This window comes from Helobdella robusta, assembly GCF_000326865.2.
Source record: "Helobdella robusta unplaced genomic scaffold HELROscaffold_25, whole genome shotgun sequence".
Taxonomy (NCBI): Eukaryota; Metazoa; Annelida; class Clitellata; order Rhynchobdellida; family Glossiphoniidae; genus Helobdella; species Helobdella robusta.
The window spans coordinates 2362365-2430232 of NW_008704310.1; the positions used below are offsets into that span (position 1 = coordinate 2362365).

Genomic DNA, 67868 nt, shown 5'->3' on the forward strand with positions numbered 1-67868 from the left:
CTGTCAGAAATGAATATGGCGCCAAATGTGCTGGTTTTCTCACAAAAATGACATCTTTTCATAATTATTTTGTGTTGCGCTGTTTGGTTCTCATATACGATAAATTTGAAACTACGTCGAAAGTTTTGCAGTGTCCAACGCTGTCTATGTCAAAAGTTCGTAAACTCGTAGAAAATCTAATGTTATCGCTTCATCAGAACCGATCCGATGAAACCTTTTCGTCTTTTTGGTTAAATACCACTAATGATGCAAAAATATTAAATATTGAAGATCCAAGTTTGCCACGGCAGCGAAATCGTCCGAAGCGTTTTACTGATAATAACGAAAATGTTCATGTATTTGACACTTCGCAATTATTTTTAAAAAAAATGTATTTAGAGATCGTAGATGCTGCTATCTCTTCACTTGACGCTAGATTCAATTCTGATGGTTTCAAAAAACTTGCCGATTTGGAATCAAAAATTTTACATGCAGCAACAACTGACAGCAGTCATTTAAATTATATTGCTGAATTATATCCAGATGTGTCAAAGGACAGACTGCATTTACATTTCAACATGTTTCGCGATATTTGTAAGCAACGAAATATATCTATTACCTCAGTCACAGACATTGTCAACGTTTTAAAAGATACAAACGGACACGGTTTGAATGAAATGCTTGAAGAACTTTCTCGACTTATTAAAATATTTCTTACAATTCCTGTGACCACATGCAGCTCAGAAAGATCGTTTTCTGTCCTTCGGCGCTTAAAAACTTATTTACGTTCAACAACCAGCCAGCAAAGATTAAATCATTTGGCCATACTTTTTTTAAAGTATGGCAAATTTTTTTTTTAAATCCCATCATTTGGGATTTTTAAATATCCCGAACATTAAAGAATCTAGTGAACAGTTTAAACAATATAATGTAAATATTATTAATAACGTTAAATAAAGTTATTAATAATATTTACATTATATTATTTAAACTGTTCACTAGATTCTTTAATGTTCGGGATATTTAAAAATAGAATTTTACTTTACATTGTTTTGCATTATATTGTTTAAATGTTTGACTTTTAAATTGATTAAAAATTAAAAATAAGTTTGAATTACAATTTGACTAATAATAATAATAAAAACTAAAATTTCGGTAACTTTTGAGCCCCCCCAATAATTTGAACAACTCGCCGCCTATGTACGCACCACAGACAGGCAAATAAGAAGAGATGAAAAATGACTTCTGGGCTGCGTTCTCTGACACCATTTCAACAATACCAAAATCTGAAACAATCCTGATTGGAGGCGATCTCAATGGCCACGTTGGAAAGAAAACAGATGGTTTTGACAACGTACATGGCGGTTTTGGCTATAGAGAACGGAATGAAGATGGCAACCGCATCCTTGAGTTTGCTGAAAGTCACGGGTTTTTTTTACTGAACACATATTTTAGAAAGAGGTTGGAACATCTCATGACATACAAAAGTGGACTCGTCAGCCACGCAAATTGATTTCTTCGCTGTCAAGCAACAACACCTAAAACTATTCAAAAACGTCAAAGTTATACCTGGCGAATCATGTGTCGCCCAACATAGACTCCTTGTGGCAGATCTGGCTGTCGAACTGTCAAAAAATAAGTCTATACAACTGCCTGAGAATCAAAACGTGAAAGCTGAAAAGCAATATTCATCGAGAAAAATTTCAACAGATTATTGCAACACAGTTAGACCACCAATCGCAAGCCAGTACAGATTGGAGTACATACAAAACCGTTTTGATAAACGCTGCAACTACAGTTTGTGGGGAAAACTGGTACAAAACGTCAGCATGAACGGAACACTTGGTGGTGAAATGACAGTGTACAAAATGCAATAGCTGAAAAGAAAGCTGCATACAAGCAATGGCAAAAATCAAAGTCTGTTGATGACCATAAAATTTTTCGTGAGAAGAACAACTATGCAAGACGCCAAGTCGCACTGGCTCGGACAGATCAGTGCAGAGAGTGGTTCACTAAAAGCTAAGGTGAACAAATGAAATCTCTGTATCGTATAGCTAAACAAGCAAAGCTTACCAAAAAAGATATAGTTGGTGCCTCATGTATCAAAAACGACAAAAATGAGATGGTTCTTGAACAAGATGAGATCAAGCTACAGTGGAAAGAATACTTCAATCGTCTGTTAATGAAACAAATCCCATCAATGTCAACTTTGACGTTCCACCCATCGAAGGTCCGATTTCAGACATCACTGTAGAGGAGCTTTCAGAAGCTCTAAAAACTATGAAGGATGGAAAGGCAGCAGGGCCCTCTGGACTCACACAAATGACATTATCAAAACATCTGGTACTACAGGTATTCAAACGTTATTACAACTTTGCCGTGAAATCTGGAGAAATTGCTCAATGCCGACTGAATGGAACTATAGCATGACAGTTCCGCTATACAAAGGCAAAAGTGATCCATTGAACTGTTCGTCATATCGGGGTATACGTCTGTTAGAACACTCACTGAAAATTGTCGAGAAAATCATTGAGAAAAGATTAACGTCGTGCATCACAATCGGAAATTATCAATTTGGTTTCCTAGCGGGGAAATCAACAATTGATGCAATTCACATCCTCCGGCAACTGCAAAAAAAATACCTCGCAAAGCATCAACAACTGTCACACATTTTTGTAGACCTTGAAAAAGCATTTGATCGAGTTCCCAGTGAAGCAATCAGGTGGAGTCTACGTAGACAACTAATTCCAGATTATCTTGTTCGACTTGTGATGGAAATGTATACGAATACTAAGACTCTCGTCAGCACAAAGGTTGGAAACACAGATGAATTTGACATCGGCGTTGGAGTTCACCAAGGCTCGATTCTCAGTCCACTGTTATTTATAATTGTGACGGAAGAAATCACAAAACTGATACTCACTGGTGACATTTGGAATCTAATATGTGCTGATGATATCGTTTTAACAGCCACGTCTAAGCAGAATGCAGCACAGATGTTTGAAGATTGGAACACCAGACTCGCCGAACATGGATTCAAAGTCAACATTAGCAAAACCAAAGCAATAAACTCTAGTGAACCCATCCAATCCACAGCTACTGGACGATGGCCCTGTTCAGTTTGTAAAGCTGGTATAGGTAACAATTCAAATAAGTGTCATCAAGGTAACCAGTGGTGTCACAAACGTTGTTCAAAAATAATTGGTACTTTATCTAAAGTGTCCAATTTTGTTTGTCCTGCTTGCATCAATCCACAACGACAAATTCGAAATAGCAATGTTTTTGAAGCCATTAAGGTAGAGAAAGTCACATCGTTTCAATATCTAGGGAATGTTCTAGATTGTACTGGAACAGCTGAAGCTGTCGTTCGAGCACGCATACGTACAGCCTGGAATAAATGGCATCTCCTTGCCTCTATATTGATGTGGCGTGACATCCCACTACCACTACGATCAAGACTTTATAAATCTGTGATACGTCCGGTGTTATATGGTGCAGAAACATTGCCAATGACAACCAAACTGGAACAACAACTTCAACGAACCGATATGAAAATGCTCCGATGGATGCAACGAATTAGTCTGAAGGACTACATCAAATCTACCGAAATCCTGCGTCGTGCTGGTTTAGATGATATCAAGGACGAATGCCGGCAACACCGTCTGAGATGGTTTGGTCATGTCACACGAAGTGGAAACAGTGCCATAACTTTTCTTGCAAATGTTGAAGTTTCTGGCACACGTCCCAAAGGCCGTCCAAAGAAGTCATGGTGGCAAACAATCGAGCAAGACATGAAAGCTCTAAATTTAAATAAAAAGGATACAACTGATCGTCTAATTTGGCGCAAAAAGTTGATGTCTAAGAAAACAACGTCCTACCTCGGGAAACTGGTTCTCTGGACGCTAAACGAAGATTGATTGATATTAGAATCAAACACGACCTGTTTACTGCTTTGGAACCGAGCTTTATATTCATGCCATATAGCAAAACTGAATTTACACTCATTTTAGAGAGCTGCTGCCAAGTTCCCACTGGGAGAAATTGAGTTTTGCACTTATTGAGTCGCAATCGATTCCTTGACACACAGCAGAACTAAGAACTAGATTGATGCAATGGTTCCGCCAGAAGCAAAATATCTAAGCCAACGTCAAATATTTCATAAATTTTGTTGAATTAAGTAATTATGGGTTTAATATTTAACAATCCATATTATCGTGTCCTTGCCATTCGCATTCATATTATTGTCACTGTCTAAATTCGAAGTTTTGTTACCATTACCCTTGTTATAACAATTATTTTTTCGTTCTTTATTAAAATTTTTATTACTACTACACTCATTGCAACCATTATAATTACCATACTTGTTAAATATATTATTACCATTACCATCATTATAACTGTTCTCGTTATACGTTTGTCATTATTACCATTAGTTTTATAATTACTGTTAGCATCATCATCAACACTACTTTCATTACCACTTTTTTGCCAGAATTGCTGTCACCATTAACATTATTATTATCCCCTTAATAAATTTTTCCATCACTCTCCTTCTTGTCATCATTTTTGTTAAAATCATCATCATCACCATTATCACCATCGTTATCATTATTTTTCCTATCACTGTCATCGTTATTACCATTTTTGTCAGAATCATCATCATCACCGCCGCCATTTAAGTTGATATAGTTTCGTTATGTTGTTTTTGCAAAATAACTTGACGTAAAAAAATCAAAATGTTTCAACAACGACGTTCACCGAAGATCCCACTTCTGGCACCAATGTTATAGCAACCCTGTCGACGACGATTTCGTTTTACCCTAATGGAAAATAGCGACACGAAATAACGAAATCAATCAATGTTTTGTTGGTAAAACTAAAAAACATCTCTAAACCCTACATCAACAAATAACAGATATTAAAAACGACTTCCCACTTTCGGCTTGGTGCTTGGAATGTAATAACGATATGTAATGGACACTGAACTGCAGCAGCTAGATGATGCAGGCAAAATGATTATATTAGATTACTTAAGCTTTTAAGATAAAAAAAAGTTTGAAAAGTTAAAGGTGTACTAGGCTCTTTTAAAACTCAGAGAGATATCAACAACACAAACGTTATAAGCGCGTTCGTTTTCGAATCTGGTTACAACACAGGACAATGCGTTTTTTACCATTAAGCCATCACTCAACCCAAACATTATAGACTTTTAAGCAACCATCAGACAGTTACTACATCTTAACTTTTTTTTCTCAATAGATATTGCTTCAGCTACGATGTTGCAACACCATATTTTCTCCCCAGCAAGCCTATTGTTATAACCGACCCCTTGAACTTGTAGGGTATGGTTAATTCTCTCTATGTGGACTCTTGACTCCTGAACAGACTTATTTTAGATGAACTTTATCAGAAAGAAAACAGTGCTGGCAATCACTTGTGTGTAATGCTGTGATCAATCTTTCGTTTATTCAATCGATAAAATCGTTAGAATACAGCACAATAACTAATCGACATGTAAATCACGGAATACAACTAATCGTCAATAATTAAGCTTCTCTCGTAAGATGTTTCTTGGCCGTAAATCCTCAGTATTTGCTTCTTGAAAGATTATCGTAACTCACTCGCAGACCGCGTGTAGAATTCTTCAAGATAAACTTTTCCTCAGACGTTATCGCTAATTTGCTTGCCGTACGCAGACAAAATATCTCTGCGATAAGAGGACTGCCTGAAACTTCTTTTAACCTCTTCTTTATTCTCGTCCTTCTTTTCTTCGTGTTTTCTCGCTGTGTATCTGTCTGTCTGTTGGCGTTGTTTGTATAGTTACCGATCTGCAAGTAAATGTGTCACATGCTGTGCCACGTGACTTTTACAACCGTTTTACTTATTTACGCCTTATAATTAATTTGCAAGCGCTTCACGCAATTTCTAACTACCAGTTCTTATCTCGGCTTCACGTCTGTAACACTATTATGATTTTTAGAGTTCTATTGAACTGATTGTTGGTATAAAATAGTATTTTATTTAACTACATTTGCCTCCAATCTGCAAAAATATCAACTATATAGTCGCTGTTTTTCCGAAACTTGTTCTTCGTCATACACTCAACTCCACCGATCTATTCATTCGTTCTTTGTCATACATTCACCCACACCGATCTATTAACAATGTATCGTCAATAATATAATTTATATTATTAGTGTTGTTTTGTCGTCATTGCTCCTGTAAAAAATCTGTTAATTAGGCAAAAGTTTAGTGTTGAATTTTTAGGCCATATTTTTAATAAATAGGTTAAGTGTTAATTATGGTCAATTGTTTATGGTAGTCATTAACAGTGACCTGATTTTAGTCGTGCTAGGTATCTTGACGTTCTCGTATCGAGGTTTTTAGGGTTCTATTGAATTGTCAGTATAAAAAGTTATCTTCCCTCGTGTGAGATTGACGGGAGTACTAACCGTTTCTTGTTGTTTCGTCGACCATACATTTATGTATTTGTTTGTTATTTTAAACCGTTCGTTTAGTGAAAAGGCGCGTAGATGAATTACTGGACTTTGATACTGCGTTTGGAGTTTTTTTTATTTTATTTAATTTTCTGAATGGTGATAGCGGTTAATGAATTGTTTAACAATATTATTTCATATAGCATTAACGGTGTAGATGTTTTTAGATGTGATTTCATTTTCACTACTATTTTTATTACTATTATTACAGATATGGCGCCAATTTAATAAAATTTCAAAGGCACTTTCATAAAAATAAAATACTCGTTCTGGTCAGTTTAAAAAAAACATGAATAATGTTAACATTATTTATACCAGAATAACAAAAAATAACACAGAAATACTATAATTCACTCAAATGAGTTTTTTAAAGTCTTTTAAATATAAATAAGCTAAATTTTGCGTTTGTCATAATTTGAATTGTGTAAAGAATAAAAAAAACAACATTTTTAAAACCCTCCCCAAAGCAAAATTCTCGCTATGCCAGTGACACAATGTTGAAAAAGTTTTCAACACTAGCTGAAACTACGTGAACTGGTTACTTATGTATATACGTAAAAAGTTTTTTTAATAAGTTTGACATTTGTATAAAACCACATCATCAACATGAAATTGAGCAATTATATTAAAAAGCCATTCTAGTTTCAAATTGCAACTCCATTTGAATATAGAAAAATGTGTTTATGGTTTTTGTTAATCAGATTTCAGTAATAATTGAAAATGTACGCTTGCATTAATTTTGTGATTAGGACCTTAAACAAGGCCGCATCGTTTTCTTTCGCTCTGAAAAAAGACCATAAAATGATACAGGTTTTTATTTAAAATATGTAAGCACAATTGACAAATTAAAAACTATTCATGAAATTAATGATTGTAGATGAAAGAAAAAAAATTTCAAATTGTAAATATTATTACATGAATCAATATTTCATGAAAAAAAAATTCAAATTTAAGTATTGGTTGCACAAGATTTCTTGTGAATATTCCAATGTTTTTCTTGACAAGAAAAGTCACAATAATTAGCACCAGGACAACAATTAAATTTCGCTTCCTTGCAACAGTATGAACACTGAAACGAGTCAAATTATTTAAAATATAAAAAGGATGAGTTTATATGAAAAATGTGTATTTCGTTGATAACCGATAATAATTTAAATTTTATAATTCATTACGGTCATGTTATCAGGAAGAGTTATTTCAAAATTTTATTTTAGTATGTTAATTAAACATGATGCATAGTAACTTCTGGTCGTTCTTTTTGAGAAAAGTTAAAATAACACTGAATGAATATGTTATCGCGAACATGTTAAATATTATGTATAAATATTTCTTATGCAGTTGTTACATTGTTGTAACTTGCATTATTTTCTTTCGGGTCATGACGGTTTTCGTTGTTTAGCATCCTTTAGCTACGAATAGACGTAGTGGTCTTTCCTTGATTTTGTTTGCACTTAAAGAAGTGTTTTTTTACTGAGTTTACAAAGTGTAAAATGAGAAAAGTTAAAATAACACTGAATGAATATGTTATCGCGAACATGTTAAATATTATGTATAAATATTTCTTATGCAGTTGTTACATTGTTGTAACTTACATTATTTTCTTTCGGGTCATGACGGTTTTCGTTGTTTAGCATCCTTTAGCTACGAATAGACGTAGTGGTCTTTCCTTGATTTTGTTTGCACTTAAAGAAGTGTTTTTTTACTGAGTTTACAAAGTGTAAAATGAGAAAAGTTAAAATAACACTGAATGAATATGTTATCGCGAACATGTTAAATATTATGTATAAATATTTCTTATGCAGTTGTTACATTGTTGTAACTTACATTATTTTCTTTCGGGTCATGACGGTTTTCGTTGTTTAGCATCCTTTAGCTACGAATAGACGTAGTGGTCTTTCCTTGATTTTGTTTGCACTTAAAGAAGTGTTTTTTTACTGAGTTTACAAAGTGTAAAATGAGAAAAGTTAAAATAACACTGAATGAATATGTTATCGCGAACATGTTAAATATTATGTATAAATATTTCTTATCGCAGTTGAATTATCCTTAAGGATAGACTTGTTAGTAGTTGAAAAAGCTGGTGAGTGATGTTCGTATTTTGTTTTACTGTTAATGGTTGGGTCAGGTACCTTAATCGATCCTCCATTTGACTGCCTAACTTCATCGTTTTTTCAATGTTTTGCTGTCTAATTTTATTTCCATGTTTTTCTTAATTATCACTTTGACGGGTTTTACTTTATTAGGTTTCGTTCCTCCAGTGGCTGTTTGCAATTCGGCTTTGTTTGTAAATTGATCCAATTTTCTACTCATTGTTTCGTACTCTAATTTCAATTCCTCCGCCATAGGATTCGGTAAGTCGAACTCATCAGGATCGTTACCTTAAAGCATCAGAGCATCCCTTAAACGGTTTATCAAAACTCCTTTCGCTCCTTTTGAGTCGAGGTTTTGTTTTCGTAGTTTCTTCCTCAGAGTAGTCGTATCAAGTTCTTCAGAAGTTTTAATCTATAAAAAATCCGCTTCTGACACCAGTGTTGTAACTTGCACGATCTTACATAGGTTTACTGATTTGTTAGATAAACACATATGCTTCAGACACAGACTTGTTTAAACGTTTATTTAAATTCCAACAGTTATAAAAACACTGAGTTATTCACTGACCCAAAATACGCTCAATGTCGCAAGATCGCCAATACTTCATAGCGCGACTCAATAATCCAACAATTCCAACCTCACTTTACAAGTTGTGCTTTGCTTTTTTGCTTTTAGAGAAATTTTACAATCGGCGTTACAGAGATATCTGATTACACTCAATCGAAATTAAATACAGCGCAATTTGCAAAACAGCATTTAGACCAGCGGATATCAATATAAATTTTTGATCTGGAAACCGTTCGCTATCTGTCATTCTAAAAAGAGTGCGTGCCGCAACTTGCTGATAATATAATTGTTAGTATAAAAAAGTGCAAAAAGTTAATCTAACAAAAAAGTTAATGGTGTTAATGTTAGCATTAGCATTAGTGATAAAACAAAATAGTAACGATAACGATGATAAATAGTACTCACAACGATTGTAATAATAACGATAGATTAGTAGCAATTAAAAACTTTGAAGTGGGCTATGCCAAATGTAATAAAAACTTCCCAGCTTAAATTCATCATTAGTTCGATAAAATCTACTGAATTAAAAATAACTGCAAGTAAAATTTTTCTACGCAAAAGAGTATTTCACGTGACTAGACGCGTGGCGACTGACATCAATTAGCCATTAGCGTTGTTCTGCTTTCAGGAAAAGTAAGCAAAACACAACCTGATGATTCCCAACGATCTACTAATTTGTCTAGATTGTGCAACGAACAAGTATTTTAAGGACGTTTTTGAGAATTTATTAATTAGCGTAAATTAAGTTAATAATAATAATAATTATTATTATTATTATTGAAACATTTTATTTATTCATATCATCCAAACAAGAAATCAAACGATAGAAAGAAATATCTAATAAAATGAATTATAATGAAATGTATTTAAAATGTAGAAAGAGTAAACTATGATAAAGGCACGTGCACAGAAGTAAGAATTATATTTAATTAGCATCATGCATTGTTTCTATCACAATAAAACCATATGGCGAGCTAACATCAATGTTTATAAATTTTACATCAATCAAAGGAAATTGACCATGAAATTTTAAATAAATATAAATTTAATTTAATACAAGAACCAATTGGCGATAATTCGAATGTATTAATTATAATAGAGCAGTTGAGATAGTCGATATTTAAATGTGGTTTCAGATTTATGTATTTTTTATGTTTAAATTGTTTGGATGGGAGTAGGTTAGTTTCATGGCATTTCGTCAGTTCTAGCATCTCAATTTTCTACAGAATGGCAATGTCAGCAGGTAAAGTGTTAAATAACTGGGACATTTTACGAATGTTTCCCATTTCTAAATCTGCTAATAGGCAGCAGTAAGTCGGAGCTAGTGACATCAACTCTTTTATGATCAACACCAACACTTTATTGTGTCTGTCCGTGAATCTCGTCAGAGCGGATGTTAGACCACAGTTTTACACGACGTTTATTTTTTTGGCGAACGTTGCAAAGCGGACACAAGACAGTTGTAGCTTTATCATATTTAAACAAACTTGAATTTGCAGGCAATTTTTAAATCAGATATTTTATTACAAATTGGTAAAGTTACCCAGATATTTTGTCAGTGATTTTGGACCAACGTGCTATTTGTGCTTCGCTAATTAATTCGCAAATTGATTGTCCCTTTTCGCTGATGTAGCTGAGACATGAATTCACTCTGATTTTTTGAAAAGTTTGAGAAACTGCTTCAGTGAGTCTGTTTTATCCAGCGAACTATCCAACTTGATGAAATTTGAAGTGATGTAGCTGAGACGTGAATTCGCTCTGATTTCTTCGAGAAGTTTAAGAGACTGCTTCGTTTAAGAGACTGCTTCAGTGAGCCTGTTTCATCCAACGAACCATCTAGCTTGATGAAATTTGTAGTGGTTTCGCGCTATGAAATTTGAAGTGGTTTTGGTGTCATGTCAACTCAGACAAAAAAAATATAAACTATTCTGGAATGGTGTTGGAATTTTTGTCAGAGAACCGCTAGCCCAAGAAGTACTGGATATTAAAAGGATTAATTCACGTCTCATGTGGATCAAACTTCGCCTAGAAAAGCAAACAATGATTATTTTTTCTGCATATGCACTACAGAAAGGGGAATCAGAAGAGATGAAAAATGACTTCTGGGCTGCGTTCTCTGACACCATCTCAACAATACCAAAATCGGAAACAATCCTGATTGGAGGCAATCTCAATGGCCACGTTGTAGAGAAAACAGATGGTTTTGACAACGTACATGGCGGTTTTGGCTATAGAGAACGGAATGAAGATGGCAACCGCATCCTTGAGTTTGCTGAAAGTCACGGGTTTTGTTTACTGAACACATATTTTAGAAAGAGGTTGGAACATCTCATGACATACAAACGTGGACCATCAAATTGATTTCTTCGCTGTCAAGCAACAACACCGAAAGTTATTCAAAAATGTCAAAGTTATACCTGGCGAATCATGTGTTGCCCAACATAGACTCCTTGTGGCAGACCTGGCTGTCGAGAAATCACTCCGAGAAATTTTGTGCTGGATGTGCGTGGGATGTTATGGTTATTCATTTTTATATCTAAATTAGGTATTGTGTTAGTCAATATTTTTGGACCGAATAGAATGTAGTTGCATTTAGAAAAATTTAAAATTAGTTTATTATTGATGAACCAATTTGAAACATCATCTAAACTTTTATTAATTATCTCTACATCGTTTGATGGATTGCTAGTTGGGAAGAAAATGTTAGTATCATCTGCATACAGAAGATGATGAGCGTCAGTAGCCAGATGAAAATCATTCATAAAAATTATAAATAGAAGTGGGCCTAAGATTGATCCTTGCGGGACTCCTGAAGTTATATTTAATTTATTTGAAGATTTATTTTTTATCGACACATACTGATTTCTCTTTTGCATATAGCTTATGAACCATGTATGTGCTATTCCTCTTATTACATAGGAGTATAAACTGAAAAAATGAAGGAATTTGTACTATAAAAACTATGTGAATTGAAAAAATCTCTTGCCCAAGATGTAAGACGGTATATGTACGACCCCCAGTAAAAGAGGAAGAAACACTCAGTAAAATAGACCGTGTAAATCTCAGCCGCTTTCGCCCAGGGCATCATCTAGGACTGAGAAGCTATCAGAACAGAATTGACATTATTGACGAGGCCGCATGCAGACTATGTGGTATGGAGATGGAAGAAATGGAACACGTATGGACGATAGGGTGGAGTGAAAAATTTTTTTTTAAATTTTAATATTCCTGTACTGCCCATTGTCTAAGATGTGTTCGCGCAAAATTTTGGCTTTCTAAATCAAAATCTTCAGGTGGCGCATCTGGTTTGAACTTTAAAAAAAAATAAACTTTTGATTTACTGACGAAACTTTATTTTACACAATGCTTCTATATATTTTATATTCTGATACTTAAAATTATTAGTACATTTGATAGTTATTATTAAATCAAAATAAAAACAATTGTTCGAATGTCGTAATTCCAAAGTCTCAGCACCTTCATTTTACCAAAATACTGAGATTTGGTGTTGAAAATTTGTATATCTTGCCTGGCTTTTATTCTGATATTGAAGCCTCTGTCACGAGCTTGACGCACCTTTCTACTGCCTGAGTGTGGCAAGGATACATTTTAATTTCAAGAAGACATTTTGAAGAAATGTCATATAATTTTGTCTTGATATCAAACCAGGTTGGTGCGTAAACTTTCATGATGAAATTGGCTAATTCTTTCAAGTTTTTCGTCGGGTTAGCTGTTCCACTATATAACCGAAGAATCCTGTTTGCGCAAGTCAACCATCGATAATGTGTCAGTTTTCCTGGATCTTTAATAGCTAAGTTTGGTGATACCGTACCAGCAGAAATTACGGAGCACATCTGATAAAGATATTTTTGATCGGTGCTTAGCAAATCAGTATTCAGGTTTGGCAATTCTATTTGAATTGGTTCAAATGCTTCTACTTTGAAGTCGAGACAGTTGTCGAGCCTTTTTCCTATGCTGCCAGAAAAGCTATTAGGGCCTGTTGTAGTACCGTCAAGACTGGAAAACAACTGGCGAAATGGTAATTCATTTGCGTGTAACAGGCACACAAACCATTGCAAAGGTCATTTCAGGTGTTTTTCTAGTAAAACAATGACTCCATTTTTGTGTCCCGTGTTTACCGCTGTGCCATCGCATCCAACTGCCACCAAGAAAGAACGAAATTCAAATTTCATTTCAAAAAAATTAACAATGGTTTTTCAATCGTATTTGCTTTTCCAGAATCAATAAAGAGATGACCGATGTATTCAGAATCTGGCTCTGACAAGAGAGAAATATGCTCCTCAGTAATTGTTTTTCGATGTGCTGTATTGTTAGTAGTAGTCATGACTAAAGTCTTGTCTTTAAGACCGTTGAAATAAATTGCTGTAATAATTTTATTGCAAATGTTTGCGTACTTTTTTTCGCTCTCAACGTATTTTGCTTTTGATGAATCGTCTGTACCAATAACATTCAAATCAAGCAAGGCAGCGTTAACAATAAATGCAGCAGATCGATCAGAAATTCCAGTTCTGTCACATGCGGTAGCTAGATTTTGTAACTGACCTCTCATTTGTAACACATTATCGCCATGTTTTGTCGATAACAGGGTACTTCGGAGTTTTTTTGCCAGATCGACGTGGCGTTTCTATGATGCGAATCTCATTCTCATCTGATATATCAGTTGAAAAACTACCAGATGTTGAAACTATCATTTGGGTAGACGAAGTTTTTTCATAAAATCCTCATACTTTCGTTTCCTTGCTTCCCTACGTTGGATAGATTGTGTCATCACATTATCCACAGAACCAATATACATTTTGCGATCATTTCGCTGGTCTTTTAAAAAAATTTCTTCAGCAGCAGGCACTTTAGTTATGCATTTGCATAATTATCTTGATATACACTTAAATGTCGCGATATAAAACAACTTTTTCAATGAATCTTTATAGAACACCTGTTTTCTTGAGTTGTCGCGTAATTTTTTTACACTTTTGTACTTATAATACAAAATCAACCTTGCGACGACTTGTTGATAACTAATGTTAGATGCTTTGTTCCAAATTTGTTCGATGTTAGTAGCAATCATTTCACATAAATTTTTGACTGAAGGATCTTTTCAATTGTTGAGCTAGAGCATATCGTTTCTTATCCACAAGTAGTGTTTGATCACATCACAATATGTCGGTAACAAATTATCGCCATGTTTTGTCGATAACAGGGCACTTCGGATCTCTCTGAGTTTTAGGCATTTTTTAAATATTAATTTCAATACTTTGTCCCACAACAAATTTTCTTTACATCACGTGCCTAACATGCGAACTTTGTAAACAAATAACAAAGACAAATTAGTTCTTAAGCGCATTGAAAAAATATTTTCTTGTTAAAAGTACAAATACAATATTTTTATGAAATGCCTTGATGGTGCGCAACCTCGAGATAAAGTCGCAGACTTAATTTTTTGTACTAATGATGCTTTCCCATAGGGTCATCAACTAGTGATATAGGAAATTAAAAAATAAGGAAAATTTTTTTGCCAAATTCACTCCACCCTAATGGACGAGTGCCGGAAAATAAATGATTTGAGAGAAAAATATGGTATAGATAGATGGCATGCTGTAAAAATAACATATATATATGTTAATAATATATGGTTAGCTGAATTTAGTTGTGATACCCTGTTATAACTGAAGCGACACAACTATGGAAAAAATGTAAAATGATCAACAACTGACAATAAAGTAGCAAAAAGAACAAATATCAAACCCATACTTTAGTTTTCAGAAAAGACATTTCCTTTTTTTTATTCTGTTCAATTTTTGACTTTTGATAATTGCACAGTAATAGCATTTCAGCAAATTGCAAATCTGGATCATAAAATAAAAAATTATATATTTCATATTTCATATTGGTTTAAAAAATTGTTTATTTATTTGTTACTTGTTGAATGTTTGAATGCTTCCAGTTCTGATGAATAGGAGGCTTTAACTTTATCCACTTCTTTATCGATTATTTTCAATAACTTGAAGTAAAAAATGGATAGAAAAAAGTTGGTTAAAATTACAACACTAAATGTTGAAAACCTCAAATTTTTTCCTTTAAAATAACAAGCATCGTTAAAAAACATTATAGTTTGAATTCAAAAACATCCACGGTTTGCGATGTGATAAATTTTTGCCACAGTTCAATAGTAGAGACTGTCCGAAAAGGTTCGGTTTCGGCCGGTTTCGGTCTTAAAAATCGCCGAAACATATTTTCATGAGTTTTTAAAAATTAAACATTAACATTTTCATTAAGTTCATTAAAATTTATGTTTCTAACTAAAAAGATTAGTTAAGTTGAATTTATTTAATTACTAATATCGTTAAGAGTAGATTTGACTTTCTCAAATCCGATCAGAGTCGGGTTCAATCATATTTAAAAACACAAATTTGACTGGGGCAGGATTTGCTCATTTGTTACGTAGTATAATTCCTACCAGTAATTAACTTAATAAATTAACTTGAATTTTATACAAATTAAATTTATACCTCTTTATCAATTTTTGTAAATACTTTTGTATATAAACAAAACATATACAAACGTACATTAAAACATACATACATAATGAAAACTTGTGCGATTACGATTTTCTTAATCATAGTGCCTGGTTGGTGTTAATGTTTGGTGATTTAAAAGTAATTAAGATAAGATTTCCGATAGTACAGTCATTAAGTTTATTATGATTATTTTCTGGTTCCAATTATTCTGCTAAATTCACTGTAAGGCTAACTCGATTTTGGACGATAAATTTTTCAAATTGATTCCGTTATCGGTTGGCCACGTAAGAGTAGTGATATTGATGAATTATTAAAATCGTTTAAAAATACACAGAGACGTATTTTGATTGAAGTTACTCAATATCCAACGGCTCAATACAGGAATGTAGTGCAAAAAATTGAATGAGATTTGTATATTTAAAAAAATGCTGTTTTTCGGTAAAAAAAAGTTTTTAAAAAATATTAAGTAATGAAAGATGTAAGCAAAAACAGATATGGGAATATGCACGATAAAATGTCATGCAAAGAAACTCCGCTATCACAACAACAAATCTTTAATCAAACAGCACAATCGTTTTTAAAATTTTTCAACAACATTTATAAAATCAGGAAGTCGAGAGCAACTGGAGACAATCATCTTTTACGAACTGGCATTGGTATCAACGACCTATTTTCAAATATTTCATTTTTTTATACAGGTTTAAAAACATTTTTATTAAATTATTTCCACTATCACAAATTTAGAGGTTATAAACTCATCGAATGGAGTAAGATGGTTCGGTTCTGACGATGGGAGACCATCGTTTGGTCATTGATGTCGGACTCCAACCTCAACCATCTTTAACGTCCTCAGAATGTCGCACTCCACGTAATTACCAGATGCCAAAGCGCCGCTGCGGAACAATATCTGCTATTGGAGTGTCGGATGCTGTCGGTGAGAGATCATACGGCCCTCCTCTCCTCGCAGTTCTTTCTACAATCGTACAGTCCATCACACCAATGCAACATAATCACAAAGCAGGATCCTCTGCCCTGCACCACGAAAAACACTAATATCCAAATGGTCACCAGCGGTGCGGCAGGTTCTACCAAAAACCAAAGACGAAACCAAACTTAAAGTGGTTGTTGCGACACTCCACAAAAACGCTGTCAAACACGCCGTCGAATTATATCAAGCACGCGTGTTGATCAACGGATGGTCACCTTCCATTCCTAAAATGATGGATCAGGATAAACGCGGTCAAGGGCCGAACGAAAAATCCAGTCCAACTTAGATTTGGCCACTGCATCATCCTTAAAAGTTAGATCCAAAATAAAAAGCAATGACGATACTAAGTGTTCGGTTTATCACATCCGGATGATGTACCTCATCTGTTCCGCTGCCCAAAAAACCCATCGCTCAACACAACAGATCTGTGGCAAAATCCGGTTGCGATCGCGAAATGGCTCAGACTCCGTCTGACCAAATGAGAAGTGTCAACAGAGGGGCAACAACAACAACCATCGCATTCTAGTCGTTTTGCTAAAGCCATTCATAAACAATAGCTATAAACCCTTTATTAAATCAATCAAACAGATAGAAAAAGCCTTCAATACTTCGTTTATTAGTTAAAATGCATGATTGGTTTGGAAAAGTTATTTCTGCCGTAAAAATACTTGTGGAAATGACAATCGCCAAAAAAACTATGATATTTCTGGTAACACAGTATGAAGTATGCCTTATGAATTATGAAAATGCCAAAACGTTTACTTCTTTACCGACGTGTTTGAGAGAACTGCCTCTTATTTTGTAATTGCTACCATCTTTTCGAGGAGAAACGTTTGGTTTCTAATTGGACACGCTTGTAAACGAGCACAAGTTTTTTTCTTTAATTGCTCGTGTGCCGAGTAACTTCATTATATAATATTATCAACAAATCTCTCTTGATTAATTTAAAAAAATCAAAAACACACAGCACACTAACATGTGAGCAGATATATTAAAATTTTTAGTACAAGTTAAAATACAGCATTCAATTCAATTACTCAAGACTTCAAATTATAAGAGAAACATCTTGAAGAAAAGGACTTCAATAAAATCTGACTGGCGTATTTTAAATTAGTTTGTAAAAACTGACTAGATATTCATCCAAATTCTACTCAGGTGTATTTGTTCCATTTTGAAATGCATCACTTACATGCTGAACTTCTCGCACGGTCTATAAATTTTGCAAATAAAAAATCGACTGTGGCACGACCCATAAATTCAGATGTAGAATAACAAGGTTTGATGAAAAACTATTTTTAAAACGCATAAAAATACGTTATTAAAATATAATTTAACTTGAACTAATTTAAAAATATAAATATAAAATGATTTTTAAAACACTAGCCTAACCCCAAGTACAAAATTAATTCTTGAAAAAAAAGACTTTAAATCTCTTAACTTTTCATGATTTTATAGGATGCGTAATAAAATATTAGCACAAGCAGTATCCGATAAAAATGCTGTCATCTCGTGGCTGTTTTTTTTTATTCTCCACTTGTTAGTATCCGCTCTTCAAATCGAACCGGATAGAATGTCTATGATTTCGTCAATACTGGCATGACATGAAATCATGAATATCAAATTGATGAGTAACAAGGCTAGTTTTTCTCTATTGTTCAAATTATTGCAGTCAGCCGCTGCTTCAAACTGGATAACATCAGGTTATGGTCAACAAATTATGACTGTTATAAAATAAAACGCAGTTTAGGTCATAAAAGATTATCGTCGTATTAAAAACATTAAGACAAAATCGATGGAGGTTAGAAATATAGAAAAAGCACAAACTGTGAAAAATAAAAGTAATTGGGAGTCGATTCCATTAAACTTGATAAGTTCTAAAACGCTTTAAAAAGTTTTTTTATTGATAACGGGCAAGGAATAAAAAATAAAAGAAATGTTTACTCCATCTCGACAAAAACAATCAGTAGTTTGTTTTTTCAAAATCGTCTATGATGTCGGACGTTATTTAAACCGACGAATTGATTGTAGTTTAGATAATTCAATAAGCAAGGACATGAAATTGGTAATATTATTCTCTATATCAATATCATAATCACTTGATCCAGTCCCAACATACATCATTCTGGATTTTATTCTAGAAAAAAAAAGAAAACATCCGCGTTCTTCAAAACTCTAGAAATTACAAAAACAGCGGTTGAGTAATTAATGAAAATTAGATCTATTACTCACTAGATTTATTAGATGCTACAGAAAATCTATAAATTGAGTTTTGTTTCAAAAATAACTTAAAAAATGGCTAATAACAACTCCAAATCGGATCAATCATAGATGCAATGCAATCCTTAATGACTGCCACTGAAATCTGGACTAACTTACAGTGAGTGAAAAACATCTGATTTTGTTAAATTTGGCAAAAATAGATGCACATTTTGTAATATTATGCTGAAAACACTTGGATGTTTGTATGTGATTTTAAACATAATTAATTTTGGAGATAATTTTAAAGACTTTGACCATGACAGCTCAGATTTCAAATTTTCTAAGCAAAACTGTATGTTCAGTAGAATTATTTATTTGCAGCTTAACGGCGCCCTTGGATCATTAGAAGCTGATTATTTTGTTGTGACATCTAGAAAACTTCAAATTCTGTTGATCAAATCTATCTCCTCCACAAATGAAATCAAGACTTCCTGACTTCTATTCTGGAAGAGCAATTCTACATTTGATGGAACCCGGAGTTTCCTTCGGATCTGATCGTATTTTTCACATTAAGTTAATATATGCTGAATAGATAGTTTTTTGTCGCAGGCTTCATAATAAGGTGACTTTGTTTTGTTGAGGATCCAGGAATGTGTGATTGCTGAGTGTCCTATTTTTAATCTATTGATAACTGACTGAAGAATTATTCAGACAATAGAATTAACCGTTAAATATATTTTATATCGATTTAAATAAGCTTTTTAACGGATAACAAGAACTGACTTTCATCAAAAAGTAAGAATTAAAATTACTTACATTTGGTGAACTTTTCACAATATCTTGAACCAAATCAGATACAAGTTCCTGCATATTAGCTAGAAGCTATATAACAGTAATATTAAAATTTTTATTTTTTCATAAAAACAATATTAATAAAAACATAGTTGTTTCATACGTAGAACGATATATAAAAATCACACCGTCAACAACTCAAAATTAAAATCTTAGAACAGAAAGGTTTAAGTAAGCACTGATTATATAATCAATAATTTATATTTAAAATCTAAAACTGTGTGCAAATAAGAAATATTCTAAAAATTGTAAATTTTGTTTTATGTTTTACCGACTGAGTTAACTCGCGCTGCTGTCATGGTTCGATTAATTAATTTTTTTTTATTTATTAAATTACTGAAATTAATTTTATCAATCTTCATTTATTGCCTATTTTCCCGGTTCTGAAGTAAAAAAGTTGCCTGCTGAACGTTGAAGTAGTGGGAAAACTCGTCGCATTAGTATAGAAGCCAGTACAGTCTGACACATTCCCCAGATGTGAAAATAACGTGACTGTTTTGATACTGATTGTATTGTCCCAAAGTACATAATGTCGCAGACTGATTCAAGTAAGAGAAACAAAAGTGATTGATTTCAACAACATAAAAACGGATGGTAAAGTCACTTAGCTAGTCGGTAGAAGTGCCATGTCTCACGCTGCTGACATGGTTCAAATACTGTCTGTCCAAAACTCAAAGATCATCATACACGTATGATGCGGTGGTTAAGAGTGCATACATAATGAGAATCGTGTGGTGTGGATGGTACAACCATATGGCACAAAGGTTTAATTATAAGTGTAGAATAACATGTAAGCCGCTCAGCGTTTGACTGAGCTGCTTATAAATAAACATAAAAAAAGCGCAAAACACAGCTTCAAACCATCAAGTCCAGCTCCTGCCATTCACGCGTGGTTCATCGTTTAAACCCGACAAAAACCTTTTTTACTTACAGGAGAGAGAGAGCGAAGCGAATAACCGGCGCCTTAACTGGTTATTTCAGGCAGATACACCACATCAGCAAGGGATAGAAAGTTATCTAGAAGAACTCTAATTATAAACCTCCGTTACCCATTCAAGAGTATAGACTACGGGAGTTAAATTAAAAAGAAAATTTGCATCCACATTGCTGCCATGAGCCAGGCCCACCGTTTTAAACTGCCACCAGAAAAGGCATTGAGATGGGAAACTTTAGTTCGGTTACATTGAATTAATTATTTTATTAATTGAATCAAACTTCAACCAATTATACCTTTATATGATATTTTGAAAAATCAATATCAATTTTGCCAAAAACAGCAATATCATCTGAAGATATAACCAAATTATTTGGAGTTTTTAGAGATTCATTATATAATTCAACATTTTCTGAAAAAAATATCAAAACAGATATCTAATATTTATAATACCGTCAGATTTATGAATATAGTTTGGTTACCGTTCATAGACGAAACAGCGACATCGTCGATTGAAGAATCAGAATAGAGTTTGTCCGATGTTTTGCTAAGCATTAACTCAGGTGCGGAAAGTAATTTATTGTTCAATTCACAACTGTCATCTGTAACTACTTTAACAGGCAAATTTTGGCACTCCCCACTTGTTAGAAGCATATCAAAATCATTATTAATGGTATATTCAGAATTATCCTCATTATTTTTCATAGGCAATATATGCATTTTGTTAATTTTTAAAACTATTTTTTCGTATTTACCATTACTTTCGTCGGCATGATCGTTTTGTTTAGGACATTTAATACTTGAAACTTTATCATCACCATCGAATTTTGTAATCTGCTTTGTATTATTTAATCGCGATGACAACCTTCTTTTTAGCTGATATTTATTTGTTTTTTTCTTCTTCATATTATCGACAGTGTTTATAACATTCAGATCTGGTTTATTAACGTTGATTTGAATATCACTAGACAGTGGCATTTCTTTTATTGTATTTGCACAACTACCCGATTCTATTAGCGAGGAAGACATCTTAGACTCGTAAGCAATTTTATCAGGAGCATACGTAAAATCATGACTTTTCTCCCTGGCAAAGTAAAATACAATATTAAAAAGAAAAATTTTTGAACAAAGTTAACCACAGTTTGTCAAGATTAAAGACATGGTTGTTTGGGTTAGATTAACAAATTGTAATACCAAATAAAATTAACTTCAGCTAAAATATTTTTAACCTAATAAAATAATCAATACACATTTCTTCGAAATTGCTTCGTTTGTATTAACAATTAAATTTGTCAGAAGTGAAACTAATGCAGAATGTCTGATTAGCATGTTAACCTTTTTAACTATTTTGCACAATATGATTGTCAAAAAAATTAAAATTCGGTTGGATATAAAAAAAAATCGCACACACAATCAATCAATCAATCAATCTTCGTTTAGCGTCCAGAGACCCAGTTTCCCGAGGTAGGAAACAAACACAAACAAACACAGAAAAGCCAAAGCCATACGTACATTACACACACACACACACACACACACACACACACACACACACACACACACAGAAAAGCCAAAGCCACAGAGGTCTGATCGAACTCGCGACAACTAGAAGTAGTGATTGTAGTGCTAGACTAAAGAAATTACTTGAGTGCCATCGGAGCATACTTTCATTGACTTGTTAACAAGTTGCATAATAATTTTAAGTTTAAAAAATAAAAAAAAATTGACGCTTGTTTTTTGATATGTTGTTAAGTTATAAAAGCACTATACAAAACAAAAAAAATTGAAAAAATTTGTTATAATTAAAAATGGCGCTAAACAAAACAAGTTCTCAATTTTTTGACATTTTAAAAACTAATAGCACAAAAAATTATTTAATTTTGATTTTGAGCTATGAATCTTCGAAAGCGTGAAAATTTTCAAAAAATACAATTTTTTGTGTGCAAAATATCTTTTGATTTAGGGCAATAATTTTTATTGATTCTGTTTCATTATAAAGTAAAAAAAAATCATTAACAAATATTGGCTAGTTTGAAAGATGTGGCGTGGAAGTTTTGAACAAAAAACACTAAAAATGGGGGTGGTCTCACAAAAATCTTCATAACTTAAAAAAAATTTATTATTTTTATAAAATTTTATTATTTTTATAAAATTTTATTTTGTCGATAAAATATATTGAGGTACTTACTGTTGGAACTTTAAGAAATCGAAAATGGTCGGACGTGAACAATTTTTGAAATTGTTAAAGTTGACAGAGAATGACTGAGTAATATAATGCTTATAATCAATGTAACTCTTCAATAAGTTGTAAATAATTTAAACTAGTTGAAAAATTGTCAAAAGATGTTATTTGTTTATGTTTTATTTGAGCTTTTTTAAATTAGTCTTAAATTAGTTTGATACATTTACTGAGTTGTCTGGAATATGTCGTCATTTTTAAAATTCGAATTTTACCTCGTTATTTATCTTATTTTAATTTTAAACAACATTTCACTAGTTTATTCAACTACATATCCATATTGTAATATATCGTTTGAAAGTGCTGGCACTCCTGGCGTTGCGCGAAAAATACAGCAAATCTCAATAGTAACGTTGTACATTCGCCTGCAGATACTAACGTTAATATCTCTGCCAGCATTTTTAATTCGAATTCTCTTAATAATTATTCAATAAATACTGATAATAATAATAACTTAATTAAATGTTGCTGTGGTAAATTATGCAAGGGACGCAAGGGTCTGAAAATGCACCAGCGGTCATGTGCCATTCACAAAAGACTCAAATTGTCGGAGGAAAAAGGAAACGACAAGGAAACGACAAGGAAACTGCGAATTCGGCATCACATTCGCAGTCAACACTGCCAAAAGACAGGCAACATTCTCATTCAGCAAACGTCACGCAACAATTTCCTTTAAAAAACGCTATACAACAGTCTACTTCAACAAACGCCACGCAACAGTCTACTTCAACAATCACCATGCAACAATCTTCTTCAACAAACGTCATGCAACAGTCTACTTCAACAATCACCATGCAACAATCTTCTTCAACAAACGTCATGCAACAGTCTACTTCAACAAATGCCATGCAATAGTCTTCTTCAACAAACGCCACTCAACAGACAATCCATCAAATTTTCGTATAACAACTTTACAGTCAACACTCTACAAGATATTCTCATCACTAATAAACAATAGAATATATCGCTATCTGGAAACCAACAAACTAATAAACAAAAATATCCAAAAACGATTTTATTTGAAAGTTAATGGTCTAACTGAACACACCCAAATGTTAACCCACATGATTAAAGGTGCAAAGAAATCCGAAATCCTGCGTCGTGCTGGTTTAGATGATATAAAGGATGAATGCCGGCAACACCATCTGCGGTGGTTTGGTCATGTCAAACAAAGTGGAAACAGTCCCATAACTTCTCTTGCAGATGTTGAAGTACCTGGCACACGTCGCAAAGGCCGTCCAAAAAAGTCCTGGTCGCAGTCAATCGAGCAAGACATGAAAGCTCTAAATTTAAAAAAAATGGATACAACTGTTCGTCTAATTTGGCGCAAAAAATTGATGGCAAAGAAAACAACGTCCTACTTCGGGAAACTGGGTCTCTGAACGCTAAACGAAGATTGATTGATCGATTGATTAAAGATGCAAAGAGACACCAACGGACTATCATCATTGCATTATTGGATCACCGCAACGCATTTGGGGGAGTTAGCCACAACCTTATTTCGTCTACTCTCAACCGCCATCACATCTCGTCTCAGATAATAAAGCTAATTGAATATATCTACAGCGATTATTCAATCACCGTTTCTGGCTGTGAAAGTTTAACTCATTGCAGGTTAGATGAAGAGTTCTCCAAGATGATCCCGTCTCCCAATTACTTTTCAATTTATGCTTTAGCCCACTGATGAGACTGATTGAAAGGGACGAATTTCAACAGTGCGGTTATATATGGGAGCCCACAGCCAATCTACACTCCAGAGCTTGGCTTCAATTTGCCGATGACACTGCTATCATAGCGAATAGCACTGACAGTGACCAAAAATTGATCGATTTGAACTAAGCCTGGTGTAGCGCAACTGGAATGCGCATGAGAATTGACAAGTGTAATTCATTTGGCATGAGGAAAAGAAATGGTAGATATGAACAATTATCTCCCAGGCTGACCATCGACGATAAACCAATTCCGCCGATTGAAGCTTCTACCTAGGAAAAATATATGATTATGAAGGATGCAATGTTGAAGCGAAAAAACGCCTGATACAAGCAAATGTTGTCTATCATAAATAATTTGGATACTACACCACAGTGAAAAATTACAGAATCGGTGAGAGATTGGTTATCCTTGCCAGTTAGCAGCTGTGTGTCGGAGTACATCTCACTCCCTTATAAATTAGGAGGATTAAACTTGAAATCACTTAAACATTACACTGAAAGGTTGAGGGTCAAACTCCGTAACTACCTGAAATCGCACGTCAACAATGAAATAAAATGTTTATGGACGGAATCTCACAACAGTTTAATCAAAGTTGACGGCATCCTTCCTGATTTAGCTGATGTAAAACCAACACTTAAAAAGCTATCGACAGCTCAACAAGAATCTAATCTCGCACATCTTCCCTCACTAAAATGCCAGGGATCACGTCCCAGCAACGGGTGTTTCCCGATGGTCAAAGTTTACAGCCAATCTGCCAGAGACTTCTCAGTAGGTTTCCCAGGAACATAATACCACAAATATTTTCCTCCTTGTTCACTGCATATTGAATAGTGCTCCTCCTATACCATACCTGAAAATTTCTTGAAAGAACCAACAAGGTCAAGCATCACCTTGGTGTCATTCCTTCTTCCACCAAAGAGTAAACAGCTGATGGCATGCTCTTTTATTTCACTTTTAAACTTATCATTGAATTCTTTGATCAACTTTTGCTGAACCCTTTTAACTTTATTATGATCAATTATAAGATGAAGCCAGCATCAATTCAAGCAGCAGTTGCTATATCAGCTGCCCCTCCTAATCCAGTGTGATGTCTAATACTGGTTAGTGCAATGCTTCTTATATCCTGAGTATTGTACACTTCAGTCATCTCACTGTTCTTCTTTTAAACTTTGTTCTCTACATTTGATTCAGATTTCTCAGAGTCATCACTGTCCTCACTAAAAATAAACTGGCATTTTCTTCTAGTTTCCCAACTCTTTTCTTCTCAGAAGGGCTTCTGCTTTCTTGTCTCTGAAGCAGAAGCTTCTTGCCTTCTTATCTCTGGCACATCTTTGTTCGCAATCATGTGAGTGCTGATGCTTCCTTGCTCAGCTCTCTGCGCTTTAATAAACATCAATTCGATCACTGGAATCTTCTTATCTCTTGCGCAATTACAATTTTTGTGTACCTTTTGAAAACATTCAGAATTATTACATCCATATTCAGAGCACAGAAGAATTAGACATTTACAATGAAGAATGTCAAAGAGTTTGACAAGACCTTCGGTAAACTTTTCTCTTTTGTCAAGCGTTCCCCTACAAAGTGACACATCAGAAGCTTTATTCCACAAATTAACGACTATTTCCTGGATTGTTACTTTATGAATGACAACAAGATATTTAAACACAGAATTTGCTTTGGTCTACTGATCAAAAAGGGCAGTCATAATCTCTTTGGCTAGTTTTTTTTTGGTATAATTTTTCTTGTCCTTCTCGCTCAACTGCCTTAGCAGAATACCATATCTTAATAAATCTCTCACAGTTAGTAAATCTGAGGTGAGGATCTCCATGCCAGACCCCACGTAGTGACTAAGATGAGTGGAGGTCTTTCCTCTGGTTCTAAATGATGCAGCCATAATCAGAATCAAAATAACAATAATAGTAGTTCTTTAATTTATTGCAATATCTAAAAAACTTAAAAACAAGTTTACAACATTTTATGTGCGTTAATTGTAGTCTAATTTTACAACATACAATATTAGGTGAAACTGCAGAATCTGATTAAAGAGATGCACTTAAAGCTTGACAAATGCTGCTTTATGAATTTTTCATGATTTATAGCATAACTAACAATGGGGGTACATTCAACTTAAAGTCATGTTACCCGCTCTCCCGTGAATAATGTACTATATTTGTATAACTTTCACTCAAAATTTACCAAGCTTAGGTGCATCCATTCAAAATTGAAAGATACCAACGGAAACATGCTCTGTTTTTTTTCAAAAAAACTTGTTAAAATTTGACACGCCTTATTCAACAACTTCCTACAAGTGCCAATCTCTCTAGACGGGGTAAGTCCTCAAACGCATTGTGTCCTCTCTAACGCATTGCAGACAAACAAGCACATTTTGTCAAATTGTGGTTCCGTTGCAGCTTTAAAAAGATATACAACACGTCATAATAAAATATTGTCTTTGATTCTAGAGAAGATTGGATCAGTTGCTAAATCAGACGTTACAATTTTTGCCGATACGACTAACGACGATTTTGTCTCAGTATCGTCCCTTTTCAAATCACTGCGGCCCGATATAGCACTCCTACGAGGTGATACGATCGAAATATTAGAATTGACAGTCTGTCACGAATTCAACTTCACCACATTAAGGAACCACAAAATATCTAAATACCAGAACATCCACAACAATTTGGTCGACGAGAAGAAAGGCCTCAAAATTATTATCAACACATTTGAAATCTCCCCACTAGGCTTTTTTAAACATTTTAACTTACAGCTGGTGAATTTTATCTGGTCTGACCAATTTTATGATTTGACTAACTCGGCAATATCAGCGTACCAATCTCTGTGTTTTTCAAGGGTTTGATTTTTTAAAAAAAAAGAGCAATATAGTCGGAATTTAGACATTTTCTGTCAACTCAGTCTAAAATTAGAAATTGATTCAGAAAATTTGAAATTCCGTGAAGTAATTATATAGAACCCAAACTTGATTGCAATTAACTGAAGTGTTTTTTAGTTTATTCCAAGCATGTGAAAATTATCCAGAATTGGCCATCAATAGCGATCAAAACCAGCATAAACGCAATGGACCATTAAGAGAATAAAAGCTTTTCAACATTACAGGAGCTATTTAAAAAATGTAATAGTCAAATGATACCGGAAACTAGGAAAAAAACATTCGCAATTCAGTGCTCAGCGCTTCTATACAAACACCAATGAAAAAAATGCGATAACGACACCAGATTAATTTTATTATTTCCACTGCGCTATTTATTTTCAAATACATTATTATATTTTTTAGCAGCTAACATTCCCAGATTATAAAAACGTTCAAATTTTACGTGCGTAACATATTTCTTTGAAATTCCAATTGTTGGGAGAGAGAGTTGTCAAAATGAAATCGCACAAGTTAGATATCAACAATAATGATGAATAAATAAAAAAACAAACCTGAGTAACTGAACGTGTCTGATCAATTCAACTTTTGCTTCGTCATAACCTTTGGTTTTTTTAGGTACAAGGCTAGGAGGGTTTATAGACAACAGGAAGACTTGATTCAACGGCACCCAAGCCCTAACAGTTGAAAACTTATCAGCAAACTTATAATCAACATATAGTAACATTGATATGATCACGTAAAAACATCGTTTGAAATTTGTATTAAATGTAATGTATAAAAATATCATTCAACAGGTCCAGAAAAAACCGAAAAAATAATAAAAAATAATGATTATAAACCATCTCTTCGTAAAATTTCAAGATAGCTTCATAGAAGAAAAATGCTTAAAACGATTTGTTAAATTGAAATGCTGGCACATTCATTATTATAATTGTTAAACAATTCACTTTTTCAGTGGTTTTTAAGCACTTTCATTTTACTTCACCAATGTCTGTGGTGTCCGCGATTTATGATAATGACCATAATGATGGTTGTCGGCAAATTTTTTATTATATAAATTTAGTATAATTATAAAGTAAAGGTTTGATGCATATTTCAATTAGTAAATAAAAATTATTTTTCAAAAGCTCGTTAATATCGAAGATAGTATTTGCGATTGGTTAACCCTGTACTTTTTTATAGCACTTAACTAAATGGTCAGAAATAAAAAAAATCTTAAAGAACAGTATTTATTTAAATGAACTGAAAAATGAAATAATAATTTTTTCAAGTAAATATTAAAATCACTGTTTAAATATGTTACGGAAAATGAAAGTGTAGACCACTAAAATAAATATTCTTCATGAATAAAATGATTAAAATGTAAATTTAGGATCCACACTTCATTTTTTGTCATGTTTTCAGACTGATATTGTAATATTTACGTAAAAAATCATTTTTCGCTTTTAGTTCAAAGCGTTCATTTCAAGTTTTTTAATTTCAATTTATTTAACATTCATGTTAGCAGTTAGCACCTTGATAAGATATACAAAGGTTTGATGCATATTTCAATTGAATGGTTCAATTATAAAATTATTTTAACTTGGTAATTCACTTATTCGAAAAATGTAGGCGAAAAGGTTAAATAACATTAAGACTAAGGGCGGCGTGATGGCTCAATAGCTAAAGGCGTCTGGTCTTGCTATTAGAATGACTGGTTTGAATACAAAGAGATCCCGCCTATCATATGCAATGTGTATGATGCGTGGTTTTCACGCGTATTCATATATGCTGTATGTGTTTGTCGTTGAAACCTCTGAAGCAAACGCAAAAGAGAGAGAGTAACCTTTAACTGAGAGGCAAACAGGTTTAATCGTAATCGGTCAAAACTTTCGGCGTAAATGGTGTACCCAGAGCTTCTTTCTTATATTTTAGTTGCTCGAGCCGCGGTTCATTTAAAGACAATACTATGCTCCAAAATTACAGCAAAAGAACGTTCAAAGTTTCTGTAATTTGTCCAGTCTCACACAAATATGTAGAGTGAAATAGAAGAAAAATTTTAATCGTTACATCAGAGTTTCGGAAATTCTGACTTAACTGATCCAATAAGTAAACACCATGCGAGATACATTTGTTGACCATTTGTTTCAACAGGAAATAAAATGTAACATACACTGGAGTAAAAATGTCTTCCCAAGATCTTAACCGTAGGATGTAATAGCGCAAACGTCGGAGGAACATCAGTTGGAGCTGATTGATTCCAGATTTACTTCAATACAGTTAAGATGAAGAGAAGGTGTACACAGTACTAGCTTAAAATATACACATAAGATTGTTACATTTGATCCCATTCACTACACTTAATCTTATTTAATCCCGACTTATTTCGCCCCGAATTTCAGTTTTTTGGATTTTTTTGTCCATTTTTGATATTATTTTTATTATTGCTACTACCGCTATTGCTATTATTACAATTTTTAAATCTAGATTTTGTGCATTGAAAATAAGTTTTCTGTATATTGAAAGCAATATTTTTTATATCTGTTCAACTCAGATTAAATGGATGGAACAATAATTGCCTGAATATCCTATTCTGAAACATGTTAACCATTTTCATTACTGGGTGAAGGAAAGCGAGGTTCTACTAGTTGGTTTTTCTATAAGGACATTAGCTTGTTTTGTAGAAGATAATTCTTCATTATTATAACAAATATCGCTCTCCCCTTTTTAAGTTAACTCTTGTAGCAACTTTGCAAGACCTTTGTTTTTCGTCTGCAAAATATTCATAAAGACCTGTTGACAGTTGGTATTCACCCCTTTGAGGGCAGAAAAATGATAGATATTGCGTGGGTTCTTATGACTAATAAAAAATCTAAGATAAGATCTCATTTGTTAGATTTTTATTGTTTACAACATAAAAAAAGGTAATAAACGCCAGTCCAAACTCAACATCTGTATACTTCACTATTTTTTTATTTTTTATAATGCAGCTCTGTAGAACGCAGAGCTTCTTACATGTCATTCTAAACATGTAATTAAACTTTCATGTCACAGACATATAAACATTTACACCACACGACGCTCATACATATTATGCATGCATGCGCAAACACCGCATCATACGCACATGATGGTCTTCGAGTTTCGGACGTAGAGTATTCGAACCATGCCAATAGCAACGCGAGAAATGGCACTTCTAGCGACTGAACTAACTCAGTGACTACGTCCAGTGCATGGTCTATTGTAGATATTTAAAAACTTCAAAGTCAAAAACTTTTGCTAAAAAACGTGAAAAATATCCTGAAAAAAAGACATTTTTAATATTTTTTAGAATATTATCATCAAAAAACGAGAGTTGAAAGCATTGTCCGTTGGCTAAAATTTGATAAAGAAAAATACCTGTCATGTTCCCCAAAAAAGCGAACATCGACCTGACCATTGTTATCTTCTCTTAAAACCTTAAAAGAACAAATTTTAAACTGTATTTATTAAAAAATAATCTAAATTTTGCGAGAGTATAAAAAATTTGATTGAAAAAAACGAATTTTTGAATTTTGAAAAAATATTTTTAAAAATTTACAAAAATTGAGTAAAGTTTAGACTTATTACTCAACTGTAAATAGCAAAATGATGTATGAATAAAATGATAAAATTTTTTTGTGAAAATTTACTGCCAATTTTCTGTTACATGAAATGTTCTTTAGATGTTTGTTTATTAAAACCCACAAAGTAGACCAATTGAGGATGGAGAAATAAGATTACAGAAAAGTGTGAAGTGAAAATATTTTTAAGTCGTTAAAATAACGAATTATAATTTTAAAAACATAAACTTTTCATTGTCGTAATAACTGGCATAATAGTTTGTTTTACATAGTTCATTTACTTATAGTTTTTCTAACAAGGCTGTTACATCTCAACACATTTGAAGTTTATGAAAACTCTACTTAATATAGTCAATTTATTTATTTTTTATTATTATTCATCAGTTTTTCATTAGTTACAATTTTGCAAAAAATATCATTCGATTACTATTTAGTTTTTTATTTTAAAAAGTAAAATGTTATTTTACTTTTGCAGGCCAGTAAGGATATCCCTTCATCTTGGCCCAAACCAATGTGTGTGGTATTCTCTATTGAACAAAATATATCCATTTCACATAAAAACAAAATTAAAAACAAAATTTATGCTTTACGGAAGATAAATAAGACATGAATGCTGAAACAGAATTGAAATATTTAAAACAGCAGTAGCGAAAGAAAAACTGGGAAAGCGATAAAACAAAAAAAAACATAAAAACATAAAAGCAAATAAATTGAAAAAATAATAAATATACTCAAAAGTATAAAAAAAATTATTGACAAACAAAACTAGAGGCAAAATTAAAACTTAAAACAGTGCGGAAAAGCTAAAAGCAAATCGATAGAGAAAAGAATCAGCAACATTGAAATTACAAATAAAGAAGCTGACAAAGTGTAGCCCAAAAGATGGATACAGTAAAAAAGTTCACATCAAAAAGAATATATAAAGTGACATCTGTAAAACAGATTGAGTTAGTTAGAACCAGTTGCAAACAGTAACGAAAATATTCTATCAGATGAAGGGGTAAGAAAAGTTGACAAAGACATTTTAAAAACATTTTTAAAAAAGATCTAAAATACAGTGGACGAAATTGTAACAAATATCAAACAAGAAAATATAGAAAAAAGAAACTATAAAGAAAAAAAACATGCAACAAAATAAATTACCTTAGAGATTACAAACGATTACATACTATAAGGTACGAGAAAAACAGGCAAACTCAAAAGAAGGATAGATTGCTTGCAAGACAATTTGAATAAACGACAGACTGACACTAATGAAATCAAAAACTGAATGCCAAAAAATGACAATGGAAAAGACTACATGAGACTGACAAGGAGGAAAGGATGTCATAAAAAAATCAACGGCTAGACATGGCATAAGAATGCAAACATGGCATTAAACGACAGATTATTTATTATCGACTATATTATCGACTTTATTAATAAACAAATTGTATAATTTTAAAACTAGAAAACGGAAAATTTTCAAGCTTAAAATTATTCAATTAAATACTCATTGTACATTTTTTGCACTAATTGATTTTTTTAAACTAGAGTAATGTAAACAAAATTTAAAAAATAAAAAAACATTTTATATTTAAACAAAAATATTACAAAAAAATCAAATAACTTTTACAATTTTACAAAAAATATTAATCATTAATCAGGAAAAAATTGGCTCAGCAGTTACGTAAAATTAATTGAATAAACATCTAAGCTGCATGAAAAAAATTACAAACTTACACAAGGTTCACAAAACCAATCATCGCTATCTTTTATGCAGGAATTTAGATAACAATCAGGACATATTAATAATTCATTGACCTGAAATATATTTTAAATAAAATGATAAAAAAAGTTTTCGAAGTGAGCTGGTTGGCAAATAAGTGTAAATGGTAAAAGTGCATATATAAAACAAGTGTGATGTCAAATGATTAATAAAATGTGGATTGTAAAGCATTTGCAGCACAAAGTTATTTTGTAGCACTATACACAGACAAACACATATAAAAAATATATATAGAGTATTGTATGGATTCTACCAAATTGTTATATTAATCAATTTCAAGTTTGTCTTTTCAGTTTTCCTTATTAGAATTTTGCTGGAAATGGTTAAATTTAATGAAAATAGAATTATTATCCATGTTAATCCCGAAATTTTAATTAACTATTGTTATTTAAATTCATCATGCAGATAACGCCATATTTCGATTTTTCAAAAATCCTCTTCAGTGCAGGTCTGGTTTGGTTTATATAGTTTCTTTTAACAAAGCAGTTAGTTCTTTAGTAAAATTTATAAGTTGGTGTCGTATTCTTCATTTTTGTTGTTTTTATTTCTTTGTTGATCTTTGTTGACAATGAACTTAGATAATAAAACATGCAGTAAAAGGAAAGATTGGTTACAAAAGCATCCAAAAACACTAAACTGATGAAAAACATTGATAAGCAAATTTTTGGAAGACAAATTTCAAACTCCATAAAATTTCAACATCTTGTGGTAACCGCGGTTTTATTTTTTCAAAAAACTGCATCGCACGAATTCGCACGATTGTAAACTGCGAAAACCGGCATCCTCTTAAAAACGCTATAGCGGTTTTTCGCGTAGTTTTAATATTCATATTATAAAGGACCAAACCCGTCAAATTTTTGACAACACAAAAATAATTTATCAAAACACCAACACAATACATCTAAAAATTGCAAAAGCTGTCCTAATAGATATCAATAAACCTCAAATAAACAACCAAGAAAGAATGATTGCATCATTACCAACTCTACGCCTTAATATTACCTTCAATAACAATGAAGGACAAAGAAACGGCAACAACAAAGATGAAAAATTTTTTGTTATTTCATGCATGATAAAACAAAAAAGCTTTTTTCGGTATTCCTATACTATCTTCGTGTCCTGGTTATGACATTGAACTGACCCTCATAGCCTTGTGAATGATGTTGGATCATCAAAGGCTAGGCCCACCGCTTATAACTGTGGTTGCGTAAGGAAGGGCGTCCTGCGTAAAAATTAACCAATAAAATATTTTTGATGACAAAAGGGATATTTCGGTTTCATCATAGGTAGCCAAACAGCAACCTCCGATCTCGGGGAAAATGTCTTCTAAACGTGTGTTGTTGTTATTGTCCAATACTATCTTCGGTGTTCAAATTGATACGTTGTGTATGTGGCCAGATGCTTAAATATATATATACTGTGTCTCTACTCTATATATATATTTGAGCACCTGGCCACATACACAGCTTATCCATTCGAACACGGTATAGGAAGATGGTAGACGGTATAGGAATACCGAAAAAAGCTTTGTTTGTATAAAATAAACAATAATTTTGGTTTTGAACTCAAGAAACTTGTTAATGATTTACGATTTATCGTTAGAAAAAGCGAAAAGTTAAACTAACAGGAAGTTAACTAACGTCGAACATGCTGTGATTTTCATCAATAATTGCATTTCTGACAGTCTTAACCCTATATATATATATATGTATATATATATATATATATATATATTTTGTTTTCATATAAATTTCATATATATTTATATATATATATATATATATATATATATATATATATATATATATATATATATATATTTATTCACTGCGTTTTCGGCATTAATCAACTTGTAGTTGAGTTTCTCAATTTTTAAACTTGTAGTTAGTTTCTCAATTTTTAAACTTTAGAAGTCTCGTTAGAAAAATTGATGCCAATCTTTATAAATAATTGTATTTATGATAGTCTAAACCCAATAAAAATCTCGTTTGAAAATTTGAAAAACTCAACTACAAGTTGAATAATGCCGAACACGCAGTGATCTTTATAAATAATTGTTTTTATGATAGTCTAAACCCAATAACAGTCTCGTTAGAAAAATTGAGAAACTCAACTACAAGTTGAATAATGCCGAAAACGCAGTGATCTTTATAAATAATTGTATTTATGATAGTCTAAACCCAACAAAAGTCTCGTTTGAAAATTTGAAAAACTCAACTACAAGTTGAATAATGCCGAAAACGCAGTGATCTTTATAAATAATTGTATTTATGATAGTCTAAAATAAAATTGGTATAGATTCCAAGTCATATAGGCATATGCGGGAACGAAAAAGCAGATAGAGGGGTAAAATTGATTGTGAATGAAACAACAGGTACAGCCATATTAAGAACAAAGAAAATTAAGAGGAGACAAGGCGTAAAGATAGCCAATTTGTGCTGAAACGCCGGAAATCTGCACAAAACAAAACAAATGATGACAATTTTGCCGAAAAAAGCTTTTTGTTGTATTTAAACTAATAGAATAATACCTAAATATATATACATCCATACACACACACACACACACACACACACACACACACACACACACAAACAAACAAACACACACACACACACACACACACACATACATATATATATATATATATATATATATATATTTTTTTATATATATTTAGGAACGAGGCTCTCTTTAATACAAATGTCATTAAAAATGGTTGCCCAGCGTGCGTTTATAATCTTTTTTTATTAAAACCTCAACACTTCTGAGTTTTTTGAATTCATATTTATTGAGAGGAAAATTATTATTAAGCTTGGCTGACAGTACTGTTTCGGAGTTAACCATCGTCTGAGCCTATTAGATCAAAAACACATAGTCAGAAATGCAAAATTTGAAATAAATAATAAGTGAAATTTAAGTAAATGAGCAGTTGAATTAATAAATTAAATATTAATTAAGTTAAAATATGAGAGTAACCTTCGAATACTAATGATATTATATATATATATAAGGAAATATAAATTCTTCTTAATCACTATTTACAATGCTAGTTTTTATTAGTTCTTTGTTTTCATTGTTGAATAAGCGCCGGGTTGGGAGTGAGGTTGTCATTTTTTGTTGTATATTTATTTTTAGTTTATTGATGTCAATTAGGACTGCTTCTGCAATTTTAAGATGCGTGTAGTTGCTGTTCTGGTATATTACTTTGGTGTTGCTGTCGAGGATTTCACGGCTAATAGTGATTTAATGTGTTGAGTCTAAATGAGATTTGATAGCACCACTCTGTTTATGCATCGTAGGCCTTCTAGTCAGGAAGGTAGTAGTAATCCCGACATATGAGTCATGTTGACGTGCATTTGATCGAGTTCCCCGTGAAGAAATCAGGTGGAGTCTACGTAGACAACTCATTCCAGAATATCTTGTTCGACTTGTGATGGAAATGTATACGAATACTAAGACTCTAGTCAGAACAACGGTTGGAAACACAGATGCATTTGACATCGGCGTTGGAGTTCACCAAGGCTCGATTCTCAGTCCACTGTTATTTATAACTGTGTTGGAAAAAATCACAAAACCGATACGCACTGGTGACATTTGGAATCTAATATATGCTGATGATATCGTTTTAACAGCCACGTCTGAGCAGAATGCAGCACAGATGTTTGAAAATTGGAACACCAGACTCGCCGATCATGGATTCAAAGTCAACATCAGCAAAACCAAAGCAATGAACACTGGTAAACCCATCCAATCCACAGCTACTGGACGATGGCCCTGTTCAGTTTGTAAAGCTGGTGTAGGTAACAATTCAGTCAAGTGTCAGCAGTGTAACCAGTGGTGTCACAAACGTTTTTCAAAAATAATTGGTAATTTATCTAAAGTCTCCAATTTCGTTTGTCCTGCTTGCATCAATCCACAACGACAACTTCGAAATAGCAATGTTTTTGAAACCAATAAGGTAGAGAAAGTCACATCGTTTCAATATCTAGGGGATGTTCTGAAATGTACTAGAACAGCTGAAGCTGCCGTACGAGCACCCATATGTGCAGCCTGGAATAAATAGCATCTTCTTGTCCCTATATTGATGCGACGTGACATCCCACTACCACTACGATCAAGACTTTATAAATCTGTGATACGTCCGGTCTTGTTATATGGTGCAGAAACATGGCCAATGACAACCAAACTGGAACAACAACTTCAACGAACCGATATGAAAATGCTCCGATGGATGCAACGAATTAGTCTGAAAGACCACATCAAATCTACCTGCGTTGTGCTGGTTTAGATGATATAAAGGACGAATGCCGGCAACACCATCTGCGATGGTTTGGTCATGTCAAACAAAGTGGAAACAGTCCCATAACTTCTCTTGCAGATGTTGAAGTTCCTGGCACACGTCCCAAAGGCCGTCCAAAGAAGTCCTGGTCGCAATCAATCGAGCAAGACATAAAAGCTCTAAATTTAAACGAAATAGATACAACTGATCGTCTAATTTGGCGCAAAAAGTTGATGGCAAAGAAAACAACGTCCTACCTAGGGAAACTGGGTCTCTGGACGCTAAACGAAGATTGATATATTGATTGGTATACATGCATTTATTTAGGTTGTTTATTTATGTCATTTATTTATTTAAAATATTTATTTATTTATTTAATGATTCATTATTTTTTATTTATTCTGCACAATGAAGACATACACAAAGAAAAAAAATCATACCTCATGACAGCACATTTTTACAATAGTTTTAGCAACAGTGGTCAAAGAATGGTTTTCTATGAAAATTTGTAAATTTAACTATTAGGCTATTAAATAGTAAAAAACAAAAGCTTATATTCATGAAGAAAACATGAAACGATAAAAAGATGTTAGCTTTACTATCGAAATGTTCATGAAACATTTGTCTTTCAAAATGTTTTTCAATTCAAGTAAGAAATGCTCAGCTTTAATACATTTACTCTCAGTCTTTAAACAACCGTTAAACTTTTTCCAAATCAATAAATATAGCCATAATTTATTTGAATAAAATATACAAAATTTCAAACATTTTGAATTTTATTCCTTAATAATCTTAGCAGATAAATAAACTTGAATTACTAGTCACCACTCACACTACATTTGTCAAACGTTGCTATGATTAGATACTTCATGAAAAAAATTATTAGGACAATAAAAAAACTGACAGATGTCCAATTATTAATTATTAATCAATGAAGTTTTAAAAACAGTAATTTTGTAACAAGCTTTTGTTAAAATTATGTTTAATATGTTTTTTTTTATAATTCTTTGCTCTTTAGAAAAAAGAAAAAACACATACTTCCATTGAAGACAACACAATTATGTAAAATCCATTTAAAATCAGCCACAAAAGCTTCAGGAGAGCCATAAAACTTTTTTTTTATATTCTGCAAAATAAATTAATAATAGATAATAAAAACTATCTATCACAATATATATTATTTATACAAATGTAACATGCGAGACAGGCTCCTGTGATTAATATAGTTTATATACAAAATTGCTTTAATTCACATATCACCAATCTACCTAGCTGGATTATTTCCTAGGACACAATCATTTAATGTCTATAAACATATATTTAAACGAACTTATGCAACATTTAATGTCTGATGTTTGCATTTGTTTGTATTGAATACTGACAATTATTTAGCTGAAAATGACATATGGTGCACTTTTTATTTTTGCTTGTACATTCCGACAAACTATCAAGATATAGTGCTTTACCATATAAAATGTTTATTAATCCCTATTATTTTTCATTTATTTCTTTTCAATTTTCGGCGTCTGACTGAGTTTCATTTTTAAAGAGTTATAAAAACTAATGAACTTCTATTTAATTAACCGTAATCAAATAAACAAATTTCAAATGCAAAATATGAAATTCGAATATCGCGAATATTAGCCATGCTATCGCATCCATTTCACTTTTAATTAAAGAGTTATAAAAACTAATGAACTTCTATTTAATTAACCGTAATCAAATAAACAAATTTCAAATGCAAAATATGAAATTCGAATATCGCGAATATTAGCCATGCTATCGCATCCATTTCACTTTTAATTAAAGAGTTATAAAAACTAATGAACTTCTATTTAATTAACCGTAATCAAATAAACAAATATCGAATGCAAAATATGAAATTCAAATATCGCGAATATTAGCCATGCTATCGCATCCATTTCACTTTTAATTAGAGTTATAAAAACTAATGAACTTCTATTTAATTAACCGTAATCAAATAAACAAATATCGAATGCAAAATATGAATATCGAATATCGCGAATATTAGACATACTACTGCATTCATTTCCCTTTCAATAGCTCCAGAAAACAACTTCGCATGAGGGCACGCTCATATATATCTTAAACGATGGTATCAGAACATTCGATTTTTTCAAGGATTTGCTAGAACGATTTCGATCGGTTGTCCTTCGTTTATCTTCCATATTCCTGGTTTAACGTATTCGATCGATTGGTCTTCGTTTATCTTCCGTATTCACGGTTCATGGGTAGGACATTACTTTTTTTGTGCCAGTTGACGTCAAATTAGGTGATCAGTTGCATCAACATTCAGCGTTAAATCGTTTACACCTTTTTTGGATGACTTATGAGACGGTTGCCAGGTAATGAATTTTTGCAATTGCAATGGTATTGTTTTCATTTGTTTAACATGACTCGCAATCGGTGTTGCAAGTATGCAAAAAAGTAGTAATAACGAAGGGATGTATCATTGAGTTATGGATTCATTAATGTAGATATAAAGAGATGCCATTTATTTCATGCCAGAAGTATTGGGACCCGAACGGCAGCTTCGGCTGTTCTAGTAATTCAATAAATCAAACCCCCTAGATATTGAAACGATGTGAGTGTTTAGACCCATTGACGTTTTGTTGCGTCGCTGAGTTGTATTGTTGCGTCTTACTTGTTGTCGTGAATTGATGTAAGAAGGGCAAACGAAATCAGTCAATGGACCATTTATTTTCAAACATTTGTGACATCGCTGCACACCGGGCAATCATGAACACCGATCAGTGAATATAAGTTAGAAAGATTCGCTGGCGTTCCATAGTTTTTTCTTCCAAGAGCTCATGTTCGGCAAGTCAGATATTCTATTCTTCAAACGTTCAGGTCGCGCTCTGTTCTAATGTGGCCGTTAGGCAATATCAATGGCATACATTAGATTCTAAATATCGTCAGTGCGCTTTGGATTTGTGACTCTTTCCATCATTGTGATAGGGGACTAAACGCGGAAGCCGATGTCAAACGCATCTATTTCCAGTCGTTGTGGTGGTGAGTGTTTTCGCATTTGTGTATGTTGCCTTGACTAGTTGAACAAGATATTCGAGAAGGTTTTTCAGGTGTAGAATTCCAGCTGATCGTCCCACGGAGAACTTGGTCAAAATATTCAAAAACATTTGACAAATTGAGGATGTCATGCGAGATATTTCTCTATATAGTTACCGAATGATGTAAATTACATTATATAGGGAGTATAGAAAAGAGTATAGAAGGGAGTCTAGAAATGCCCCATATGCCATATCTGCGACGCTTGCTACGTATTGTTCTGTATATAGGGAGTATAGAAAAGATTATTGAAGTGAGTATAGAAGGAAGTATAGAATTTCCTATAGTATAGAAAGCGTTATGTAGATAGGGCAGTCCAAACATATATAAGGCAGCGAGTTGATATATCAGGGGTCTTCTTGGTTTCACTCTTGTTTTTTTAGCTGTTGATTAGAGTTGCTTGGATTTCTGATAGTTTGCGTGATAGTTACAGTAGATAGTATTAATAGATAGTTAATTTTCATGTATCGCATGTTAATTGTTACTTTGTATATAAAGACAGAGGTTTGGTTTTTACTATTTTGTTTTAATTAAATAAAAGAAGTATACAGTTGAATTTTGGCTCGGCTTAATTATTTTACCTTAAATAATGAATGTTGAAGAAGACTTGCCGATAATTGACAAGGCCGGCGTCTCTAGTCAACAAGTAGGGTGCGAAAAAACTTTCGCCCGGCCCGTGTTTTTAGACCCTGAGAGGGTTTATTGTAGAGTGGAGCTCCCGGTCAGGAAAGACTCCGCCGAAGTGAAGGCTCGGGTGTATATTTGTATGCAAACGCGGAATTCGAATATCGCCCGGCAAAAATTTACAATATAATAGATCCACTAAATATTTGGCAAATTGAAGAATGGTTTCGTCATTTGAAGGGCCGAATAGCTGAACATTGTAAAATTAGTTTTTGAATATTAAATATACCATAAAATCAGTTTCAAATTTCATTTTCTTTTTTTTCATGTGTAAAAAGGTATTTTCAATACATTTTATGATTACCTTGAAAATAATAATATTTCAATTTGCTATATAGGGTTATTTAAAAAATTTTTGAATAATTTTTTTATTTATGCATTAAAATGTTAATTTCTTAAGCATTTCAATTTGGCTCTGGTCGAACAGTGACTCAACTATTTGGTTGTTCAAACAATAGCCAAATTCACTATTACGTACATTTCTATCTTGTAGTTATAAGTGTTCAACCTTGTCGATAGTAGCAAAATCCATGGGATGAAACACATAATCTGTATAAGATGGAACAGCACCACAATCAACGGGTTGATGAAATGGTTTTGTCTGCATAAGTAAGAAAATGTTTAAAAACACTAGATATAAATTACACTCAAAAAAAACCTCCGGAAGTTTCATTCTTTGAAGAACATATTTCAAGAGAATACACAAAGTGTCAACAGAAATAGATTGCATTGCCAAAGGTCTTGTTTCTAAAGTTTCTGCCATTATGATTTTCTAAATTTTCCAAAATAAACACGTCATTAACTAATTTTAAAAATTTTTATGTACGAAAAGATAAAAACCATTGAAAGATGAACTGCATGAGATCGAAAGCTCAAGAGTTAAACGGTCATTTACAAACAAAACATAGGGTTTAGGCATACTCATTTCAGGTTTAAAAAGTTATATGTTAAAACAATTATGAATACGCAGCTTGAAAAATACAACCTACTAAAATACAACTTGATTGTAACTTAATACACTATTTTCAAGAGTAATTTAATTTTAAAATGTCAAAATAGTGTAAACCTGACATTCGAGGCACACCCATGATTCAGATGAGGGATTTTGTGGTAAACATTTGATATGATAAAGTCTTGGACATAGCTCACAACAGACTCCGGAACCATCACAATGGCATATCCAACAGTATGCATCAGATTCTACAAACTGTATAATAAATTTGGGATATTTGTTATTACCGAATACCAGACGTTGTTTCGCCTATTAAACTTTTCATCTTCAAGACGATTCGCTCGCAATACAATTTGAGTCAAATAGGCGATTCGCCCATTAAACTATTCGCCCGCATGTGTTTGCGAGTATATGTTCGTATGTTTGTGAGTATGTGTTTGTTCGTATATGTCTATGTGAATGTGTGTTTGTGTGTATGTGCAGTAACTAATCTAAGGGATGGCGAGGGGACCAGTGCCCCACCTGTTGTGAGCAATATTAGTAGCAAAAGTCAAAAAATGTCATTGTTTTAACGGAAAAAGACTGTTTTTGACGAAAATTTGACATTATAAGCCAAAAAAGTTCTTTAGCATAATTTTGTGCCCCCCGGTGAATACTTACACATTTTAAACATTTTCGAAAAACCTCTTCCACCCGGTCAACATTGAATTATTAAATATTTTGAAAATTTAGGCCCTCTCCCGTCAAAGTTGTCTAGATCCGCAATTATTATTATGAAAATGTTGATAAGAATTGCATGTTAACTCAATATAATATCAACAAGTACTAAATTCCGTTATCACAATTATCATCATCCTAACGATTCGCGAAAAAGGAATTTTGTTAGTCTTTATTATTGCAGCTCTGACATACGCAGAACCATTTACAATGTTACAAATATATTATCTATATCTTTTATTATGCTCTTCATATCTTCATTCATTGATTTGAAGCAGCCATCTTCGCCACAAAGGCTGTTTATCCTTCTTACACGACGTACACATGAATTTTATGTGCACGCGCAAGCACCTAATTATATACGCTGAATTATCAGCTCTAGCAATCCATTTTAGCTGATTGGTGGAATGTCATTATAAAACAGCTAAAATTAGTGTATCCTGCTGTAGTTATATCTGGTTTTACAATTACATCTAACAAATTTTCAAATTTACGATGGACTGTGTGGTTGTGGGACTAGAATGAGCCTTAGGCAGCTCGCTATTGAATGCAATGAATTTAGAGGATGGTGTCACTTGAAATGTCAGACAGGTAAACTTTTTATTTTTTTATAGTTTAGACACCAAAATAATTTAACCAAAATTTATTTATAAAATTTCAAATGGGTGTTGTGACATTTGTATCTTTTTATATTTAGTATCTTTTGGACGTTTATCGAATAAACTGAGATATCGTAACGCACACTTGTGTTGAATTGAATTTATATTAAATAAAACATGTAAAACATAACATGGCGCCGTCGACAATTGTTTAAATATAGTAAAAATAAATGTTTAAACGATAGTATAAGTTTCATCAATAAAATAATGACTGACGTTTTTAAAGGTTTTCTACCGCCTCCGGCGTTGAAGTTCGGTCAAGGCAATGTTGAAGAGAGCTGGAAAGTATGGATACAGAGATTTGAGCTATTTCTTCTTGCTTCTCGGTAGGACCAGCTTCCAGAAAAGGTAAAAGTTGCGATGTTTCTGAGTTGGATTGGTGACGAAAGACTTCACATTTTCAACACATTCACTTTTGACCCGCCAGAGGACAAAGATAGAATAATTGCAGTAAAAGCGAAATTTTAAGAGTATCGCTCACCACGTAAAAACGTTGTTTTTGAAAGGTACCAGTTTTGGAAAACCACAAGCCACAAATGTATGATAAAGCAGTCTTGAACTTTATTGTGGCTGATGGAAGACCCTTTGAAGTGCTGCAGGAATTGGATTCAAAAATTTGTGCTATGTCTTTACAAATGGCAGCTACAATGCACCACATCCAACAACTCTTTCCAGAAGATTAGATGACATGGTCAATATCTTTCATGAACAATTTGGAGCAAACTTAAGATCAGACATGGCAACCTCCAAACCTTCCATCACATTTGATCATTGGAAAGTTGACAACCAAACAAACTATCTTGTGATCACTCTTCATTTCATTTCTGAATCAGATTGGACCCTCAAATCAAGATGCTTGTCAGTTGTAAATCTGGAAAATCTAAATTGCAGATTACACCTCTTCAGCAAGAGGGAATTATTCGAGGAGAATTGGAAAAATATTGCATTGAATTAAGCTCAGTTTTTTATGCCACTACAGATACTACAAACACAATGCCTTGTACAGCTAGACAGTTGGGAATAAGCTGGCAAGGATGTGCTGCTCACAGTTTGCAACTTTCAATTAATGCTGCTTTAGATGCTCAAAAATCATTCAGAATCTAATCAGTTATGTTCACAGGATTGCTAGTTTTTTTCATTCATCAACTGTTGGTCAAAACATGTTGTCCAAATATCAAACTGATCAAGGAATGAAGGAATCAAAGCCTCCGTTAGATGTTATTACTAGATTCAATAGTACATATTATTTGCTAGAATGGATTGACCAAAACTCTGTTCCTGTCTTTCTTGCACTTGTAGAATGTGGTGTTTAAAAGAAACGTGCAACAAATCCACCAAAACCATTAACACAAACTTTACAAGATACTCTGAGAGCTATTCTTCCAATTCTAAGACCAACAGCAGAAGCAACAACAGTTTTGAGTGCTGATTCCAATGTCAGCATAAGTTTGATCTATCCTTGCATTTTTACATTGAAGGAAGAGTTAGTGTCCAAATCATCAACAAGTTACCAACAATTTCGAGATGAGCTATTGAAGTAAGATTTGATTTGACAATAGATCATCTCCTGGCAGCCACATTCATTGATCCAAGATTTAAACACTACTTATTTTCATAAGCTGAAACTAAAAAAGCTGTCTTATTTGTAGAGACAATATTGGCAAACTCTGAAGGAAGCAAAATTGGCAAAAATTCTGATGAATTGCCACGTGAGTCTTGTTCAAGACAGGAATAGAGGAAGCCTTATGGATTCAATGTTCAATAAAGTGCATAATGCTCAAGGAGATATCAGAATCAACAAAATTTCCACCATTTCTGAGCAAATTAAAAATGAAGTCAGTTTGTATTTAAAGCAAGCAGTTGTAGATCGAAACAGTGATCCTCTTCAGTTTTGGAAAGAAAGTATTAATATTTTTCCACTTTTGGCCAGAGCAGCTAGGAATTCACGCAACAAATTGTTCTTCAGAAAGAGTTAATTCAGTTGGAGAACAAATTATTACTGACTATCGTCACAATCTCTCGGAAAATAATGCTGAAACTTTGATTTGAGCCAAAATAAACAAAGATCTACTCTTTTAAAAGGCCTGCTTTGCAATTTAATTATTGCTAACTTTTTGTGTTTTAGTATTAAATAAATATAATATAAATTTTGAATTTAAAGTTTTATTTTACACTTGTTGGTTGTCAAGTTTTTTCAAGAATATTCGATTCGAATTCGATTCGAAATTCGAATATTTTCTGATAGTCGATTCGATATTCGATTTTAAAAAATTTCCTGATTCGCAGGTCCCTAACATATATATATATATATATATATATATATATATATATATATATATATATTTCTGAGCAATATATATATATATATATATATATATATGTTCTTTGGAAAATGGCGGAAGGAATAATTGTCGAGGTTAAAAGCGATAAAAAATACGTAATTGATATGTTATCGTTTTATATTTGGTACGTTCGAAACCAGATAAATGAAAAAGAAATGAAAACTTCTCTTTGCGAATTCTTTGCAGTTGACGACGTAAAAAAAAGTGCAAAGTTTTTGCAGCATGAAGCCAGCACATTATGTTGCTAGTTTTTTAAAGCGAAATTCTTATTTGGTAATAACTCAACTACGGAAGCTATGACGATAATCAAAAACTAAACGATATTCTAAACACAGATAAAAAGCTAAATGTTTTTTTAAATTAATTTTTCATTGATGTTTTTGGTTCTATAGATCAAGATTTTTAGCAAAAATTTATTTTAACCGATGTATGAATATATATATATATATATATATATATATATATATATCCGGAATTTCTTGAAGAGCATGGCAATATACTGAGTGATATCCGGAATTTCTTGAAGAGCATGGCAATATACTGAGTGATGTCCAAAAAAAGTGAACAGTATCGTGTGCAGTGATGTATACGCTGATGGAGATTCAGATGTTGAGACATCAGTCGCTAAAAATTTGTCTGACATTGCTGAAGAAGGTAACAATGATGGTGGAAATTTCATAACAGTCAGACGCAAGAAAAGAAAAAACATTTTACTATCAACTAATACAAGTCCATGTTGTCATGCAATATCAAAGACCACTGTTGAACCTCATAGGCCTACGCAATGTAAAATATCAGCTAGTAAAGTTGTATATCGGAAAAAATTTTATCACATTGGTAATATTTCAAAGACTTGTACACGCAATGTTGTTGACCACCTTGAGTCAATAAATGTTAAAGTTTAGTCTTGCAACCCTGTATTCAAGAGTAGAGATGACAAAATAAAACTTGATGAAACCCACTCTTCTACGTCATTCCGGTTGTGTGTAGATGAGAAGTATGCGGAAATAGTTGAAAGATCAAGTTCTTGGCCTGATTATGTTCAGGTTATGAATTGGGTTTTCAATAACAACAGCAAAAGTGGCAGAACCAGAAATGCCGATGTCAATGTCAGGACATGTTCTGATGTGAAACGATGATATAGAACTATTGTCATGTTTTATTTCAACAACAACACACGTTTAGACGACATTTTCCCCAAGATCGGGGGTTGCCGTTTGGCTACCTATGATGAAACCGAAATACCCCTCGACGCCATTCCATCATAAGTAATTTATTTGGCTAATTTTTACGCAGGACGCCCTTCCTTACGCAACCACAGTTATAAGAGGTGGGCCTAGCCTTTGATGATCCAACATCACTCACGAGGCAGTGAGGGTCAGTTTAATGTCATAACCAGGACATTTATTTTTTATGTTTTATTTTTAAAAGTTTTATTTGCAAACTTTAAATTTATGATTTGTTAATTTGACTTAATTTTTTCATTTACCCGCTACTTTTATATTATACAAGTATACATTGTATATTCGTTTAATGTACATTGTGGATAAACTTGACTTTTGACAATCATTTCTTTAATTTATTGTTACAGGATTTTGAGAGTGCCTGTGAGATCTCATTTAATAGGCGCTATACAAATGCATTTAATAATAATAATAACAATAATATATATGTATGTATATATGTATGTATATATATATATAAATGCAAATCACCTAGCATCTAGCCTTAAACTTAAAGGATAGGAGGCGAACGTCTAAGGCGCGGGCGAAATGTCTTGAGGGCGAAAGTGACGGGAAAAGAAACATTCAACAATGAAATTGAGGTGGTGAATCGTCTTTTAAACGACGAAATGTCTTGAAGGCGAAAAAGGCGAAAGTGACGGAGGTGAAACGTCCTCATTATTACCAATAACAACTTTTTATTCACCTTTCCATCTCCAAGGCTCCGTATTGTCCTTTTTCTTTTTGGAACTCCTGACGCTTCTCCATCAAAATTCCTTTTCCTGTCTAATTATCAAAATGACTATATAAGGCATTAATAAATCTGTATTCAACTTAAACATAAAATGCAAAAGGTTATCAATTTTGGACTAGTTAACGGATCATATAAGTTAAAAGGTTATTTCAAAATAATTAATACAGAATTAAACTAAGAGGTAAACAATTTTTAAGAAACTTTTAAATGTCATTTAAGATATTCATCTTGTATAATTTCAAAACAAAAAATATTAAAAAAATTATTACCCTTCCCACAAACATTTTATTAGTTCTTTGGTGTCCTATATACACACTACATATAAATGACATTGTAATTAGTAGAAGAATGAAAGGAAGATACAACGTTATGTGAATGCATGAATAAATAAATATAAATAGCTAAATGACAAAGGACATCTATCAAATACAAAATTTTCGGCGACCGAGATCAGTCTTTTGACAGCCTCGTCAAAATGAAGTCAGCAAGCCTTTTTAAATGGCTTCTCTGGTGAAACATAATATATAATTGAACATTTTAACATAATATATTTTAACATAATATAAATAATTAAGTATAATAATATCTCAATTGTCCCATTTTTAATCCAAGAAATCAAGTTTCTTGGATTTTGAAAAATATTTTATCAGTTCAGGTCAAATGGTAAAACTTTGTAATATCACTCTATTTTTACCATCGACTTTTTAAAATTGAGAAATTACATTAAAATGCATATTATTTTAATTAATTATAAGCTTTATGGTTATCAGTCAAAGCCCTGGTCCGCTCCATAATCATTAATGGTAAACAGGTGAAACAAGTCAACAGCTTCAATTATCTCGGAGGTCTGATTACTTCAGGTTGTAAATGTGATATGAATATCAAAGGAAGGATAGCTATGGGGAAGGATGCATATTCTAAAATGAAAAGCATCCTCACCAACAGTAAAATCAGAATATCAACAAAATTAAAACTGTTAGGATGTTACATTTTTCCTGTGTTAACCTACAGCTCTAAGTCCTGGACTATTTCTAAAGAAATGGAAAAAAGATTAACAATGCTGAGATGTGGTTTTTTGAGAAAAATTATAAAAATTCGATAAAAATCGAATGAGGATGTATTAAAACAGTCTGGTTATAAAAAGAGAAAATTACTACAGATAATCCGATGGGAGCAGGTAAAGTTTTTTGGTCGCATTATGCGGAAGGAAAGAATGGAAAACTAATGGAAAAATTGCAGAGAAAAAAGATCGCGGTCAACAACAAATAACATTCGTGAAGTCCTTGTGTCAATTCAATTTCAATTCAATTTATTTGACAAAAAAGCTGAAGCACAATAAGCACAAGGTTAAGGCTTAAAAAAAGAAGTAGTTAAACTTCACAGAGATGAATCCAAAAAATGTTTTAGAGATGTTTTTGATAAAACAGTAGATCTTGCACAAACAACAAATATTGAACTAACTATCCCAAGTCAGTGTAGAAAACAAAAGTATCAAAGCAATCCTGGGACAATGAATAATGAAAATTACTTCAGGCAAACAGTTAACATTCCATACTTGGATTTATTAATTAGCTCACTGGAAAATCAATATTCTGAAACTGAATCCAATAGTGCACAAGTTAGCTTGGCCTTGCTGCATCCTTTTAAATTGTGCAAACTGACTGAATCATCAAGACTTTATTTTATTGACAAACTTTTTCTAATCAACCAAGTCTACAACCTTGATAACTTTGAAACAAAAGCCTTGAGTTGGTAGAATTTTTGGAAGAGGTGAGATTTCAAAACTTGTGAAGATTTCATTGGCTTATTACGTTTTACACAGATTTATCTGGCTTTCAAGCGAACCTTGCTAATTTTGCTAATTTTAACATTACCAACTATAACTTGTACAGTGGAACAATCATTCAGCATGTAAAAACATGGCTTAGATCTACAATGACACATGATCGATTGTCTGGATTGTGCTTGTTGAGAGTACACAGAAAAAAAATGAATTGCAACAAAATATTTTTTATGGTCAAAATTGTTGATATGTTTGGCAGCGATAACAGATGACTTCAATTTTTGTTTAAAGAATAAATTTCATTTCAATTGTGTTATTACCTAAATTAAATTATTTGTTTACATTCATTATTGTATTTCGGAACGAGGTTTTCTTTAATACAAACATCATTGAAGATATATGCCCATTTTGCATTAATGACTTTCTTTAATGAACACTCAACAAGTCTGAATTTATTAAACTCGTATTTATTTAAAACAATAGACATGGTAAGGCTAACAGCGCTGTTTCGGGAAGTCCATCTTCAGAGCCTATGAAAATAAGAATAGCATGAAATATTTTTATAAAATTAGAATGCATATTAAATGTGTAATAAAATTATTAAGAAAATAACGAGAAACCTTTGTTAGTGAAATCTCACGGTTTGCCACTAACCAGAGCATTACTTGATGTTAACACGGAAATACTTGAACGTGAATCGCACCCAGTTCGCCTCAAAATTAAAGAAGCTTTATACATCTACAAGAATAAACCCGCTATGAATAAACAATTTAACACATTTGATCATAGCCTACATCTTTACTCCCAGTATAGACATGATAGTCAACAACGTGCCATTCATACCAATATCATAGAACCACCAATGTTGCGCCACTTCGAATACGAGCCAATGCCAAAAGAAGCGATACTGTTTAATGGTGAACATGTTACCACTCGTCATAGGACTAATGTTTCCGTATCGCTGGTTTCGTTATTCGACAGTGCATCTTAACATCCATATTAGCTGTGATACATTACAATTACTTGTTTTATTTTTATTTTATTTTTTCATTTTATTTCATTTATTTTATCTTATTCCATTATATTTTTTCATAAATAGTCTATATTCCATTTTAATCTAATTTAGTTGTTTCATTTACGGATTCGTTTATTAAAATTTCTTATATATCATTATAAACTTAATAATTAATTTTGACAATTTTCCATATTCTTTCCACACATGTCTTCTTTTCACATTCAACTAACTTATTTACGTTTTATTTACATCATCCGATTTTAACAAATTTTCACTGAACTAAATTTCAGTATTAATTTATTTGTTTTAATATTTAATTTAATACTATTTTACTAACTTTTTATAACATTTATATTTTTAACCATAAATTTAATTTGTACATGTTTTGCATTGTTTTCACTAACAAAGGTTTCTCGTTATTTTCTTAATAATTTTATTACACATTTAATATGCATTCTAATTTTATAAAAATATTTCATGCTATTCTTATTTTCATAGGCTCTGAAGATGGACTTCCCGAAACAGCGCTGTTAGCCTTACCATGTCTATTGTTTTAAATAAATACGAGTCTAATAAATTCAGACTTGTTGAGTGTTCATTAAAGAAAGTCATTAATGCAAAATGGGCATATATCTTCAATGATGTTTGTATTCATTATTGTACTGAAAATGGGATTGTTATAATTAAAAATTTATTAATATTTTGTGCTTTTAATAGATTGTTATAATAAAGATTTTATTAATGTTTTGTGCTTTAATTTAATAGTGGTCTGAGCAAATGTTTAAAAAAAATATGCTCTGTAAATCAAAATTGTATGAAAACACCACTAAAAACATTTTGCTCCACCCTCTAGAAAATTTGTCAGCCTGCACCCTTGCCCCCCTTCCAAAAATTTTCTGTGGGCGCCTATGACAGAAGCCACATCATTTTTCATAGACCTAGTATAAAGTATATTGTATGCAGTGGTAAAGTCGACTATTTTAAAAAAAACCGTGTCAAAACATTTTACTGAGAACACAGTAAATTTTTATGAATGATGAAGTAAAATAATACGTTGTGATATTTATTCAAGATTAATTAAAATATTTACCATGGACCTAGTAAATAAGTAAATTTTTGGTAAACTTCATTACTATTATTTACCACTGACAAAATAAAAACTAAAAAGGATACACAACGGAGGTTGAAGCATTATTTTTTATAATAATATACGTAGCAGTATTTACGGACGGTAACGGTATTTATTTTTTAAAAAATATAATGTTAAATAATTAAATTAAATTAAATCTTAATTAAATGTAGCAGTGGAGTAGTAGAGAGTAGAAGTAGAGGATCTCAACTTTAAGTATAACTACAGAGCCCAGCTTATTTAACCTTTTGTGAACATTTAGTTCATGACTTCATGACTAACCTAGAGGGTAAGATCTAAGCTGCAGCGATGATATCATTTCCTTCATTTCAACAGCAAAATAAACTAGATAACAATGGAACATAAAATCTACGTAAGCTACGTAAGAAAAAGAAAACTTATGGATTTTGATAAATTTCACTATGGACAGCCGAAATTTTGTTCTTATTCGATGGTAACCATATATATATATATATATATATATAATAAAACATATAAAAAAAAAGGAAAACGTTTATGTATATATCAAGAGGCGGTGTATCAAAAGTGGATTCCGATAGCTTAATGACATATATACGTAGTATGATTCTTTAGCACAATATGCTAATTACCATAGGATCTTCTTTTAATAAGTGTTAGAAGACTGGAGAAAGCCTATAGGTTAAATCCATCTAATTCTCTTTATTCTATCTATGAATCTGAATTTTTTTTTATTACAGCTTAACGGCGTTTCAGCACGATGCGGCTATTATGCGGCTTGGATCATTAGAAACTGATTATTTTGATGTGACATCTAGAGGATCCAAAAATGTGTGATAAATAACCTTTGTGGCAAAAGATGGCTGCTTCATATCATTGGTTGAAGATATGAAGAACATAATAAAGATATATAGATGATATATCTGTAACATTGTAAGTGGTTCTGCACATGACAGAGCTGCAATAATAAAGACGAATGAAAAAAAAAAGAAAAAAAAAAAATTCAAATTCTATCTTCTCCACAAATGAAATTATGACTTCCTGGTTTCTATTTTTGAAGAGCAATACTACATTTGATGGAACCCCGAGTTTCCTTCTGATCTGATTGTATTTTTCAAATTCAGTTTAATATATGCTAAATAGACAGTTTTTTTATCACAGGCTTCACAATAAGGTGGCTTTGTTTTGTTGAGGATCCAAAAATGTGTGATTGCTGAGTGTCTTATTTTTAATCTATTGATAACAGCCTGAAGATGACGATTTAAATAACTATTTTTGGGCTTTTTGTTATTTACTGATGGCATACTTAATTTTAAGAAATTTGATGTTTTATTCCACTCCTGCTGCCATTTTTCAACAATAAGGTTGTTTGTTAAATTCTTTAAATTACTGGACGGAATTGGAACTTTAGATAAAGGCATCAAATGAACTTGAGAAGCCATCTGATCTACCTTTTCAATTCCTTCAATTCTAATGTGGCTGGAGATCCACACTATGATTAATTTTTGTTGCTATCCAGGATATTATGAATCTTATTTTGCATTTGAGTCATTAATGGATTTATAGGTTTTTATTGCTTCAGGGCTGATAGAGTAGAAAAGGAATCCGAAAATATTATAAATTTATTTTTCTCTGAATTAATTATTAAATTTAAAGCCATGTCTATAGCAAGGATCTCTGCAGTGTATATTGAAGCAGGTTCTGGTAGGTGCATCAGTAATCCATGAACACGTTTCCTTTGCCAGTAGGCCACCATTGCTACAGACGTTGAATTTTCAGTTTTTGATCCATCTGCATATATTTGAATAAAGTTTAAATTGTTATCAATTTTTTCTTTAACTAAGGTTTTTGCTAGTTTTACATCTTGGCCCATTCCTGTTATCGTCGTATCTATTTCTGGGTGCTTTAGTAACCAAAGAGGAAATTCAAACTTTAAATCGTCCATTGTCTTTATATTTTTAATGTTTTTGATGAATTCATTTAGTCTTATTGGAAATGTTGGAATTGATTTTGATTTTGGTGCCTTAGTTTTTGCTATATTTATATGCCGTGTTTTTCATCTAAGATTTAATTTTTAGAATTTTTAGGCTAATTTTTGATGTCTTAAATTTAGTGGCATTTCTTCTTCCAAAACATGAAGACTTATGGATGGTGATGTTCTGTATGCTCCTAGACACCTTCTTAACGATTCGTTGACTATTGGGTGTAGAATCTTCATGTAAGATTATTTTCTTGAAAATTTTACTTCGGAAAAATCTTCTTTTGTTTTCTTGAAAAAAGCATAGCCCTAGACTTTGATTCAGAAAATTTTATTCCATTGTCCAATGCCCAATTTTTAATGGATTTTAGCGTTCTGTTTATTCAATTCTGCATTTTTATCATGTCTTTATTTTTAAAAGTGATTGTGACATCATCCATGTAAAGGCAGATCATCGTGTTTTTAGGAATTATTTTGGTGATGTTATCTAAGCTAAGACAGAATAACTTTGGTGACGTTCGGTGTTGTTATATGGTGCAGAAACATGGCCAATGACAACCAAACTGGAACAACAACTTCACCGATCCGACATGAAAATGCTCCGATGGATGCAACAAATTGGTCTGAAGGACCACATCAAATCTACCAAAATCCTGCATCGTGCTGATTTAGATGATATCAAGGACGAATGCCGGCAACACCATCTGCGGTGGTTTGGTCATGTCAAACAAAGTGGAACCAGTGCCATAACTTCTCTTGCAGATGTTGAAGTACCTGGCACACGTCCAAAGGCCGTCCAAAGAAGTCCCAGTCGCAAACAATCGAGCAAGACATGACAGCTCTAAATTTAAATTAAATACAATTGATTGTCTAATTTGGCGCAAAAATTTGATGACAAAGAAAACAACGTCCTACCTCAGCCTCGGGAAACTGGGTCTCTGGACGCTAAACAAAGATTGATTGATTGATAGGTAGGTTATTTTTCATCCCTCTTATGTTCTACTGAAGAATTTTGATGTCATCAGCATTTTCATCTGTGATATGCTTAGAAGGAAAAACTTAATAATTGTTATTACAGCAAAGTTGATTTGTGGTTTTGTTGTTAGTTAATTTTTTTATTATTAGTTGTCATTTTTACATCTGTTAGTGTTTTTTGGGGTTTGTTTATTTTATATTATTGAGAATTTCTTCATCTTCATCATCATCTTTCATCTCACTGTGACACTCTGAGTCATCATTCGTGTCTTGATCACTGGCAAAGTGATAGATGTCTGTCTGTTTTTTCTTTTGTTAATTTTTTGTTATTTTTTAGGTTTCCGAGTTTTGCAAGTATTTGGTTTTATTTTATTTTTTCATGTTTTGTATTTGAAGGTTTGGATTGGTTAGCGACTGATTTCTTGATATCTAGATTTTTAACTAATAGAATATTTAATAAATTACACTGGATGCCCTGGTCTACTTTTATACTGTTTTTTTTTCTACAATTTGAGAGTATAGAGGCTTTTGAATTTGTGAGATTTGTGCCTTTGCCTGATTGTATGAAATGTTGCATTCTATTTTCTTTTTAATGATACTTTTTCAAGCAGAAATTTAGCGCATTCCTTAGAGAATGTCTCATGTTTTTGTTTGCAGTGAACACACTTTGGTGAGTTTTGGCATGGTGACTCCCATGTATGCCTGTGTCCTGCTTGTCCACATTTTTGCACATATCATCTCCTTGCTTGAACAGATTTTATGATGGTGTCCATATTTTTGACATCGCGTGCACCTCGTTAGAGGAGGGATAAATTTTTCAACCATCAGTAATTGAAAACACACCTTTAACTCCTTTGGAATTTGAGGACTCTAGAATGTAACTATAAACGTGTTGGTGGTGATTTTCTGGTTATTTTTTGTTATTTTTATATTTTGAACATCTATGACACCTTGGTCAAGTAATTCGTTCTTAATTTCTTTTTCAGAACAGTTTCTAAATATTGTTGTTTTAATGACACCTTAACTGGTATTAAGTGTCCTATGAAGAAAAGATTCAACTTTTTCATTTAACAAGTTATCTATTTTTAAAACTTTTTTCTCTGCTCTTCTTCTTTTATTTTAATTAGAATTCTGTTTGACTGAATGTTGATGGATTCTAATTCCCCAACTTCATTTTGAAAAAAATTTTGAATTTTGAATATGGATAATCTTCTGAAGTCGTGGTCGGGGACCTGAATTACCGGTTCAATAGCAAAAAACATTGGACCTTCAGGTTGATGATGCGACGAGTCTGAGGATAAGTCCTCTCTGGTCCTTTTCTGTCGTGGCGCCAGTTTGGTTGGCCCACCGGAGCTCTTCCCGTTGTCTTCCAACAATTTGAATCAACTTTCAACTATTAACTGATTAATTAATCAATTAACTAAGGATTTTAACAAAATTATTAAAGTCAATTAGCGAAAAATTGATTTTAACTTAAGTTTTTGCGATATCGGCATTAACCATTTATCGTTCATTCAAAGGATCTACTATTTTCTAAACACTCTACTTTTTTTAGAAATTCTATAACATCTGCTTCAACATCTAAAAATAGGTGGTCTGCTCTATCTAAACTTCTTCATAAGAAATCCTCTCACTCATCTTTTTCTGCTCAACAGTTTCATGACTTTTTTGTAAATAAAATTACTTTTGTAAAAACATCTAATTCTAATTTTTCTTCTCATAACTTAACTAAACTTACTTTTGAATTTTTTTCTGTATTTACTCCAATAAATTTTCTAGAACTAACTAAAATTATTGATTCTATGTCGTCTAAAACTTGTTCTCTAGATCTACTTCTTTCTAATTTACTTAAAAAATTTTCTTCAATATTTCATCCAATCATTCTCAAATTAGTTAATTTATCTCTTTCCACCTCCAAATTTCCTACTTCTTATAAGAATTCTATTGTTAAACTCATCCTTAGATCCTACCTCTTTATCTAATTATAGACCTGTTACTAATATTACTTTCATCTCTAAAATAATAGAAAAAGTAAATAGTTTTTAATCAATTGTCATCTTATTTAAATTTTAACTCTTTGCTACCTGTATCTCAATCTGGTTTCAGACCTGCTCACAGTTCTAAAACTTCTTTACTCAAAATACACAATGTTATCCTCTCTCTAGTGACAATAGTAATCTTACTCTTCTACTTGCTCTTGACTTTTTCTCGGCTTTTGGTACTGTTGATCATACTATTTTCTTGAGGCTGCTACATCTTTCTTTTAATATTACTAATTCTTGTCTATCTTGGTTTTTTTTCTTATCTCTGTAATCGTTTTTCTTCTGTTGCCCTCAATAATTCTACTTCTAACTCCTCTAGTCTTACTTTCGGGGTACCTCAGGGTTCTATCCTTGGCCCTCTTCTATTTATACTCTATATCTCTGAACTACCTCGTATTATTAATAACTTTTCTTTCTCTAGTCAACTATATGCTGATGATTCTTACATTTATACTTCTTTTTCTCCAACTAATCTCAATAGTGTTCTTCATAATCTATCTCTATGTCTTTCTTCAATTATCGCTTGGTCTGACTCTATGTGTCTTAAACTTAATCCTTCTAAGTTTGAATTAATTTGTTTTAATAAATCTAAACACTCTATTACTATACCTCCTATTATTTTACCTGATTCTAAAACTCTTGATGTCTCTCTCAAGTTTCATAGTCTAGATTTATCTTTGATTCTACTATTTCTCTTTCTTTTTAGATTAATAGTGTCGCTAAAAGCTCTTACTTTCATCTACGTAGAATAAAAAACTTTTGCCTTTTCTTGATGATCCTACTCTTCTCCTTCTTGTTACTTCGTTAGTCTTATCTAGGATTGATTATTGTAACTCGCTCTATTATGGTCTTCTTGATTCTATACTCTATCCTTTAAGTAAAGCTTTTAACTCTGCTGCTCGTCTAGTTGCTCGTGCCCCTTTCTTTTTTCATATATCTTCTTATCTTGTTCTCTTGCACTAGCTACCTATAACACTATAAAATATAGAATAATTTTTTTGAAATTTGCACGTTTATGTGTAAGTCTCAATCTAAATTATTTCCTAAGTATTTATCAGATATATTAATTGAACCTAAACGCCCCGGTTTACAATCGTCTTCTTGTTCTCGCTTCTTTTTAACTCGTGTTAAACACTCTTTTGCCAAATCTGCTTTTGCTTTTTCTGGCCCTTTTCTTTGGAACTCTACCTACTTCTTCAGAAGTTCAGAGCGGATCTCAATACCCATCTGTTTGCAAAATTCATAGAGAAGCGCTGTTTAACAACGCGGAAATAGCGCTTTACAAGCTAGTTGATTGATTGATTGATTGATTGGTTGGTTGGTTGGTTGGTTGGTTGGTTGGTTGGTTGGTTGGTTGGTTGGTTGGTTGGCTGGCTGGCTGGCTGGCTGGCTGGCTGGCTGGCTGGCTGGCTGGCTGGCTGGCTGGCTGGCTGGCTGGCTGGTTGCTTGCTTGCTTGACCGACCGACCGATTGATTGATTGATTAATAAGTTAATCTATTCTGCACTAGCTCGATGTCTCCTACTATCACGTTTAGATAATTGTAATTCTCTTCTCTACGGTTTTTCTTCTTATTTTTTAACTTTACTTCAAAGAGCTCAAAATATAGTTGCAAAAGTTGTTCTAAATATTAGTAATTTATCTTCCAGCACAAATTTACTCATTCAACTACATTGGTTACCAGTACGTCAACGCATTATATTTAAACTCGCCGTCCTCACGTACAAGTTACTTAATACATCTAAGCCATCATATGTTCATCAACTTATGTCGCGTCGTTCATCAACTCGTCAACTTCGATCGTCTTCATATATTCAGTTGCATCAACCTGTCAGTAATTAATAAGTTAATCATCATTTGTCAACAGCCAACCATAAAACTTTTTAAGAAACGATTAAAAAACTTTTTGTAAAGGTAATCAGACCTCCGAGATAATTGATGCTGTTGACTTGTTTCACCTCTTTATCATTTACGATTATGGAGTAGATCGGGGCGGAGATGGCTCAGTGGTTCAAATGCGCACTGAGTCAAAACATCTCAATGGCTATCATATACTCAGCGTATATGATGCGGTGCTTGCGCGTGCGCATAAATACATCTGTGCGTCGTGTGAAAAGGATAAACAGCCTTTGTGGCGAAGATGGCTGTTTCATATCAATGGATGAAGATATGAAAAACATAATCTATATATGAAACATTGTAAGTTGTTCTGCATATGTCAGAGCTGCAATAATAAAGACTAATAAAAAAAAAGAATACACAACCTTGCCTAACAACTTTTTTTATTTCTACAAAACTAGTCATCTTGTTATCAACTTTCATCGCTGCTCTTTGCCAACTTTTCCAATATTTCCATAAGCTCTACGCGTTTAAAAAACTATTAAATTCTTTGGAATAATCGACAAAACATATAAACAAGTCTTTCTTTGTTTTTTGTGCCATAATCCTCTACAAAACCACATTAGACATGTAAAATTTCAGATCTTATTTTGCTTCGTGCTCTTATCATCATAATTCTCAAGAGAAGTTTATTTTATTATTCTTTAAAAATCAGGATCTGACAGACGCAGAAACTGTTACAGCATGCAAGGCAGTAGTATAAAATTAAACGAATAAGTAAATAAATAAATAAAAAAACGGAGAAAGAAAAATGTTTAAACATGAAAAGTTAAATAAATAGAATAAAATAAATAATAGATATTAATAATAAAATAAATAAAAAGAAATAAAATAAATTGACCATAAAATGAAGTAATGGCATAAAAAGGCAAATTAATAAACTAGATGATGAATTAGTGAGTTAGTGAGGTGATCGATAAATAAAAACTAGTTGAGTGAATGGTAAAGTATATGTTTGAGGTGTCTTGTGATGAAGGTCTTTACCTGATATGTAGATTGGGTGGCGACTTGATAGTTATGCTTGCCTTGACAAAGATTGTGGATTGTAGTTTTAATTGATGGTAGTAGAGGATGGATGACGTGGTTGTTGTTATTTTCTACTTTCTTGAACAGTCTTGAATCGAGTGTGTTGAATATCTGAGTGACGGTATTATTATTATTATTATTCAAAACAGCAATCATTTGAACAATCAAATAATTTGACATCTATTTCGTCACCCTCACCAACAGAATCATTAGAATCAACTCTACCGGGCGTCAAACTACCAAAAACTTCGACACAATGGTCAGAAGCAAACGCCTACTTCCAACTGCAACAACATACACTGCCAAGCTACTACGACATTGACGCCTTTGCCTTGACGCCTTGACGCCAAGGAAAAATTTTAAGTGATCAAAGACCAGCGTGGCGTGAAGGCTCAATGGTTAAAGGCGCCTGGTCTTGCTATTGCTTTGACTGGGTTCGAATACAAAGAGATCCCCGCCTATCATATGCAATGTGTAGGATGCGTGGTTTGCACGCGTATTCATATACGCTGTGTGTGTTTGTCGTTGAAACCTCTAAAGCAAACGCAAAAGAGAGAGAGAAACTTTTAACTTTTAACCAGATTCCCGCAACTAGAGTTGCTCACTGGTCGAAATTCACTGCAAACCTCTCAAAAGTACTGTTCAAATTTGTTAGGAAAAGTCTCATCCAACAACTTCCAACAAATGCAAATTTGTTCAGATGGGGCGAATCATCAACGGCTGACTGTCCATTGTGTAAAGCGTGGAAAACAAACAAACATGTTCTGTTTAACTGCAGTTCGGTGGCAGCACTGAAAAGATTCACAACGCGTCACAACAAAATTTTAAACATAATTATAGAAAGGTTGAAAGCATGCGCGGGTCCAGAGGTTTCGATATATGCCGATGTGGATTATGATGGGATCCCTCCAGTGTCTTGTCTCTTCAAATCCCTACGTCCTGATATCGCAATACTTCGTGACGACATAATAGAAATATTGGAGCTGACGGTCTGCCATGAATCCAACATACTCAACTCAAAAGAATATAAAGCCACCCAAATGCTCAGAAAATCTCAAAAATAATTTGCATGACAATTCAATACACCTGAAAATAATAGTTAATATTTTTGAAATTTCAACATTGGATTTTTGCAATTTTTTAAATTTTTCATTAATCAATAACATTTGGTCAGATCAATTTTATAATAACCTTATTTACTCTGTAATATCGTCATCTTATGCCATCTACTGTGAACGCAATAACATTTGAAACTGTTCGTTTAAAACTAACTATATCTCGTTGTACTCGCTTATTTCAAACGATGAGCATCGTAGAATACTATTGTAATTAATTTAATTTAATTTTCAACTTTATTTTAATTGTTTTATCTTATTTAATTAGATTTTAATTAGACTTTTATCTCATTTTACTATATTTCATGTTTTTCTGGAAATAAAAAAGAGTTCACATTATTATTATTATTATTATTATTATTATTCATATATATTACAAGAGAGTTGGCCGATTTGTGCAATTCACTGTTTTTATGCATAATTTATGTTTTTATTGTCGTAATTGGTTTTTAAAAATAGGTTCATTCTATTCGGAAAAATTTCTCGAATATTGTAGTTTTAATTTAAATTGGTTTTATTTCGGTTTTAATAGTTTAATTTATCGAATAAATATCTGGTTTATAAATATCTGGTTCATAAATTTAAATATGGCTACTATATGTATTCACTGTAATAAAACATTTGTATCAATTGGTAGACATTCCTGGCGCTGTACAAAATTAAATACAAACTCAAATGTTAATATTTCTACTGTTATTACCGCATCTGTATCTCCGAACTTAAACGTAAACAATAGCTCTAACAATACTAACTCTAATTTCAGTAATATTAATTCAAATAATGTAGATAATTTATTGTCATGTTGTTGCGGGAAATATTGCAAGGGCCGAAGGGGTCTTATAATGCATCAACGTTCATGCAAAATGTTCAAAACACTGAGAGTTACAAATAAAAAATCAAACCATGAAAATGATTGCTCCAGTTCACCCTCTTCGCCACTGCTGCCAACCTCCGCTTCAGCATCCGACACTCATCCGTTGTCTACGTCAACAGAATCAACTGATGTCGATACATCTGAATCATTGCTTCCGGGAGTCAAATTGCCAAGAGCAGAGGCAGAATGGACCGAAGCCAACGACTACTTTCGAATCCATCGAAGCGATTTCTCAGATTTCGGCAACTTGAACGACGACACGATCAAATTTCAAAATTTTATCTACAATTATTTCGCCACAAATTATGGTATAATTGAATCCCCATCCACCATGAAAGGAAATAATTCGAATAAATCAATTAAAATTTTAAAAAAAGAGTTAAAACAACTCAAGTTCTTAGGCCACAACAACAATAATTTTGTCAAACAAATTAGCAAAAAAAGTAAAGCTATTCGATTTAAATTAAAGTCAAAAAAATTGGCACCTGATGAAAAAACGCATGACATCTCAACGCAACTAAAACAACGGTTTTGGAAAACATGCAAATCGCTATTCAACACGTCAACAAGTTTGTCACCTCAATTTAATTCTAACGAATGCAAGAAATATTTCCATTCAATTTTAAGTGATTCTCCAAACAATAATTTCAACCTTCCAAATTAGATACAAAATCTTCAAGAACCTGCAATACCATTTGATATAAATCCACCATCATATGCAGAAATTTCATCAATTATTCGCAAATGCAAATCTAAAGCATCTCCATGCCCTCTTGACCAAATTTTAACGATACCCTTCAAAAAATGTCCGATTCTTCGCACAATCCTTCATCAACTTCTAAACAAATGACAATGACCCTGCCAACTTCAGACCAATAACTTTGCAGCCTACCCTATATAAAATATTCTCGTCGTTTATCAACAACAGAATATACAAATTTTTAGAATCCAACAATTACATTAATAAAAATATCCAGAAAGGTTTTTATCCAAAAGTAGATGGTTTGGCAGAGCATACTCAATTATTAACTCATATGCTCAAAGATGCAAAGAGGCACCAAAGAACAGTCATCGTCTCACTTTTAGATCTTCGCAACGCTTTTGGCGAAGTCACTCATGACCTTATTTCAGCTTCTCTAAATTACCATCATATACCACCAGCGATAACCAATTTAATAAAATTTATATACACAGATTATTCGATATCGGTCTCTGGATGCGAAAAGCTAACTCCTCCGATCCCGGTCAAGCGTGGTGTACTACAAGGTGATCCTGCGTCACCGTTGCTGTTCAACCTTTGTTTTAATCCATTCATGAAATTGTTAGAGAACAGGGAATACCAGCATGTAGTTACATTTTGGTCCCTTCAGCTTATTTAAAATCAAGGGCATGGTTCCAATTTGCTGACGACTCAGCAATAATCGCCAACAGCACAGAAGGTGCCCAAAAATTAATTGACTTAAACAAAGCTTGGTGCAAAGCTACCGGGATGAAAATGAGGATAGATAAATGCTGCACGTTCGGCAGGAGGAAGAAAAATGGTAACTACGAACAATTCCTGCCGAGGTTGACAATTGATGACACCCCTGTACCGCAGATTCGCATTGGTGACCATTTCGAATATCTAAGTAAATTATACGATTTCGAATGCAACAATTCCAAAGCTAAAGATTTGCTGTTCAACAAATTACAAAGCATGTTGTCAACGATTTCAAGTCTGGACACCACAGCCCAGTGGAAACTTCAAATTTTACGTCGTTTTATCCCAGCTCAAGTAGCCTTCGAACTGCGTATTTACGATATATCACTGTCATGGATTGCCAGCAAGTTGGATCCAATGATTAACGATGCCGTTAGAACTTGGCTGGCTTTACCGATAAGCAGCTGTCTATCTGAGATTCTTTTACTGCCGTACAAATTGGAAGGTCTGAACATCAGATCCCTGAAACATTATGCTGAATCATTGAGAGTGAAGCTTCGCAACTACCTTAAATCTAACGGTAACGAAGAAATGAAAAGTCTGTGGAGCGAGTCATTTAATGACTACACAAAAATAGAAAACTTGCTCCCAGTCACCAAAAATATAAATCCCACTCTCCATGGTTTGAAGCTCAAACAGCAAGAAACGGTGTTCGACCATTTATCATCACTAAGCTCCCAAGGAATAGTGTTGAAGACAGTGAGTGAAAACATCAAGTCAGATCAAATAGTTCGCTGGTCAAGGTCTACGGCTACACTGTCAGAGGTTAGGGTTATTTACAAGTTTATTAGAAAAAGTATCATCCAACAACTTCCAACAAACTCCAACCTAGCAAGATGGGGCAAAACGTCTAAACCACAATGTCCACTATGTGACGCTTATCAAACAAACAAGCATGTTTTGTCCAATTGTAGCTCCGTTGCAGCTTTGAAAAGATATTCAGATCGTCACAACAAAGTTCTCTCAATAGTTTTAGAAAATATTAAAAAATGCGCAAGTTTGGAAGTCTCGTTGTTTGCCGATCTGGAGTGTGAAAATTTTTGTCCAGTATCAACGCTGTTTAAATCTCTGCGTCCTGATATAGCACTGGTCCGCGACGACACGATCGAGATTTTAGAACTAACGATATGCCACGAAACAAATTTAAAAAAATCTAAAGAATACAAAATTGAAAAGTACTCTCAAGCCCTTCAACTTAATTTAAAGAGTGAATACAATAATTTTAAACTTTTAATTAAAACATTTGAAATTTCTAGAATGGGTTTTTACAATACTTTTAATTTATCGCTGGTCAACTTAATTTGGTCGAACGATTTTAGAAACAATTTAATAAACTCTGTGTTATCATCATCTTACTCAATATATTGCGATAGGAATAATGAATGAACCTTATTTTTATTGGCTATAATCCTCTATTTGTACTCATTTTTGTCGAGTGATGAGCAAATTAGACTAACAGCTTATTAATTTAAATACTTTATTATATTAAACATTATTTTATATCTATCTTTATATTCATTTTGTGATATTTGATAAAATAAAAGCAGTGTTCCCATTATTATTATTATTATTATTATTATTATTATTATTATTATTATTATTATTATTATTATTATTATTATGGCACATGAAAGCACGAGAGCTGGTCAAAATTTTACAGCTCGTTGTTTTTTTAAGCATAATTTTGGTTTTAAGTTTTAAATTAGTCTTAAACTAGTTTTAAATATTTGCTAAATTGTAAGAAATATGTTGCCTCTTACGAAACTTAAATTTTACATAATTGTCTGTTTTATTTTAACTTTAAACGTTTCACTGGTAAATTCAACAAAATGTCCATTCTGAAATATATCGTTTGAATGTGTTGGTAGGCACACATGGCGTTGCGCGAAAAATACAGCCAACTTTGATTCTATTGCTGTACACACGCCTCCTGATATTTCTTCGAACATTTTCAATTCAAATTTTATGGATAATTATTCAACAAATTCAGACAATAATAACCTAATTAAATGTTGTTGCGGTAGGTTCTGCAAGGGGCGTAAGGGTTTAAAAATGCACCAACGCTCATGTGCCATTCATAAGAGACTCAAACTGCCAGTGGAAATAGAAAACGGCAACGAAACGGCAAATTTAACACTACAATTGGACTCGACGCCGCCAGGAGACAAGCAGCAGTCGCATTCAAAGAACGCCACGCAACAGTTTCCCTCAACAAACGCCACACAACAACCTTCTTCAAATAGCACCTTGCAACAACTCCTTACACAAATTCCTCCAACAAACACCATACAACAACTTGCTTCAACAAATGCCACGCAACATCATTCTTCAAGTGGCGTCAAGCAACAGTTCTCTCCAACAAACGCCATGAAACAGTTTTCTACAACAAACGCCATAAAACAAATTTCTTCAACAAACGCCATGCAACATAATTTTTCAAATAACGCTACACAACAAATTTCTGCAAATAACGCCACACAACAAGTTCCTCTAACAAAAGACATGCAACAACCTTCTCAAACAAACAACATGCAAGAATTTTCTCCAACAAACGCCCTACTGCAGTCTCAATCAACAAAAGTCATTCAACAACTTTCCTCAACAAACGCCATACAACGATTTTCTCCAACAAATACGATGCAGCAACTTTCTCCGGCAAACACCATGCAACAATTTTCCTCAACAAACGCCTCGCAGCAGTCTCCGCAACAAAGGCTATTCAACAAGTTACTTTACCAAATGCCAAGCAACAACCTCCATCAACAATGACCAGTCAACAATTAACTTCAACAAACACCTCGCAGCAAATTAATGCACCTGACATCATGCAACAATCTACTTCAACAAACATCATGCAACAGCCATTATTGACAACCGACACGCCAGAATATCTTTCAACTACAACAGCAAACACACAACAGTTTTCCTCAACAAATGTAACTCAACAGCCACTTAAAACAAACAATTGGGCACCAAGTTCAGATAAAACCGCAAAGCCGCTTGCCGGAGTCAAACTCCCAAAAAACCCCGCTCAATGGCTAGAAGCCAACACCTACTTCCAACTGCAACGACACACTCTACCAAACTTCGACAATTTAAACAACTTCACTGATGCATTTCAAACCATGATATATAACTACTTCGCTGAAAATTATGGCACAATCAAGCATAAAGTGAAATCTGACAACAATAATAACCATCAAATTAGATTATTAAAAAAAGAATTGAAACACCTCAAACAGCTGGGCCACGACAATCATCATTTCGACGCCAAAATAGGACTAGTGAGTAAACTGCTGCGATCGAAATCGGCTAACGCAAAAAAACAAGATACAACATCCCAGCTGAAACATCGATTTGGGTGGTATTGCAAAAAATTATTTACACCAGCTGAATACCAGAGTCCTCAGTTCAATTCCAAAACTTGTCATTACTACTTCAGCACTGTCCTAAATGAATACAGCCATAACAAACACCAGCTTCCAGGCTGGTTAGAAAAGCTCCCACCACCGTCTAAGCCATGTAACACAGACCTTCCCGGGTACAACGAGATTTTGTCAATAATCAGAAAATACAGAACGAGATCATCACCCTGACCCCTGGACCAGATCTCGATTATCCCGTTCAAAAAATGTCCCATACTCAGAACTATTCTACGACAATTATTAAGTCAGTGCTGGTCAACCTCTACGATTCCTACGTACTGGAAAAATGGATTCATCATATTAATCCACAAGAAAAGTGACGCTGACAAACCGTCAAATTTTCGACCAATAACTCTGCAACCGACACTCTACAAGATTTTCTTATCGCTAATAAACAATAGAATATATCAATATCTCGAAACTAACAAAACGATTAATAAAAACATCTAAAAAGGGTTTTACTCGAAGGTTGATGGTCTAACCGAACACACCCAAATGTTAACCCATATGATTAAAAATGCGAAAAGACCAACGGACCATCATCATTGCTTTGTAGAATCTCCGCAACGCATTTGGGAAAGTTAGCCACAGCCTTATTTCGTCTACTCTCAGCCACCACCACATCCCGCTTCAGATAATCAACTTAATTAAATATATCTACAGCAATTATTCAATCACCGTGTCTGGCTGCAAAAGTTTAACTTCTCCCATCCCAGTAAGACGAGGCGATCCGTCTACTCATTACTTTTCAACTTATGTTTTAACCCACTAATGAAACTGATTGAAAAAGACAAGTTTCAGCAGTGCGGTTGTATGTGGGGACCTACAGCCAATCTACAGACCCTGGCTTCAGTTTGCTGATGATAATGCTATCATAGCTAATAGCACCGACAGCGCCCAAAAATTAATAGATTTAAACCAGGCCGTGGTGTAGCGCAACCGGGATGTGCATGAGGATAGACAAATGCAATTAATTCGGCATGAGGAAAAGAAATGGTAGATATGAACAATTCTCTCCTCGACTAACTATCGATGATAAACCAATTCCGCCGATTGAGGCAGAAGGCCACTTCGTTTACTTGAGAAAAATATACGACTTTGACGGTTGCAATGCTGAAGCCAAAAAACGTCTGATGGATAAACTCAAACATATGCTGTCCATTATAAATAAATTAAATACTACACCACAATGGAAACTGCAGATAGTTCGCAGATATATTTCATCGCAGTTGGCTTTCGAACTCCGCACCTATGATTTTCCGTTGACATGGATTGAGAGCAGTTTGGACCCGTTGATCGCCGAATCAATAAGAGACTGGTTATCCTTGCCAGTCAGCAGCTGTGTGTCGGAGTACACCGCGCTTCCTTATAAATTAGGGGAATTAAATGTGAGATCGCTGAAACATTACACTGAAGCGTTGAGGGTTAAACTCCGCAACTACATGAAATCGCACATCAACAATAAAATAAATTGTTTATGGATGGAATTTCACAACAGGTACATCAAAGTCGACAACATTCTTCCGAATTCAACTGATATAAAGCCGACACTTTCAAAGCTATCAACAGTCCAGCAAGACGCTGGTCTCGCACATCTATCCTCACTGAAATG

At 33.1% G+C, this 67868-nt stretch overlaps 5 protein-coding genes across 5 annotated transcripts; 2 read left to right on the forward strand and 3 right to left on the reverse strand.

Annotated features, from left to right (window-relative positions):
• Positions 1-8636: 8636 nt before the first annotated feature.
• On the reverse strand, positions 8637-13704 carry HELRODRAFT_173188 (hypothetical protein; the record flags this gene model as incomplete). The annotated part of the gene is made up of 5 exons (XM_009019789.1): positions 8637-8854; positions 11267-11406; positions 12711-12988; positions 13206-13293; positions 13550-13704. The coding sequence occupies 5 exons, from the start codon at positions 13702-13704 to the stop codon at positions 8637-8639; spliced, it is 879 nt and encodes a 292-aa protein (XP_009018037.1).
• Positions 13705-21087: 7383 nt separating this feature from the next.
• Positions 21088-23281, reverse strand: HELRODRAFT_173189 (hypothetical protein; the record flags this gene model as incomplete). Its single annotated transcript, XM_009019790.1, has 2 exons — positions 21088-21727; positions 23262-23281. 2 exons carry the CDS (start codon positions 23279-23281, stop codon positions 21088-21090), a joined length of 660 nt encoding a protein of 219 aa, XP_009018038.1.
• Positions 23282-28005: 4724 nt separating this feature from the next.
• HELRODRAFT_79586 (hypothetical protein) lies at positions 28006-42088 on the reverse strand (the record flags this gene model as incomplete). The annotated part of the gene is made up of 9 exons (XM_009019791.1): positions 28006-28162; positions 30867-30925; positions 31537-31596; positions 32792-32872; positions 37560-37615; positions 38158-38245; positions 41399-41491; positions 41549-41662; positions 41957-42088. Coding segments are annotated over 9 exons (840 nt in total), but the record flags the coding sequence as incomplete, so codon positions are not given.
• Positions 42089-43483: 1395 nt separating this feature from the next.
• On the forward strand, positions 43484-45194 carry HELRODRAFT_173191 (hypothetical protein; the record flags this gene model as incomplete). The annotated part of the gene is made up of 4 exons (XM_009019792.1): positions 43484-43566; positions 44052-44266; positions 44581-44755; positions 44870-45194. The coding sequence occupies 4 exons, from the start codon at positions 43484-43486 to the stop codon at positions 45192-45194; spliced, it is 798 nt and encodes a 265-aa protein (XP_009018040.1).
• A 948-nt stretch (positions 45195-46142) lies between these two features.
• On the forward strand, positions 46143-52280 carry HELRODRAFT_173192 (hypothetical protein; the record flags this gene model as incomplete). The annotated part of the gene is made up of 9 exons (XM_009019793.1): positions 46143-46214; positions 46487-46669; positions 46746-46828; positions 47301-47385; positions 48349-48512; positions 49071-49285; positions 49926-50284; positions 51189-51283; positions 52184-52280. The coding sequence occupies 9 exons, from the start codon at positions 46143-46145 to the stop codon at positions 52278-52280; spliced, it is 1353 nt and encodes a 450-aa protein (XP_009018041.1).
• Positions 52281-67868: the final 15588 nt, after the last annotated feature.